This window comes from Henckelia pumila, chromosome 3, assembly GCF_033568475.1.
Source record: "Henckelia pumila isolate YLH828 chromosome 3, ASM3356847v2, whole genome shotgun sequence".
NCBI lineage: Eukaryota > Viridiplantae > Streptophyta > Magnoliopsida > Lamiales > Gesneriaceae > Henckelia > Henckelia pumila.
The window spans coordinates 20,788,535-20,860,623 of record NC_133122.1 but is presented as its reverse complement, the minus strand read 5'-3'; the positions used below and the strand labels follow the sequence as shown (position 1 = coordinate 20,860,623).

At 35.7% G+C, this 72,089-nt stretch overlaps 6 protein-coding genes and 1 non-coding gene across 7 annotated transcripts in view; 4 read left to right on the top strand and 3 right to left on the bottom strand.

Annotated features, from left to right (window-relative positions):
- LOC140892228 (aldehyde oxidase GLOX) overlaps positions 1–50 on the top strand; it is a 1,766-nt gene extending 1,716 nt beyond the window's left edge. Inside the window, exon 1 of the mRNA XM_073301046.1 lies at positions 1–50. This exon is cut by the window's left edge and continues 1,716 nt beyond it. The gene's annotated coding sequence lies outside the window, so the exon portion shown is untranslated.
- A 2,602-nt stretch (positions 51–2,652) lies between these two features.
- LOC140889951 (BEL1-like homeodomain protein 9) lies at positions 2,653–6,860 on the bottom strand. The gene is made up of 5 exons (XM_073297698.1): positions 5,507–6,860; positions 4,196–4,566; positions 3,999–4,059; positions 3,124–3,644; positions 2,653–2,956 (listed from the first exon to the last, which is right to left on the bottom strand). Exons 1-4 carry the CDS (start codon positions 6,419–6,421, stop codon positions 3,150–3,152), a joined length of 1,842 nt encoding a protein of 613 aa, XP_073153799.1. The 5' UTR covers positions 6,422–6,860; the 3' UTR covers positions 2,653–2,956; positions 3,124–3,149.
- Positions 6,861–12,036: 5,176 nt separating this feature from the next.
- Positions 12,037–12,811, top strand: LOC140888222 (uncharacterized). Its single transcript, XM_073295913.1, has 2 exons — positions 12,037–12,241; positions 12,546–12,811. Exons 1-2 carry the CDS (start codon positions 12,037–12,039, stop codon positions 12,809–12,811), a joined length of 471 nt encoding a protein of 156 aa, XP_073152014.1.
- Positions 12,812–49,107: 36,296 nt separating this feature from the next.
- Positions 49,108–52,510, top strand: LOC140890409 (uncharacterized). Its single transcript, XM_073298173.1, has 7 exons — positions 49,108–49,542; positions 50,017–50,193; positions 50,307–50,456; positions 50,929–51,030; positions 51,134–51,204; positions 51,299–51,366; positions 51,903–52,510. Exons 1-7 carry the CDS (start codon positions 49,327–49,329, stop codon positions 52,139–52,141), a joined length of 1,023 nt encoding a protein of 340 aa, XP_073154274.1. The 5' UTR covers positions 49,108–49,326; the 3' UTR covers positions 52,142–52,510.
- An 8,403-nt stretch (positions 52,511–60,913) lies between these two features.
- On the top strand, positions 60,914–60,987 carry TRNAV-CAC (transfer RNA valine (anticodon CAC)). Its single transcript has one exon. It is a non-coding gene; the product is annotated as a tRNA-Val (tRNA).
- A 1,903-nt stretch (positions 60,988–62,890) lies between these two features.
- Positions 62,891–67,659, bottom strand: LOC140893320 (uracil phosphoribosyltransferase). Its single transcript, XM_073302374.1, has 12 exons — positions 67,217–67,659; positions 67,047–67,139; positions 66,843–66,921; positions 66,217–66,275; positions 65,874–65,951; positions 65,287–65,368; positions 64,723–64,771; positions 64,501–64,562; positions 63,729–63,796; positions 63,479–63,534; positions 63,314–63,361; positions 62,891–63,228 (listed from the first exon to the last, which is right to left on the bottom strand). The coding sequence occupies exons 1-12, from the start codon at positions 67,355–67,357 to the stop codon at positions 63,177–63,179; spliced, it is 867 nt and encodes a 288-aa protein (XP_073158475.1). The 5' UTR covers positions 67,358–67,659; the 3' UTR covers positions 62,891–63,176.
- Positions 67,660–67,812: 153 nt separating this feature from the next.
- LOC140893318 (NADPH-dependent aldo-keto reductase, chloroplastic-like) lies at positions 67,813–70,812 on the bottom strand. Its single transcript, XM_073302373.1, has 6 exons — positions 70,595–70,812; positions 69,974–70,024; positions 69,516–69,592; positions 69,122–69,209; positions 68,463–68,738; positions 67,813–68,353 (listed from the first exon to the last, which is right to left on the bottom strand). Exons 1-6 carry the CDS (start codon positions 70,712–70,714, stop codon positions 68,018–68,020), a joined length of 948 nt encoding a protein of 315 aa, XP_073158474.1. The 5' UTR covers positions 70,715–70,812; the 3' UTR covers positions 67,813–68,017.
- Positions 70,813–72,089: the final 1,277 nt, after the last annotated feature.

Below are 72,089 nucleotides of genomic sequence, written 5' to 3'. Positions count from 1 at the left end.
TCTAAAGTCTAATATATGTTTGATTGAAATGAAATGAGATCAAAAATTATTTGGATGATGCTACGTGTACTCGAAAGATTATACGTTCAGTTACATATTGCATTTAAAATTACATAAATATCTTTAATGTATTTTGAAAAGATTTTTTTCAAATAAAGTGGAGGGATAATTTTGTAATTTTATGTGTAGTGTGTAACCCAATGTGTAAATCAATGTGTATATGTAGTATTTCCCAAATTATAAACATATTTTACCTCCAAAATTCAATTAGTTTAGCTAATTCAATTCCTCGATAAAATTGTTTTTTTCATACACTATCATCATATATTGTGTTTGATTAGTTTGACGTTTGATTCGATTAACAAAAGTAGAAAAATGAAAAAAGAAAAGGTAAGAAACGAAAAAGGGTATTTCCTAAAAGAAGGAAAAAAAATTGAGGTCGCTTGAGACTTAAGAATTTACTCCTTTTCCAAATCTTCAACAAAAAGGACGTTAACTTTTATTGAATGGCGTGTGCCAACCCAATACATTTGAATATTACTTAATTTTTCAATTTTGAGTTCAAACTCAATTTTTATCCCAACTAAAAACTTGGGTTGACACTCGAAAAAGAACTCTTTCTTTCTAGTTCCGTTCAATTTATGGTTCAAATTGTGGAGACACATGCCTTCGATAGCACACGTACATATAAAATTTTGAATATTAAAATATTACAAACTTGCAAACAACTCGTAACAATATAACATAAATATTAAGTCCTAAGTTCAATCATAAAAAGTTTCATATGTATTTGAACTCTTCTAAAGTGCTATATATGATTTTAAATATGAATTATAAAAATATTCAAGAAATTTGCAAGTCGCAACAAGTCGATTCATTGTTAAAAAAAACAGACGACTTATGTATAAGGTTATATATATAATCTCTAGCAAGGTAAATGTCCTATGTGATTCAACAATTTTAGTCCATAACATTGCAAATCCGATAATTTATGGGGGAGAAAAAAGAATATAGGGGCTGCGACGCTTTCGTAAAATTTAATGTTAAAGAGGATATGTATACAATACATCTTTGTCATATCATCATACTATAATTATTGCACATGCAAGCGAATGGTGAGGGACATATAGGAAGTGCATTATGGACCCCAATAATTCGATTTTCAATTATATTGTTGGCCCTTTACCGTTGGATCGCCGGAGTAAATATTCGGTTTTCTTTTTTTAAATATATATGCATATGAATAATATATTTTTATTTGTAAAAAACGTGATTACGTTTTGATTTTTTAAAAAATAAAGAATTTTGAATTCGTTATGTAGTTAACATGTGTTATATTATTGATGAAGCTGGCTGATAAAAAAAATGAACAAAATTATAGCTCTACGTATATATGTAATATATATGTTTAATAGTAATCATATGTACTTAGGCACCGTTCTGTTCACCAAATTACTAATATATGTATAATATATCTTATCTCATCTCACGTTCTTCTCATCATATTATTTATCCATATATTAACTATTTATTTTATATCAATCAAGTCATTAATTATTTATAATACATCAATCAAATCATTGAATTTAAATTACTATATTATCCTTTATAAATAATATAATTTTTATTTTATTTATTGTTAAATTTTTTTTTTTTTACATTTTTATATAAAATTTAATCAATCAAAACAAATAAACTATAATCTATCAATCAAATCTAATATTATTTAACTATCATTTCTTATTTATTTTTTATTACATTATATTACTTATCTATCTATTACTTATAACATCACTCAAACCAAACGATGCCTTAATTTATTCTTGAACCATCAAAAATATTGATTTTCTCTGATCTCGATGACGAAAAGTCGAAAATCAAGTTGTGTGCTCTAACATAGTATTTTGTAGAGCTTTTAGGAATCATTTCTCAGCTCAAAATTTTATTAAAAAAAAAGCTGATAAGTATTTTTAGAAGCTCTCCAAACACCGCCTAAATTGGGCTCATTTGGTGCTTATGGGTACGGCATGCAAGGCATCTTACAATGTATTGTTATCAAAACTAGAAGCCCAAAACACTACCAAGTCCAAAAACTTTTGTAACCGTTCAGTGGGTTTAGAGGACAACTTTTTAACAAAAATTTGAAGCTAAATTCTGAAATAATTTATATTTCCCGCGTGAAAAGCTTATAAATAATTTGCTGAGACCTTAGTCCAATGCCTCAGACCAACTAATTTCGGATTCGATTTATGTTGATCAAGGATATTTTTTTTTAATTTATTTAAATAAATTTAAAAAAAATTTATACACGAAATAAGCAAATGTCGAATCCTGTCGTTACTGCGAGCTACTTTATATCTTTGTAATTTGGATAAAAATTGTAATTGTACTCTAAAAAAATTTATAAATAATTTCCGTAACTAAAAAGATATGCTTATAACTTTTTCTTCGTAGAGGTTGCGAATACTCCATTATTTCGTTCACTGTAAAAAAAAACAAAAACAAACAAAGAAACAAATTTGTGTCACTGCCACCAGTGATAATTGTTTTTTCCTTGGGATGTTTTTATAGATTTAAGCTCAACAAAAACAAATTTTAATCCTTTCCCAGTAAAATGATACGAAATTTTCCTTAATACGAGTAGATTACTTTTGGCTATAATAAATTTTATAAAAATTACATTTGATCGATGATCACATGATTAAAAAAATGGTCCTCCACGAGATGCCAAAATGGCCCTAAATATAACATCGACTGATCGAATGCCAAGGAAAGTAACGAATCATTTAGAATATACTAACAGTCACTTATTTGCACTTCAATAGTACCGTACCTCCCCTCCAAATTCAACGATAATACAACATTATAATTTAATTCATTTTTCATACCGCCATGCTACATTTCTGGTGAGCTATACCATCCAAGAAAAGAATCGCAGCACATGTCGAAAACAAACCTGTCAAAACATATAAAAAAACATCCTCAGCAATCGATTCGAGCGTATAATACCAGTTCTGGTCACTGTAAGAAAGAAATATGGATGTTATGTTTGAATATAAATCGTCAAAATGTTAAATCAAACTTGTTCCTTCAATATAAATGTCATGTGCAACTACCATGTACCTTCTATGTAAGGGGGGGGCGACGATTCAATGATCTGATTCTTGAAAACCATGCAGAAGCTGCCCCCCAATTTGTCGATTATGTGCCGCGAATCCACCAACTACATATTCCTCACCATGAGCATCTAGGCCAAAACGTCGAGCCGCAGTTATCGGGTATGAGTCCGATAATCCCATACCATTCTGATGAAGACCGAGAGTAAGAGAAACACCGCCACTAGCACCAGCATTGCTCATGCCGACGCCCAAGTGAGGATTATGCGACAGCTTGTTGAATGGCAAATTCATTGGCCCCTCGACTCCGGTAGGAGCTTCAGTCAAGTCATTTCGAGTGCGTTTCAATGAGAAATCCCCACTTCTTTGCATGGGGGAGGAGGTGTTCTCACACTCGATCGAACAACTTGTTGGCAAATGATCATTGCGTTGTGAACCCTTTTCGCCCTGACGAGTTTCCAGCATGTGTATCTCCTCCACCATCGGCTTCCAAAGCCTTACTCTTGCATTGATAAACCAGTTCGAGACCTGCGACACAGCATACTTAGCATTCGCATCACAAGGACACCTCAGACATCATGGAAAGAGAAAATATGCTAGTTTTTTCACACACAAGAAGGGATCGACTTGGCAATTTGTTTCTTAATTCACACTGAAAATTTCATATAGATTATCACATATATAGGTAAAGATAAATAGTTATGTTTCCAGTATATTTGTTTAAGTTCGAGTTTCAGCCCCATTCTTACCTTCTAGCTTTATCAACACTTTCATACACATCATTGCTCAAGACAAATTGCTGGGAAGTGTTAGAGCTAGGCAGCTAGCTACAGTATATATCAATAAAAAAGTATTGCAAGGGAAAATTACAAGTACAAGTACCTGATTCCTCGAGAGACCGGTCTGTTTTGCCAACATTAATTTGTCCGTGTCAGTTGGATAACTACAGAAGTAAAAAAAATCAATCGATACATAAGAGAAGCACCATATGCATAAGAAACATATGGCATGCATGAAAACATGATAATTCCATAAAATCCACGTAGTTGTGTGATTTTTTAAGCACGAGCGTATCTTACGGGTGCAGAAAGTGCTCGAACAACCATGCCCTAAGGACAGTGACAGCTCGCTCAGGAAGCCCACGTTGCGGACGCCAAACTGGCTGATCCACAAATCCGGAACTGTGAAATGGCGGCCTTTGGCCATAAGTCCCTCTTCCCAAATTCTCAAATCTTTGAGTTTCCTCCCTATCATAATTCATTCTGCCGTGTGATTTATTAGCAAAATGCAACTGATCCATTATGGCATTCTTCAAACTTTTGAAATGTTTGGCCATAGCCTTTATAGCCAAACTTGCAAACGGAGCAGCACTGCTTAAGCCGGCAACAGATTCAAATGACGCGAAAACCGCCTGCATTTGCTGGTAATATTGCTTGTACCTTTTATAAACCTAATTAATTTACCAGAAAATTGATTAATACACCATGTTCTATGAGGAAATCTATTAGTACTTTAGGATAAAAGAACTTTATAATCTTAAGTAATGTAGTAAGTACTTTAAATATGGTAAACAGACAGAATCATATTCTCCACTTCTAAAAATTTAAAAGATATGGCACAATAACACCAAAGCTAAGTATTATTATTGTGTCTTAATTCTTCAGCTGATACTTCATACGTTTTATGAATGATTTAAAGAATCAAATTGGCTTAAATGCTTTAAATTAAATTCTTCGATCAAAAACTTTACGCAAGATGCAAGCCAATGTTGGTAACAATATCAACAATAAGAACTCATCTTAAATCGACTTATTCCCATTTTCAAATATTTATATAGATTCAGCTATAATTATATTATATCATATCATATAAATAAATATATTCACAAAAACTTTAATTTTGCCCCTACACAAAATCCTGCTCAGCCAATGCTTGTTGGGCGTTCAGAACTTCGCTGTCCTAATCTTTGTGCACATTATTATATATATTCCCACATTCATAATTTTCCCAAACTACATTATTTGTCTACACATTTCCTATCATGTAGGAATCTATACTGCATATATTTCAGTATAATAAAGCACTAAAGAATAATTTCTGCAACAAATAATCAAAGCTAAATGCTTATTCCAGCCACTAATTCATACTTGCACACAATGGTGTTTAGGCCCTCGAAAAAGCCTATCTAAACTAAGTTATATTTAGACACAGTGTCTAGGATAACCTGAAAAAACCAGAAGTTCTGACAGAAGATAGACATATTAAAACTAAAATTTCAGATGAAAATAATGTGAAAAATGATTAAATCAGAAGATTAAGCTTTAAAACCCAAAAAAAAAAAGAGAGAAACTTGCATACAAATATACGAAGAATACAGTCAAGATACATACCTCATCGAGCATAGAAAGTAATCTTGATTTCTTCCTAGTTTGTTCACTACCATCACTGCAATTGAGTGAAGAATCATCATCAACTCCATTCCCACTCAAGCTTTCCAATGGAGGTTCCAACAAAGATGAATCAACCGCGATTTTATCGGCGAAAATCCCTCTACCCACATCACAAAGCTCCTCCAGCAACTGATGCGCAGGCTTCAAGAATCTGGATCCTTTCAAGACGGAAGCATAACCAGTGAAGGGCCCTAAAGGCACCGAACTTCTGGACAGCTGCGTGGAAGAAGAACCGCCATTTCCAGCAACGAAATAACCTCCTCCACTCACCTTGCTGTTACCAAACATTGTAGAGTCATATCTCTGCAGATTCAGCTCCAGTGGGAGATTATTATTATTATGGTTGGAAGATAACGACAAAGACAAGCTTTGACCACTTGCTGCTGCGCAGTTACTATTGGGCTCACGGGCATACACCACCACTTCATTTCCATGAAAAGACTGATCAAGAACCGGCCTATAATTGATGTGTGAGGAGTAGACAAAAGGGCCACCATTGATTTCTTGAATAGTGCTAGGGTTTAACTGCACAGACATCTGCGGATCCGAGAGCATGTGGCCGTTCGTGGAAGGTGAAGAAGACGAAGCAGCCCCCCCACTGATCATACTACTCATCCCACCCCCAACATAACCCATCAAATTCATGCCCTCTTGTTTGGTCTGGAGATCGAAGCCTTGACGGTGGTGCAAGCTTATCAAATCCGGCGAGATGAGAGATGGATCGTAGAGAGGGACGACCAGAGGCGCGCACGTTAAGAGATGGCTACTACTATCTACGCACCCTTGTGGGTTCACTCTCAGCTTATCTCTTCTGCTTTGCTGTGGGACATGATAAGGCTCAAATCCTTCAGCCATGAGTGGGTAGTGGTAGTACTCTTAAGTACTGTTGCTAGATAGGAATCTTTCTGTGATAATAATATGTGAGAGTGTTGAAAAAGGAAAACCCACCAAAAAAAAAAAAAAAGAAAAGAAAAGAGATTATTGTAATTGTAAGGAAAAAAGATGGGAGCTTAAAGAGATGAAAAAGGGGGAGCAACAGTGAAAGATATGGATAGAAGCAAAGTCTGTGCGTGTTTCTGTGTGTGTTTCTTTATAAGCTTTATTTTATTTATATATATATATATATAATAAATATTTTTTTTTCTGTGGGAGAGAGTAATCCGTAATCTCCCTCTCCCTCTCCCTCTCCCTCTCACTTGATCTATTTTTTTTCGTTTGCTTAGCAGACAAAATCCACACAGTTCCGACGTTGAATAGTGAAACTACTGTATCTTTGTATCTGTTTCTTTCTGTATCTGAGACTCTGTGTCTTTGTGTGCGAGTGTGGGAGAGAGAGTGTGTGTATGTATATATGTCTGCCTATCAACTCACTCCTGAATGCAAATTCATTCACTATTCAAATTAAATTTTATTTTTTTTATTTTTTTTGTTAACTTGTCTAATTTTATTTTAATTCATTAACTTTTTAAAGTTTAGTTTTGATACATTAAATTTTAATTTTTTATTATTTTGGTTCAATTTTTGATTTGACAGATTGACATGTCTATATGTTTCGATGTCACATCATCATTTTTCAATGTCACGTCATCATTTTCGATGTCACGTAATTAATTAGATCAAAATAAAAAAAATGAACAAATTAATGAAACAAAAACACTATATCGAATTAAGTTATTTTCATTAAAAATAATAATATTTTTAATTAATTCTTAAAATTGATGGTGGTATAATAAAAATGCACATGTATAAGTTCTATTTAGTGATTAAAATTCATGTTTAAATTGCTATGGCGTGCTTAATTTTAATAAAGGTACTTGGGAAAATATTTGTTAACCTGTGGGAATAAGCTTTCTATAAATGATTATACACGTGTACAGTATTTTGTTTTTCCTTCTTATATCAAATCATTCAACAATTTGAAAATTGAAATTTATAGATTAGGTATGGGGTACTTAATATATATTTATTTCGTATGTACTGATGTTTGGTACTTAATAATATTGTTTCTTGTTGGACCAGGTTAGAATGTCGATATTTTTAAGCTTATGATATTGAAAACTATAGTGCATAATTTTATTTCAATATGGAACTTCTAATTTTGAGACAAAAATCTGGTTCTCCGATCATGACATTCATTTCCAGTTATAGCAATATTTAATACTACATTTAATTTTTTAAAACATTTTTCGTACGCGAAGACCCAACAAATTTTATTTCACTTTTTTTACCATTTTCAATTTAATGTCATCAATTTTGGTAAAAAAATATATTAATGTCATCAATTATTAATTCAATATAGTAAAATAATTATTACTGCAAGTGATATATATCAAAGAAACAAAAAACTTATCGTCCATTTCTATTGATGGTTGGTTCGGAATATTTTTGTGAATAATAAGTGGCATTGAATAATAATACATGTTGCATGTTGGCACTTTACTTCGTGTATGTATATTAAAATTTTTAAGTGAAAAAATGATAGACTATAATAAAGTTAAAAAATTTTTAAAAATTTTTTTTTATAATATTTTGTGTTATGATTGATATTATTATTTAAAAATATAAATAATATATGACGAATTATTTTTTAAAACATGTTAGTTATATATTAGATATAAATGTCATATAGCAGGATTTTATAATATTTTTATTATTAAAACTTTAAATTTAATATTTTTTTAAAAAATACATTATTATTTGAAATTTGTACTCCATTAATTAAAAAATTATTTTAATAATTATTTGATTTTTTTTAAAATAACATAATGTATTTATTAAATAATTTATAACTATAATTGATGTTTTGAATATATTTATCAATCATACGTACAAGTTATTATCATTAAAAAAAATACAAATTTTTATTTACATATTTATTTAGTTTTCAAACTATGTTAAATATATATTTTTTGTTTATTTATATAATTTTTGAGTTTTTAAAATTAAAAATATATGATTTATTATATTAAATTATATAAATTATTTTTCGATCCGACTATCCGATTAAAATAATTTGATCGATTGAATCGTTTTTTAGATAGATCAGTTGATATAAATGGATATAATTATTAAAATTTGTATTTTTTTAATGATAATAAAAATTATAAAGAGAGAATTTAATGACGTGCGATAACTTGTACGTATAGCTGAGTTTTGGGTTGCCTACACTTTCTCTATCCGCCAAACAAATAGTAGCTTTATAGCGTATCACTTCTTTCGAGGTTCATACTTTTCCATTGATAAATTGAAATGATTGATTGAAAGAAAAAGCTCCTTCCTACATAAATTTCTTTATTTATTATTCTAATCTTATAGCACGTTAATATATTAAATTAATTAACTATTTTTCTCAAACAATTTATTGATCACTTGCTCATGTACCTATTTGTTTGTGTCCTAAACTTCATTCGAAAATCCGAATTTTGTTCAAAATTTTCTAAAAAATAATTATTTTATTTCATGATCTTTGAATTGAGTTTGAAGATTGTATGCTACAATAATTGGGTTTCGTTGCATATGGCATAATGCGATAAATGAATTAATGATTACCAATTATATCAATTCACAACTGCTAATTTTTAATTTACGTTTAAAAAAATGTGTGTTACAAACCATATTTATTAGTAAGATAAATCAGATTGGACAAGTTCTATGTGATCAACTCGTTTCAAAAAATGTTGATAAGGATAATGAAACTTCTGTCATTAATATGTATAACTCTTTATTATATGATCATATCAATACATGCAAAAACATGTTAATAAAGCTGATATAATGGCAATCTGATTTTGATAATGAATCTTATTATTATAATAATTTCCGTGGGATAACTATCATGTGACATGTCTACGATGTGTTTGCTTTTTGAAATTAAGTTGCAATAAAATATAAACATAGTCCAAAACATGAACATAAGACAAGCTTCATTCCATTATTTTCTCCATTTCTTTAAATCGCTGTCATTTGACGTGACCAAGTACTGGTCATAATAAATAAGGCTGCGGAATAATTGAAAGATATAATTAAATATTTTTAATTTATATTATAATCCTAATTCGTATTAAACTTCATTTTTAATACCCTATTCGATAATAGGATAATTAATAAATGATGATACGATGGAAGATAGATTTTTAGTCTAATTATGTCCACGTGTTGTGTCAGTAGTCTACTTTGCTGACACTAAATCTTAGTTACCTTTTTTAGTCGCTGATTTTATTGAGTGTTATTTTATATTTACACCAATTCTTGATTTATTAGCAATTATTAGTGTGTGAATACTATGAATCAAAGCTTGCCTCAACAACTATTTTACATGAAAAGGCGTGATTTAACGTGTGATTTGATGTTAAATGTTTCCAAAACAAATTAGAAATATATGGTCACATATTAATTAGATTCAAAAATATGTTATGAAATTATATTTCTACGACTTATTAAATAAAAAATACTACAAATAATGATTATATATTAATGTGAGTTTCGTGCTGTGTAGATATATAGATATATTACACCATCTATTTCAAATTTTCGTGATATAAAAACCATAGTGACATGGCGTGGCCAAATCTCAATCGTGAGATTCGGAATTCATATATAAATACGCAACTTGGGATTCACTATTGACATCATACATTATATAGGATTTAGTTTTCGTGTCATAAAACTTTGTTTGAACTCATCGACTTCATATGTTTTTAATATTGAAAGTTATGATATTTTTTTGTCCAAAAGCTTTTTTATCTTCGTCTGAATTTGAATGTGTTGATGGTGTTTATCTACATTAGTTTTCTGTTCTTGCAACGAATGACTTTACATTTTCTTGTGAACGAATGTTTATAAAAAAAAGTATAAACATTCATTCACAAGAAAATGTAAAGTCATTCGTTGCAAGAACAAAAAACCAATGTAGATAAACACCATCAACTCAAAAAAAAAGCTGAAATTGTGACATATATTTATTAGTAGTTTAAATCGAGTTGAGATTAGATTATAACGCAGTTGTTCAAATTGTAATTATCAACTGAATCAAATTAAGTATATAATTATAATTTTTAAGGATGAAATATTAACAACTTTTTTTTGGGCTAATAAGATAATGTTAATTATTGAAAATAGTACAAATATAACTGTTTCAGCTACCAAGGGAATTAAATTGAAAATCAATCAACTTAAATTAGGTATTTTCACTATAATTTTAGAATTTATAAGTTTAAAAGTATATCATGTCACAAAAATTAAAACTAAGATCATATATAAACAATGTTTGGGAGTGAATCCCAAATGAGGCTTATATATGTTTGGGGAGTAGAAATTTTGGTCATGTACACGCCATTTTTCTCAATCGTACAGTAAGAATATTAATTGGCGGTCAGTGAATAATTATTACTACTGGCGAGTCTAAAAGCAAGACCAGAGGGGTGGGGTAGTCTCTGAGGGATTCAAAGAGTCTCAGTCCACACTGGTCAGCAGTATCTTTTGCTTCTCCCTTTCCATAAATCCCCCCGAATTTTTAGCGTCGTTCGATGCACCCAAGGCTTCCACTTTTCTTTTCTTCATTCTTATTTATTGCATACTTATTTCTTCACACATTATTATTTACTATACGTAAATAAATACAACTACAATTCGTAACAAGGACAAGGTTTCATATTGTTTTGGGACTATATACTGTTTGAGAAATAGATATGGTTAACTACTAAGAGCGTGTACAAGAGCCGATAAAATGGAGCGATCAAGCCCAACTTGACCGGCCCACTTTATCACTCATCCCTTCGGACGAAGATAGCGCTTGCGGAAGTTTTCACATGCGGTAAAATTGGTGGGCCTCTCCGCGCGGTAAAGCTCATTAATTTAATAATAATAAAAAAAAAATTTTAAATCAAGGGCCAGATTTTTCTGGCCATTGAAAATTAAATGGCAAAAAAATCTGGCACTTTTATTTAAAAATAAAAAGAAAAATTGAATTTAAAAAAAAAAGAAGGGTTGGGATGATCTTCAACGGCCAGATCAATTTTAGCCTGATTTTTTTAAAAAAATTATTAATAATTCAAAAAAAAATTAAAAAAATTCATACTTTTTTAAAAAATATTATGAAAAAAGTACAAACGGCCATAATTTTCAAAATTCATGAAATTTTCTATAAATATACTCATTTTCATTTCATTTTACACACACTCAACACTTTGTATATACATATTCACACACTCAATCTTCAATATTTTTCATGGCATACATGAGTTCTTCATCTTCGGGCGATGAAATTATGTCACATGATCCGATGATGGGTGACTTTATCTCCCCACCACGTTTAATAACTCAGAAACTAATAATGAACGTCTGTACGCTTTATTCGGGGGAGTCAAGTCGCGTCCGTGGCTACAGAAGGAAATCAAAAAATCGAGAACGTGTTGCCGAGGCTGAAAGATTATTTAAAGATTATTTCGCCGAAAGTCCCGTCTACAGCGAGCATGATTTTCGAAGGCGATTTTCATATGAAAAGACCTTTGTTTTTTAGAATTGTGGAAGCTCTACACACCAATGTGCCTTACTTTGTCCAACGGAGGGACGCAACCGATAAAATCGGATTGTCATCACAACAAAAGGTTACGGCTGCTGTCCGGATGCTTGCATATGATGTTGCAGGCGATGCTGTTGATGAATATTTGAGGATAGGTGCATCGACTACGCTGGAGTGTTTGAAAATATTTTGCATGGGGATGGATGTATGATATATTTTCTGAACAATATTTGAGGCAACCAACATCTGAGGACGTTGCTCGACTAATTGCTGAAAATGCTAGAAGAGGATTTATCGGGATGCTTGGAAGCATTAATTGCATGCATTGGGGTTGGAAAAATTATCCGACAGCTTGGGCAGGGCAATATCAAAGTGAACATAAAAAAGAACCTTCGATCATACTACAAGCAGTTGCATCAAAAGATTTATGAATTTGGCATGCATATTTCGGCGTACCAGGATGCAACAACGACATCAACGTACTGGAGAGGTCCAACTTGTTCTTAAATCTTGCAAAGGGAGAAGCCCCTCCAGTGCAATTTGAGGTGAACGGGAATGAATACAACATGAGATACTATCTCGTCGACGATATTTATTCATCTTGGGCTGCATTTGGCAAAACTATCCCTCGACCCCTCTCGCAAAAACATAAGATTTTTGCACGATATCAAGAGGGGGTGAGAAAAGATATTGAGCGAGCCTTTGGTGTACTCCAAGCACGATAACATATAGTGAGAGGTTCATCTCGCTTGTGAGATCCAATTCATGATCTAGATTATATAATAAAAACATGTATCCTTCTACATAACATGATTGTGGAGGACGAAAGAGAAGATATACTCGAAGATCACGATTTTCCAGCTAGAGATGATGAACATGTGCCACCAAACGTTGTCATTTCGAGAGATCATACTGTAGAGTTCAACGCCTTTCTAGAACGACGTGTCATTATTCGAAACCGATAATTGCACCACAAGCTTCAAAAGGACCTGATCGAAGTTATTTGGAATTTACATGGGGATGCATAGTGGAACTTGTCCACTTTTATTGATGTACCTTTTTTCTTGTGTGCTTTTAGTTTGGAATATTTTGTGATTTTCAAATTGTTTTTTTTAAATATTTTTTTATTTGTCATATTTATGTGTATTTTTATTATGTAATTTTTAAATTTAATTATGTATATTTTTAATTTGTTAATTGTATTTTTATTATGTTTTAAAAATATTATTTAATAGATTTAAAAAAATATTTCAACATCACCACACCATTGTAGAAACGTACAATGAAGTTATCAACGCTGAAATCATCATGATAACTTGACCACACCAACTTTCTCACATCCTTGTACATGCTCTAAGTTATATATTTCACTAACGATGAAATTATATGTTAAACACTACAACAAATAAAGTTATTCACAGCACGTCATCAACATCACCCAATAAAAGCGCACTGTTGATGTTATTAATAACAGCACACACATTTATGTGTGCTCTTAATAATTCAATATATATAATAATTGCAGCTTGCCAATAATTGCAGGCTGCAAATAATATTTTCAGCAGCTTTCAAAAAGCATTACGCTATTAAAATATTATCAACAGCATTCCATAAGTAAGCTCTTGATATTGAGGAGTAAAATTATTAAGCGCCAAATTCCCCAAATCTTTCCGCCTACAATTTTCGGCGCCGCACCCTTTCTATCTCCCACAAATCCCCAAATCTCGTTCAACACTCTCCCTCAAATCCCAAATCTCCTTTCTATCTACCGTGCCCTCAATCTCCAAATATCATTCAACAATTTAATTACATCGGTGTGCTCTCTATATTCCTTCAATCGTTTACTCCCAAAGGTTCGTACCTATTTTTTTTTTCGAGATGAGGTTCTGTGCGTAGTCTGTTCTCCAAAATCTTATTTCATAGCAAGCATTTGATGTTTCGTACAGGTTATGCAGCGCAGCGGAATCCTTATGCTCTCAAAAATCGAAGGTTGGGTCCAGGTATATTTCTGTCCGTCGCATAAGGATAGAGAGAGTTGTCCAGGATTAAAACGTCTGTTAGGAATTTTGGATATATTTTATTACAGAATCTGTAGTCTTGTTCTTGGTTTTTTTTTGGTTTCTTTGGATGTGCTATTCTCGGTTCTGAGTTCAAAATCTCAGATGGTTATTCAACGTTTTGTTGGTCGCTGGATTGTCTTGAAGCAAATTTTGTTAAAAACATGTATGTTTACGATATCTTCCACAACCATAAAAATCACAAAGTGAAAAAAATATCAAATTTTAGCAGCCAGAAAACAAAGATTTAATCTATTGTTAAGTGTATGATTTTGAGGACTTTTTTGGTTCTAGTTTGAGGATATGTGATTGTACGTGATTATTGATTTAGTCTCAATCTTCTCCAGACTTTTGCCTTGAAATATTGACTTAAATATCATTTTTTTCCTCAAGATTATGGGAGTCAAGTTTTATAGACAATGCCACTGATTTATCATTTGATTTCTCGCCACAATAGATAAAGATAATGTTTATCTACTATTGATAATTGAATTAGATCTGGACAGTAAGCATCTAGAGTTTTTTTTTTTTTTTTTTAGTTTTGACAATAGCATAATTTTGCAAGCCTTTTGAAGACTATAAAAAATGTAGCTCAAATTTAGATCATGGAACTGGTCAAACATCCGATCATATGACATGTTTTTTTTAAAAAAAGAAAAGAAAAAGAGAACGAAAAAAATCACCGGTTCCGTTTCACTAAAATTTCTAGATGGACAAAAATCTTAGTTTCTTCCACTTTAATTTTTTGTACCTTATAAACATGCATTGCCACGAGTATTAATTAATCTGTCACTTAGAAATTAAATGTATTTTTTTAATAAGCCTGCATTAAATTAAATATAATGATGATAGACCATCCACTAGAATTTGTTTGTTTAATAATAAATAGTAATTATTGATAGTTTCATCAATATATATGGCCGAAGCGTGAGAAAGTGAAAATGAACCCAAGAGAACAAATAAAGGCAATTCACAGCCTGTTTGGGTCGATTTTTTTATTGCTTGTTTATTTATTTAAAAATTATTTGTGGTGGTACGATTCTTTAAATCTTTACAACCATTTAAAGTCATTTGTCAAATACTATATATTATTCTTTCAACCTTTTCCCGTAATAGATTATTTTTTTCCATTTATTATTATGTTTTTTGTATATTATTGGCCTTTCATATGGAGAAATCAGTGTATATATCTTGTCATGAAAACCTAATGTGAATTATTATATTTATTCTATCTATTTGCCCCTATTGATGCAATATATCAGCGTGTGTATATTTATTCATTATTGATAATTGACACTAATATCCTGATTAATATTATGATAACTTTTTTTGATAATTTATTGGATACAGGGGCTTGAGGATTCCAAGAGATTTTAGAACAGATCAGGTGAGGACCTTCTCTTCGAAACGTTTCTTGGTGATAAAGAAGTGGTATTGATAGTTCTAAGTGAATATATATATCACATATGTGAATACATGGTAGCTTTTTTTGTAAGTAAATGAATGATTTAGTCAGTCTTTAGTTTGTAATAATGTGTATTTTCCTGATTATTTTTCTGCCTTAAAAATTGAATTGAAATTCGATGCTCAATTGTATGTTCAGTATTTTTTGTATTTTTTTTTACAAATCAGTTTACATTAGGAAAAATACAGTTATTTCCCCGTCTTTACGATTATTAGTTTTTTTTTTCCATTTTTTGGTAGTATTTTTATTATTTTAATTGAAGTAGTAAGTCTGAATATGTGAATTTTTATCAAATAAAACTTTGATCAAGTTATTCATCTTCTTTAATTTGACGTTATTAATGGCACTAAATTTTCTACAAAGCCCTGGGAAAGAAGAATCAAGAACTTTCTAGGTAAGTGAATTACTCTTTCATTTAATTTTTAGATTTTATTGTTTTTGAGGATTCATTTGTGAAATTGTATTGTTTTGTGGTTGTTGATTAATTGTTCTTGCTTTCTGTGAAGTGATTTTATATTATTTAAATATTTTTTAAGTGAAAAATTATGGAGCAATTTAAATAATTAAATTGCTAAAAATTTTGTTGAAACTTTTAGAGTAATGAAACTATTTTTCTAAAAAATTGTTGCATTTTTATTTTTTTACTGTCCTACACTTTTTTCATAAGTAAAATTATGAATCGGACCACTCAATAGCCAAATTTCGTAACCATATAATATCTTGAAATCTTTCAAATATTTTTTGTAAATAACAATTTTTGGGTGTATTGATTAAAAAATTTACAACTGAGAATGTAAATTTCAATTGTTCGATTGTTTCAAAATTTTATTTGATTATTTATTATTTTTCTTGTCGTCCATATTTAGTGAGTTTGAGTCATTTACGAAATGGATAAGGAATGGATGCATCTGCCTTCAAGGCTTGTACCCGAATATGAAGAAGGAGTTCAAAAATTTATTGCACAAGCTAGACTTTATGCCAAAACACGTGAAGTAATCTTATGTCCTTGCAAGAAATGTAAAAATAAGAAGTATTTGAAATTTGATGAAGTGTATGATCATCTGATCATTAAGGGGATCGATCCTTCTTACATAACATGGGTCTTTCATGGTGAAATTTATAACCCACAACTTCAAGGTGAAGGTAGTTCAAGAGGAGTTCAGGTAGAAGAAAATAAAAATAGAGATGCATATAACTTATACAGGGACTCTTTCGTGCCAAATGAAGAGATTGGACACACAATGACTGAGGCTAGAGATAATGAGTTTGCTGATTTATTAGAAGATGCAGAAAGTCCTCTATTCCCTGGTTGTATGACTTACACAAAGTTGTCAGCAGCAGTCTCATTATACAACTACAAGTCTACTAATGGCCACACTGACCATAGTTTCAATGAGCTCCTTAAGATCTTAGGTGAGATGCTTCCAGAAAAACACACTCTTCCAGACTCTATTTACTCAATGAAAAAGCTGTTAAAACCATTTGATCTAGGATATGAGAAAATTCATGCTTGTCCAAACGATTGTTGTTTATTCAAAAATGAGTTTAAGGATTTGAACTCATGTCCAAAGTGTGGTTCTTCTAGATGAAAGGTGGACAAAGTCACTGCCAAAATTCATAAAGGAGTTCTTGAAAAGGTGCTACGATATTTTCCAGTGATACCAAGATTGAAAAGGATGTTTAAATCTGAAGAAATGGCTGAAGACCTGATTTGGCATGCTGACCACAAAAGTCCAGATCATATGATGCGACATCCAGTTGATTCAGTAGCTTGGGATACAATAAATCATAAGTGGCCAGCTTTTGCATTGGATCCTAGAAATCTCCGACTTGGTCTTGCGACAGATGGATTCAATCCTTTTGGTGACCTTAGTTCTAGATATAGTTGTTGGCCGGTTATTTTGGTAAATTACAACCTTCCTCCATTGGTGTGCATGGCGAAGGAAAATCTTATGCTGACATTATTGATTCTTTGTCCTAAGCAACCCGGAAATGATATAGATGTGTACCTAGAGCCCCTTGTGGAAGATTTGAAGAAGTTGTGGGACACGAGTGTGGAGGCATATGATGCATTTAGCAAGTCAATGTTCAACTTGAAGGCTATTTTGATGTGGACAATCAATAATTTTTTAGCTTATGGAAATGTATCAGGATGTACTACAAAAGGAAGATTTGCTTGCCCAATATGTGGTGAAGATGTATGTTCTATGTGGCTTAAGTATAGTAGAAAGTTTGCATATATGGGCCATAGGAGATATCTTGCTTATGATAATCCATTTCGTAAGAAAAAGAAGTGGTTTAATGGGAAAAAAGAGAGTAAAGGGAAACCTAGACTTTTGAATGGGTTAGAAATTCTCACGACAGTAAAAGACATTGAAAATGATTGGGGAAAAAATAAAAAAGGAGAGACTATTAATACTACACGGAAAAGGAGGAAGGAAGTAGATAGCTCCGAGAAGGTACAAAAAATAGTTAAAATGTGGAATAAAAAATCAATATTTTTCGATTTGCCATATTGGAGTGTAAGTTATTTTGCACGCTTTTCATTAGCTTTTATAATTATAATATTATTGTCCACAAATTGTTATTTATCATGAACTAAGAGGATGAAATATGTTTATGGTTACTTGTAGGGGCTGATGCTACGTCATAACTTAGATGTCATGCATGTCGAAAAGAATGTCTGCGAGAATATCATAGGAACATTGTTAAACGTGAAGAAAAAATCAAAAGATGGTATTAATGCTCGCAAAGACTTGATGGACTTACAAATTAGAAAGGAATTACATCCTCAAGAAAAAGGAAAAAATACATATCACTTGCCTGCTGCACCATACACATTGTCAAAAAAAGAAATGGATGTATTTTGCTCTAGGCTGAAGAAAATAAAGTTACCTGATGGGTATAGCTCAAATATTGGTAATTGTGTTTCTGTAGCAGACCATAAGCTTGGGCTGAAATCTCATGATTGTCATGTTCTAATGCTACAATTGCTATCAGTAGCATTGAGAAATCTTCTACCGAAAGGTCCACGTAATGCTCTATTTAGGCTGAGTGCATTTTACAATGAATTGTGTCAAAGAGTATTAGACAGGAACCGTTTAGAACAACTCGAGGAGAGTATTGCTGAAACTCTATGCATGTTGGAAAGGTATTTTCCCCCATCTTTCTTTACCATCTCGGTTCATTTGACAATTCATTTAGAAAGAGAGGCTCGCTTGTGTGGGCCAGTCCACTTTCGTTGGATGTATCCATTTGAAAGGTAATAAATATTAATTTATATTTTTGACAAACTTTATAGTATAAAACGAATTAGATTTTTATATCAGCACTTCTTTCATGGTAATTTTTTTTTGTGATTTAGATTTATGAAAATACTTAAAGGGTCTATGAAGAACAGAGCAAGGCCAGAGGGTTGCATAGCTGAGGGTTACCTTGCAGATGAACGAATGCGATTTTGTAGTGCTTATATAGAAAAAGCAGCTAGTATTGGTGTCCGTTCTAATCGGAATGATATGTGTTGTTTAATACTGCAGAAGTTGAATCTTACTTGCAGTGAGTATAGTTAATTTCATACTCTATTACACTTGGTCTATTACATAATTTGCATACTCTAACATCTCTTTTTTAAATATTTAAATAGGATGCACATTGAGGAGCTTAAAAAAGCAGACCATCGTTTCTTAAACAATGAAAAATTGTTACAAAAGCAACATATGGAAACATTTGCTCACTGGTTTTCAAAACATGCACGTGGCAACTCTTCAGGCCGAATTCAATGGCTAGCACATGGTCCAAGAAAGCATGTTACATCTTATACTGGTTATATTATAAATGAGCATCGTTTCCATACGATTGATATTGAAAGGTCGACACAAGACAGTGGTGTCTCAATTGAAGCCAATACTATTTGTCAATCTAGTGGTAATGATTATTCTCACACAGTAGAAAGACTATCCTACTATGGGGTTATAAGAGAGATTATTTTACTGGACTACTATTCTTTTCAAGTGCCTGTTTTTAGGTGTGATTGGGCCAATCCTGGAACTGGTATAAAAATGGAGGATGGTTTTACATTGGTCAACTTACACCAAAGAATAAAAACTTTTGAAAGCGATCCTTTCATTTTAGCATCACAAGCAAAGCAAGTATTCTATTCTAGGGACAATGATGAATCAAATTGGTATGTGTTGCTAAAAGCGCCGCCTCGAGGTACTAACGTGAATGAGTTGGAAGAGGTTGCATATACGCCATCAACAACTCTTGATGTGTCCCAACTTGAGATTAACATTACAGAGAAAGAACCATATTCAAGGAATGAGTGCGAGGGAATTGATGTGACTGAGACATGATTGGAATTTTTATTTTTTGAAATTTTAGTTATTTATTTGGATTGATAATTATTTGGATTGATAAATGTTCTTCTCAAGTTATGCTTTTTGCAATATATTTTTCTGCATGTTTTATTTTCAGCGATGCATCTTGTCATATTACTTGTTTGATCAGGTCATTACATAGCAGCCAAAAGATTAGCAAAATGGGAAAAGAACGCAACAAAGCATCTGTAGATGAAATTCAGGTGACATTTTATTTTATTTTAAATCTTGGTTTATTTTAATGAAGTAAACTTGTACATTTCAACATCTTCTTTTGCTATTTTACAGGAAAATATAGTTGATAGTTTATCAAGAAGGAACTCTCACACGTCACCTAATTTATCACAAGATTTGAATGGAAAAGAACCAATTGAGGAAACATTAAAAAAAAAAAGACGGGGTCCATCAAATTTGAAAGTGATTAGTGGCCAACAAAAATGCAAAGAGTTGGAGCGTAATGAGTTTGGACAACCGGTTGGAGATAATTCAGTTAAGTACGCTTCTTTTCTAGGTTGCATGATAAAAGAATTTGTGTCTTACACATTAGATAGATGGGATGACATAGAAGAAGAAGTGAAGGACAAGATGTGGAGTTGTCTTCAGGTAATATCTTGAATAACTGAATTTTCCACTTTTAATTCTATGAGCAAATCTTGACAAATAATTTTTTTTATGTACAGATGCATTTTAAAGTTGAGGATTGGGAAAAAAAATTAATATTTCGAAAGTTAGCCAAATTGTTGCGTGATAGAAAGTCTAAACTTCAAATACTTGTACGAGAGGTTGATGCTGGTCGAGGGGTTTCAATAGATCTAAATCTTTTGAAGCCTGAACATATGGACCAAAGTCAGTGGGAATTATTTGTAAAGAAGACACTATCACCTACCTTTCAAGTAAGCATTTATTTTTTATAAAAAGAACTAGATGGATTGTCTTGTTTTTTTTTTTTGGATTTTGTCTGCTGCTGAATTTTTTTAGTTTATAGATAAATGAGAATGAATGTATAGTGTTGTAAATGAGAAAAAAATATAATATTATTTGTTTTCTACTCATGCATTTAAAAACTTGAATTGTGACGGTATTGTGGTTGTTTAGCAGGCAAGTTTTGGGCTTTTTTGAGGAGTTATATGGTCTTGTCCATATTATCCTAGTAGTGTGAATGGTATAAATTTCAGTTTATATTTAATCAGTTTTTTGAGCAGTGGACTTCTTCTCCACACAAGTCAGTTCATCAATTGTCAAAACTTTAGTTTTAGGCACATCTGGTGATTCAAAATTCAAGTCCCCTTTTTCTGGATTCTCAACCTCCATCCCAACTTTTTTTTTAGGAATTTCAGCCTCCATCTTTGTTTCTTTTTTTTTTTGCTCTCGTACACTAATTTCATCCTTTCCGATGTCGATGCCTTCATTACCTCTGAATCCCGAGTTCTGCATCAAATCCCAAGCATGTACGATCAGAATCTTCCTCATGAGCAGCAAAATACTCAGTGTATTGAGTGATCTATGTGTCCACCACCATCTATGTCTTGTTTGCCGATTGGGTATCTATGTATTTCTTCCCGGCCTGTTCTTTGTGCTTTTATCTACTATATTTCATAGCTTTTGAGGCATTTGGGTGCTTTTAAAAACAAAGGCAGCCTGGTGGATGATTTTTTAAATTAAATATTTGTCTTTTTTTAAAAAGGAAAATCGTACGTCTACTCCCGTGTTGTTTTATACATTTATTAATAAGTTTGGAATTATGATTATAGAGTTCAAGAATGAGTACTAGATACAATGCAATTTTCAGATTTTAATTTTAGTTGTATTTGTTTCTAATATCTATATTAATGTCTTGGTTTGTTCAATATCAGGAAAAGAGTGCGAAATTTAGAGCAATGAGGGTAAAACAAGACCACATTCACACAATGAACAGAAGAGGTTATGCTCGTTTGACTCACATTATGGTACGTATTATTTTTTTAAAGTAATGATACATCTTTTGAATTTTGTGTATAACGATTATATATATATATTTATATATTTAAGGAAAAAGAAAGTACAACAGATACAAAGATTACAAGATCTCAAGTTTGGATTGAGGGTCACAAGAAAAAAAATAGAGAACCTTGTAGCCAAGCTGCTTGTAGTAGCCCGGTTCTATTTTACAAGATTAAATGATTTTAAACATGTTAAAAAATGACATATAATTTTAAAAGTGTCAAAATATGTTTAAGAAGTCCTTATTTGATTAAAATAAGTGGAAAATCAGATCCGGAACGTCCGAAAATGGTGGGATAGGTCCCGGAGGACCAAAACCAGTTCGGAAGCATGAGAAACAGTTCGGAGCTACCGGGCAGATCGGAGCTTCCGATCCGAGAACGGAGCTTCCGATCTCAACCAGAAACAGGTGTCAAGGAGATTGAAACACGTGGCCAGATGCAGGAGATCGGAGCTTCTGATCCTGCGATCGGAGCTTCCGATCTCGGTCATCCAAAACGTGGCAAACATGCACCGATCCGATCAGGAGATCGGAGCTTCCGATCGTGGCCTATAAATAGGGGTCTGAATCCCTCAGTTTTAAGTGCAATTTTCCCTCTCTTCTCCCGGTAATCGCTCTATTTAAGGGCTTCGGGACTCTTTTTTTAAGAGTTGGAGTAGGAAATAGTTTATTTTATAGCGGACATTGTCCGCAGTAGCAGCCAGGCGGCGGAGCTCTGGCGAGGCGTCTAGGAGTTGTAGCTAGGCTATATGCCCAGGCTCTGGGGCATGCGACATCAGCGGGCTGACGACGGACGAAGGTATGGCTTTGGTTCCCCATAGTAAATAGGGAGTAGACTATATTTTAATTAAGGCTTTTAGAGCCTAGTAGGTGATGTTTGGCATGCTAGGTAATGCATGGTTATTTATGCTGTAGTGCTGCATGGTAGGCTTGGACCTAGAGGGGGAGCTTCTAGGATCTGCCTTAGTAAGGTACGGAAGTATTATTCGAGATATCCAGATTGAGTATGCATGTATTATGTGTTTGCATGGATTATGTGATTACATGTTTTATATGCCTTTATATACAGCATGTCATGACTGTATGTTGCATACATGAGCATATTGAGCTTTTACCTTAGAGGTATCCTGTAGTAGGGCGCTCACCCTACGAGTTTGTGGATGGTTGGATACGTAAGTCTTGTGTCAGGTCACCTTTATGGTTGGACACATGTACTAGTATCAGGTCACCATTATCCACTGGGTATATGAGCCACCTCCTGATGCGACGGCGCAGTTATTCTAAGCTCAATTAAATTAATTCAAAGCTCATAAAACATTCTAGGCCCAATAACAACTTAAACTGGCCCAATGGGCCCAAAAACCCATAGACTGGCCCAATAACTTTTATGGGCTCAAAAGCCCATAAAATTAATGGACTAACTTAATTAAAATTTTAAAAGACCAAATAAAATTAATTGGGAGTCCAAATAATTTTATTTCAAATAAATTGACCCAAAACCCATTAATTCATAAAATATCTTAAAAATAAAAAGACTCGAGCCCGGCCCACCAAACCCGGACCCGGACTCACTTAACCCGACCCACTAACCTACTGACCCGACCCAAGCCCCACAACCCGACCCGGAACCCTGCAGGACCCTAAACCCGACCCCCCCTCCTAGTTTCCTCTCGGCCGAGAGCAGCAGGCCTTCTTGGCCTGCTGCCGGCCGGCTCCGGCCACCCCTGGCCGGAGCACCGCCGCCCAGATGTAGCCCACATCTGGGCGGTCCCAACCTGTCATGGCTCAGCCCCAGCCATGGTCCTTAGCTCGAACCCGAACCCCTCTTCCACTTAACCCTAAACTGCACTCACAACTCCTTCCAAGCATAACCCGATCGGCTAGCCTTCACCCAGCCAACAACCTGACCATGGTTCGATCCTTAGGCACCCAAGGACCCCTCCTGACCGAACCCTCAGCCCTGAACCAAACCATGCCATCAAAACAACGTGAACCATGAACATGAATGCAACAACAAGCTTCAACCATTTTCTAAAAAAAATATTCTAAAAACAATTCTGATGCACACGCACACACCCGCATATACACTGGTACGACACAAAAATATAGAGAAAATATCATGCCTTTCACCGGTGTTTGAGTTTAGAAGCGCGTAGAACGATTCCCGGGACGACGAACGATGAACACACCTTCGAAGCTTAAAGAAAATCGAGCTATGGTGGTTCTTCCTTGGCTGATGATCAACGAAGAAGATGAAGAAGGAGGGTGGGAACTGATGGAGGCGGCTAAGTGATCGGTTGGGAGGGTTTGGGTAGAATAGGTTTAGGTTTTAAATTTGTTTAGTAGATAATGGTTTAATAATTACTAATAATCAATATAAAGATAATATATCAACTAACTTTATTTTTTAAAAGTCCTAATAATAATAATAATCTGATACAAAAATATAAATCCCGAAATATTAAAATAGGGAATTTTTAAAAGTGATTAAAAGTCATTATCTTGACTAATTTTGTATAAAATGGACTCCTAAAATTATATAAAATTAAATACTTAAAATTTTGAGATAATAAAACTCAAAATAATATTTTAGGGCTCTAAAAAGGCTCATAAAATAATTTGGATGGAAAGTTGTCATCTCGTCCGTCCACGGTCCCGTCTACGCGATCAAATAATTAAAATACTAAAAATCACAAAAATTACTAATTATGGGTTAAATGCTTAAAAATAAATTAAATCATGCACAATTAATTCACATAATTATTTAACCCATAAATCTAAAATTTAAATAATTAAATATCCGAATTATGCATGCGGATTTACGTATTTAAAAATACCGGGTGTTACAATTCTCCCCCCCTTAAATTGAATTTCGTCCTCGAAATTAAAGTACTTACCCGAACAACTCCGGGTAGCGAGTCCTCATGTCTGCCTCGGTCTCCCATGTAGCTTCCTCCTCTGAGTGATTCAGCCACTGGGCTCTGACCATCGGTATGACCCGCGTCCTAAGCCTCCGCTCCTCCCTAGCCAAGATCCGTACTGGTCTCTCCTCATACACTAGATCCGGTGGCTGTAAGGGATCGAAGTCCAACACATGCGATGGGTTGGAGACATATCTCCGAAGCATAGATACATGGAAAACGTTGTGCACTGCCGCTAGCCCTGGAGGTAGAGCTAGACGGTAGACCAACGTGCCAACCCTCTCCAAGATCTCAAATGGCCCTATATACCTCGGATTAAGCTTGCCTCTCCGGCCAAAACGCACTACTCCCTTCATAGGTGACACCTTCAGGAATACGTGATCACCTACAGCGAACTCCAAATCTCGTCGTCTGGCATCTGCATAACTCTTCTGCCGACTCTGAGCTGTCCTCATCCGATCTCGAATCTGAGTCACTATGTCAGCTGTCTGCTGCACAATCTCTGGACCCAGTAAAATCCGCTCACCAACCTCATCCCAATGCACAGGAGATCTACATCTCCTCCCATACAATGCTGCATAAGGAGCCATACCTATAGACGACTGGAAACTGTTGTTATAGGTAAACTCCACTAATGACAGTCTAGTCTCCCAAGAGCCCCGAAAATCAATGACACAAGCTCTCAGAAGATCCTCGAGAACCTGGATCACTCTCTCAGACTGACCATCTGTCTGGGGATAAAATGCTGTACTGAACAGAAGCCTAGTCCCCATAGCCGTGTGCAGACTCTTCCAAAACGCAGATGTGAATCTCGGATCTCTGTCTGACACAATAGACACTGGTATGCCATGCAGTCTAACAATCTCTCTAATGTAAAGCTCTGCATACTGTGTCAAAGTATAAGTAGTCCTCACCGGCAAGAAATGAGCTGACTTGGTGAGTCTATCCACAATCACCCAAATCGCTGTACAACCTCTGGCACTCCTCGGTAAGCCAACCACAAAGTCCATCGTAATATTCTCCCATTTCCATTCCGGAATGGGAAGAGGTCTAAGAAGTCCTGCTGGACGCTGATGCTCTGCCTTGACTTGCTGACAAGTCAAGCACTCTGACACTACTCTCCCGATGTCACTCTTCATCCCGGGCCACCAATACATTAGCTGCCAGTCTTTGTACATCTTCGTACTTCCGGGGTGAATGGAGTACGGAGATGTGTGAGCCTCTGCCAAAATCTCAGCTCTCAACTGATCGACGTTCGGTATCCACATCCGACCACGGTACTGAACAATACCATCCTCCACTGTATACAAGAGATTACCTCTAGCCTCATCTCTCTGTCTCCATCGCTGTAACTCTTCATCAGTAGACTGTCCCTCTCTAATCCGATCTCGCAGAACTGGCTGCACCGTCAACACTGACAATCTCGGTGCATGGCCACTCGGATAACACTCCAAGCCAAACCTCTGAATCTCGCTCTGTAGTGGTAACTGTACGGTCAAACATGATATCACTGACGACTTCCGACTCAAAGCATCGGCCACTACATTAGCCTTACCCGGATGGTAGATAATGTCACAATCATAATCCTTAACAAGCTCAAGCCATCTGCGCTGCCTCATGTTTAACTCCTTCTGGGTGAAGAAGTACTTGAGGCTCTTGTGATCGGTGAAAATCTTGCACTTCTCGCCGTAAAGATAGTGCCTCCAGATTTTCAACGCAAATACCACTGCTGCAAGCTCCAAATCATGCGTCGGATAGTTCTGCTCATGAATCTTCAACTGTCGCGACGCATATGCGATAACTCTGCCACTCTGCATAAGTACTGCGCCTAAACCCAGTTTAGACGCGTCGGTGTACACCACTAACTCCTCATATGGCACTGTCATAGCTAACACAGGTGCTGAAGTAAGTGCATCCTTCAGTTGATCAAAGCTCCTCTGACAATCTTGACTCCAAATATACTTCGCGTTCTTCTTGGTTAAGGAAGTCAAGGGTACTGCAATAGAGGAAAAACCCTTGATGAACTTCCTATAGTATCCTGCTAAACCCAAGAAGCTGCGAATCTCCGAAGCATTCTTTGGAATTCCCCAATCCCTCACTGCTTGCACCTTGGACTGATCCACTGCAATCCCATCCCTAGAAATAATGTGGCCTAGAAACGCCACCTGCTCCAACCAAAACTCACACTTACTGAACTTTGCAAACAGTCGATGCTCCCTCAAAGTCTGCAAGGCTGTATGCAAATGTTGTATATGCTCCTCAATGCTCCTCGAGTAGATCAATATGTCATCAATGAATACAATGACAAACTGATCTAGATACGGCTGGAAGACACGATGCATGAGATCCATAAAAACTGCTGGAGCATTGGTCAACCCAAAGGGCATCACCAAGAACTCATAGTGCCCATATCGTGTCCTAAAGGCAGTCTTAGACACGTCTGAATCTCTGACTCTCAGCTTGTAACACCCGGTATTTTTAATTACATAAATCCGCCTGCATAATTAGGATATTTAATTATTTAAATTTATGATTTATGGGTTAAATAATTATGTGAATTATTTATGCATGATTTAAGTTATTTTTAAGCATTTAACCCATAATTAGTGATTTTTATGATTTTTAGTATTTTTATTATTTAATCGCGTAGACGGGACCGTGGACGGACGAGATGACAACTTTCTAGCCAAATTATTTTATGAGCCTTTTTAGAGCCTTAAATTATTATTTTGAGTTTTATTATCTCAAAATTTTAGGTATTTAATTTTATTTAATTTTAGGGGTCATTTTTATCCAAAATTAGTCAAAATATTGACTTTTTAGTATTTTTAAAATTCCCCTAAATTATTATTTCGAGATTTTATTTAGGTGATCAGATTTTTAAATGTTTATTTAAGAGTTAAGTTGTATTTTAACTATTTTTAAAACCTTTTTATTAAATTATTTAACCTATATTCTAATTAACCTAAAAATTATATCCCTAAACCCTATTCTAGCCGATCACTCCTTCTTCCCTAGCATCAGCCGTCACCTCCATCTTCTTCTTCACTGAACCAACCTCCAAGAACACCATAGCCATTATTTCGAAGGTTCCAAGCAAGCCAAGGCATCCCGTCGTCGCCCCGTCGTCCCAGAAACGTCCTACGCGTGTGCTAATCGTCTTCTACGGTATTAAGGCATGTTTCTTTCCACTTTTCAAACCTATATCAGCGTATGTATGCGTGTGGGTGTGTAACATCAGAATTTTTATCATTTGACAGCAACTTTTCGAATTTTCTTCACTATTGCTCTCGGTTTTTGTCATGTATGGTTCATGCTCACGTTTTTGTTCCCCATGGCTTGAAAGGGGCTGCTGGCTAGGTCCTACGGGGTCCCTAGGATGTCTAGATGAGTCGGCCATGGTTGGGTTGGGGCTAGGAAGCAGGGCCGAGCAGGTTTTCAGAAAAGGAGCTAGGAGGCGCGCAGACTAGGGTTACGGGAGAAGTGGTTCGGCTTGGGCTATTCAGGGTGCATGGGGTCGGGGGCTGGTTATGGTTCGAACCGGCAGGACCCTGGGGAGGTCCTGCCGGCGGGGCTCCGGCCACGGCGGCCGGAGCTGGGCTGCAGCAGGCCGGGAAGGCCTGCTGCACAAGCCTCGGCGGCCGAGAGGAGTAGGATGACTAGGGTTCGGGTCTAGGGTTTATGGTGGGTCCGGGTCGGGTCTAAAATAATATGGGTTAAGTTAAGTGGGTCCGGGTCCGGGTTATTTTAATTGGGCTCGGGTATTTTTATTTTTAAGTTTTTTTTTAGTTAATTAGGAATTAAATGGACTAATTAAATTCCCAAAAATTTAATTAGTACCATTTAATTTATTTAGGGTCCATTAAATTATTTTGGGTTATTTTATTTATTTTTGGGTTTTAATAAATTTTATTTAAATTTTTAAGTTGGCCAGAAATTTTTATGGGCTTGGGAGCCCATGAGAGTTATTGGGCTTGTTATTGGGCTTTTGGGCCCATTGGGCCAGGAACAGTGTTATTGGGCCTAATTTAGTCTTATTGGGCTTTGATTGATTTATGGGCCAAGTCTTAAGTTAATGGGCTTGAGTGTAGGGTCAGCAGTCCAGAACCATCCATGAGAAAATTGCATGTGTCCTGATTATATATTTAATTATTTTTATGCATTTAAGTTATTTTAATATTTATATGTTAGTAAGAAAAATTAAATTAAATATATATGAAGGACACACAATTTATTTAAGTACATGCATTCATGAAATCCATTTTTATGCTATGATTTAATTTCTATGGTTGAGCAAATAAAAGTATTTTAGGTGGAAATTGAAGTAGTGTGGCCATTTATGTATGGGCAGTTTCTGCCATTTATGTATGGGCAGTTTTCTGCCATTTATGTATGGGTGGTTCGCCACCAGCCTCGTACGATGGTTCTTAGATTGATCAGTCGCACTATGGGTCACACTTACGGATAGGACCATTCGATGTTCAGAAAATAAATGCTCAACAACTTATGTATGTATGATATTATGTATGTTATGTATGTTTAATTATGTAATTTATGTTAAGTAATTTTTAAGCATGCTCATTCATGTATATGTATGTATTAGTATTAAATTGATTTAAATTATTTTAAACCCTTGTTAGTATGCATGTTGGGCCTCTAGGCTCACTACACTGATATGGTGCAGGTGAGTACGTAGAGGAACAGGTTACTCCTACCGGTGGTGAGGATGTATGAGCCGTGCTGCAGTAGCCCCGTGACCGTGGCAGCTTCTGAGTCACCGTGCTGATGTCTTATGATACATTTTTATTATTTTATTTGGGTTGAGGTGTTTGAAATATTTTATTAAATATTTTAGTGCATGCACGCTTTCTATTTATTTTATTTATGCAGTATATTTTTAATTCTGGGGTTGACTCAGATGTTTAATTATTTTTAAAGAATGCATTTTATTTAAGTATTTAAATTGTTTATTTATTTAATCATGAATTTATTTTAGGTATGTTATTTGGTGCATATATGTATGGGCATATATGTACATATATTTATTTAGTAGTATAAAAAAAAAATTTTTCCGCATATTTATTTATTAGAGAGTTAGGGTCGTTTCAGTTGGTATCAGAGCACGGTCCTTGGAGGGGTCACTACTGCTTTGCGAGCTCAGAAATCCACGCTACCGGTCTGTAAGTTTTAAATGTTTATAGTATGATTTAATTTCTAGAATTTAAGTTAGCCTTAATTTTAAACACTTAGTTATGCATGTCGATTTACGTAAATAAATATGTGGTGGTGCAGAATGCCTCCCAGACAGGTGAATCGACGTGGGAGACCTCCACCGCCACCTCAGCAGCACCCCATGACAGCACTGGAGCAGGCCAGTGCCACGATGATGGCGGGTATTACTGCTCTGTTGGAGCAGCAGGCTGCCCGTCCCAGACTGTCCCACGAGGAGGACGTCGCAGAGAGGTTCCAGAAGAAGGGGCCTAAGGAGTTTTTGGGGACCACCGATCCGTTGGTGGATGAGGGATGGATTCGCTCTCTTGAGTCCATCTTCGACTATATGGGGATCACAGACGCCGACAGGGTGAGCTGTGCTACGTATATGATGCGAGGCGATGCAGCCCTTTGGTGGGAGGGTGCAGTCAGAGGAGTCCATCTACCTACACTGACGTGGGCTGAGTTCAGGCGTATCTTCTACGCCAAGTATTTCACTGAGGACGTGCGCAGTCGCATGATCCGAGAGTTCATGAGTCTCCGTCAGGGGGACAGATCTGTGGTTGAGTATGTGAGCCAGTATGAGAGGGGCTGTCATTTTGTGCCCATGATTGCTGATAGTCCGCAGGAGAAGCTGCGACAGTTTGTTGAGGGCCTGAGGGCTGAGATTAGACATGACGTACGTATGGCAGACGTCTTTACCTATGAGTCTGCAGTCAGCAGGGCCTTGCGTTCCGAGGAGGGACGGAGGGAGATACAGAGAGAGCAGCAGGGTAAGAGGCAGTTTGTGCAGACAGGGTATCAGCGACCATCTTCGCAGCCACCTGCGAAGAAGCAGTCTACAGGGCCATCTAAGGGCCCGAATCAGCAGAGGCCTCAGGGGAAGCCACAGCAGCAGACTAGGGCGGGGCCCCTACTCCAGGGAGATATCCAGTGTGTCCGAAGTGCCAGAAGATGCATTCCGGGCAGTGTCTATTGGGAGCAGGAGTCTGCTATCGCTGCAAGGAGCCAGGGCATCAGATTGCCAACTGCCCGCAGAGGCAGAATGTCAGTGGGCGAGTATATGTGATGCAGGCAGAGGAGGCAGACCCAGATACCTCCTTGATCACCGGTATACCTAACCCCTAGAACTTTTCAATACTTTGCTTTTGTTTATGATGATTATATCTGAATGCCTGTTGCATGAGTTTAATTATCAGCATGCTAGAATAGGAATTTTGTTTCCTTGTGATTAGAATTAAGGAATTGTAGTGTTTTAACCTTGGGAGCATAGTGATATGAATTGTTGGGAATCTTCTGCGTGCAGGGAGAATTCTAGTTGGAGGCAACTCCATGTTTGCGTTGCTAGATTCAGGAGCCACGCACTCGTTTATCTCCCGAGATTTTATCAGACGGATAGGCATTACACCGGAGGTTGTAGACAGTGGTTACGATGTTACCATGCCATCCGGACAGATTATCACTACCACTAGTGTCATCAGGGATCTGGAATTGGAGTTGCAGGGAGCTTCGGTATTCTCCAAGATTGATCTGCGATCTGGTTACCATCAGCTGAGAGTCAGAGATTCAGACGTGTCTAAGACTGCCTTTAGGACACGGTATGGACACTATGATTTTTTGGTGATGCCCTTTGGGTTGACCAATGCTCCAGCAGTTTTTATGGATCTCATGCATCGTGTCTTCCAGCCGTATCTAGATCAGTTTGTCATTGTATTTATTGATGACATATTGATCTACTCGAGGAGCATTGAGGAGCATACACAGCATTTGCATACAGCCTTGCAGACTTTGAGGGAGCATCGACTGTTTGCAAAGTTCAGTAAGTGTGAGTTTTGGTTGGAGCAGGTGGCGTTTCTAGGCCACATTATTTCTAGAGATGGGATTGCAGTGGATCAGTCCAAGGTGCAGGCAGTGAGGGATTGGGGGATTCCAAAGAATGCTTCGGAGATTCGTAGCTTCTTGGGTTTAGCAGGATACTATAGGAAGTTCATCAAGGGTTTTTCCTCTATTGCAGTACCCTTGACTTCCTTGACCAAGAAGAACGCGAAGTATAGTTGGAGTCCAGATTGTCAGAGGAGTTTTGATCAGCTGAAGGATGCACGTACTTCAGCACCTGTGTTAGCTATGACAGTGCCACATGAGGAGTTAGTGGTGTACACCGACGCGTCCAAGCTTGGGTTGGGCGCAGTACTTATGCAGAGTGGCAGAGTTATCGCATATGCGTCGCGACAGTTGAAGATTCATGAGCAGAACTATCCGACGCATGATTTGGAGCTTGCAGCAGTGGTATTTGCGTTGAAAATCTGGAGGCACTATCTTTACGGCGAGAAGTGCAAGATTTTCACCGACCACAAGAGCCTCAAGTACTTCTTCACCCAGAAGGAGTTGAACATGAGGCAGCGCAGATGGCTTGAGCTTGTTAAGGATTATGATTGTGACATTAGCTACCATCCGGGTAAGGCTAATGTAGTGGCAGATGCTTTGAGTCGGAAGTCGTCAGTGGTATCATGTTTGACTGTGCAGTTACCACTACAGACCGAGATTCAGAGATTTGGTTTGGAGTGCTATCCGAGCGTCCATGCACCGATCTTGTCAGAGTTGACGGTGCAGCCAGTTTTGAGAGATCGGATTAGAGAGGGACAGTCCACTGATGAGGAGCTACAGCGATGGAGACAGAGAGATGAGGCCAGAGGTAGTCTCTTGTATACAGTGGAGGATGGCATCGTTCAGTACCGTGGGAGGATGTGGGTACCGAACGTTGATCAGTTGAGAGCCGAGATTCTAGCAGAGGCTCATGCATCTCCGTACTCCATTCACCCCGGAAGTACGAAGATGTACCGAGACTTACAGTTATCGTATTGGTGGCCTGGGATGAAGAGTGACATCGGGAGAGTGGTGTCAGAGTGCTTGACTTGTCAGCAAGTCAAAGCAGAGCATCAGCGTCCAGCGGGACTTCTTAGACCTCTCCCTATTTCGGAATGGAAATGGGAGAATATTACGATGGACTTTGTAGTTGGCTTACCGAGGAGTACCAGAGGGTGTACAGCGATTTGGGTGATTGTGGATAGACTCACCAAGTCAGCTCATTTTTTGCCGGTAAGGACTACTTACACCTTGACACAGTATGCAGAGCTTTACATCAGAGAGATTGTTAGACTGCATGGCATACCAGTGTCTATCGTGTCAGACAGAGATCCGAGGTTCACCTCAGCGTTTTGGAAGAGTCTGCACACAGCTTTGGGGACTAGACTTTTGTTCAGTACAGCTTTTCATCCCCAGACAGATGGTCAGTCCGAGAGAGTGATCCAGGTTCTCGAGGATCTTTTGAGAGCTTGTGTCATCGATTTTCGAGGATCTTGGGAGACTAGACTGCCATTAGTGGAGTTTACCTATAACAACAGCTTTCAGTCGTCTATAGGTATGGCTCCATATGCAGCACTGTATGGGAGGAGATGCAGATCTCCGGTGCATTGGGATGAGGTTGGTGAGAGGATTTTGTTGGGTCCAGAGATTGTGCAGCAGACAGCTGACATAGTGACGCAGATTCGAGACAGGATGAGGACAGCGCAGAGTCGGCAGAAGAGTTATGCAGATGCCAGACGACGCGATTTGGAGTTCGCGGTAGATGATCACGTATTCTTGAAGGTGTCACCTATGAAGGGAGTAGCGCGTTTTGGACGGAGAGGCAAGCTTAATCCGAGATACATAGGGCCATTCGAGATCTTGGAGCGAGTTGGCACGTTGGCCTATCGTTTAGTTCTACCTCCAGGGCTAGCGGCAGTGCACAACGTTTTCCATGTATCCATGCTTCGGAGATATGTCTCCAATCCGTCGCATGTGTTGGATTTCGAGCCCTTACAGTTGCCACCAGATCTTGTATACGAGAAGAGACCAGTGCGGATCTTGGCTAGAGAGGAGCGGAGGCTTAGGACGCGGGTCATACCGATGGTCAGAGTCCAGTGGCTGAATCACTCGGAGGAGGAAGCTACTTGGGAGACCGAGGAGGATATGAGGACTCGCTACCCGGAGATGTTCGGGTAAGTACTTTAATTTCGAGGACGAAATTTAATTTAAGGGGGGGAGAATTGTAACACCCGGTATTTTTAATTACATAAATCCGCCTGCATAATTAGGATATTTAATTATTTAAATTTATGATTTATGGGTTAAATAATTATGTGAATTATTTATGCATGATTTAAGTTATTTTTAAGCATTTAACCCATAATTAGTGATTTTTATGATTTTTAGTATTTTTATTATTTAATCGCGTAGACGGGACCGTGGACGGACGAGATGACAACTTTCTAGCCAAATTATTTTATGAGCCTTTTTAGAGCCTTAAATTATTATTTTGAGTTTTATTATCTCAAAATTTTAGGTATTTAATTTTATTTAATTTTAGGGGTCATTTTTATCCAAAATTAGTCAAAATATTGACTTTTTAGTATTTTTAAAATTCCCCTAAATTATTATTTCGAGATTTTATTTAGGTGATCAGATTTTTAAATGTTTATTTAAGAGTTAAGTTGTATTTTAACTATTTTTAAAACCTTTTTATTAAATTATTTAACCTATATTCTAATTAACCTAAAAATTATATCCCTAAACCCTATTCTAGCTGATCACTCCTTCTTCCCTAGCATCAGCCGTCACCTCCATCTTCTTCTTCACTGAACCAACCTCCAAGAACACCATAGCCATTATTTCGAAGGTTCCAAGCAAGCCAAGGCATCCCGTCGTCGCCCCGTCGTCCCAGAAACGTCCTACGCGTGTGCTAATCGTCTTCTACGGTATTAAGGCATGTTTCTTTCCACTTTTCAAACCTATATCAGCGTATGTATGCGTGTGGGTGTGTAACATCAGAATTTTTATCATTTGACAGCAACTTTTCGAATTTTCTTCACTATTTCTCTCGGTTTTTGTCATGTATGGTTCATGCTCACGTTTTTGTTCCCCATGGCTTGAAAGGGGCTGCTGGATAGGTCCTACGGGGTCCCTAGGATGTCTAGATGAGTCGGCCATGGTTGGGTTGGGGCTAGGAAGCAGGGCCGAGCAGGTTTTCAGAAAAGGAGCTAGGAGGCGCGCAGACTAGGGTTACGGGAGAAGTGGTTCGGCTTGGGCTATTCAGGGTGCATGGGGTCGGGGGCTGGTTATGGTTCGAACCGGCAGGACCCTGGGGAGGTCCTGCTGGCGGGGCTCCGGCCACGGCGGCCGGAGCTGGGCTGCAGCAGGCCGGGAAGGCCTGCTGCACAAGCCTCGGCGGCCGAGAGGAGTAGGATGACTAGGGTTCGGGTCTAGGGTTTATGGTGGGTCCGGGTCGGGTCTAAAATGATATGGGTTAAGTTAAGTGGGTCCGGGTCCGGGTTATTTTAATTGGGCTCGGGTATTTTTATTTTTAAGTTTTTTTTTAGTTAATTAGGAATTAAATGGACTAATTAAATTCCCAAAAATTTAATTAGTACCATTTAATTTATTTAGGGTCCATTAAATTATTTTGGGTTATTTTATTTATTTTTGGGTTTTAATAAATTTTATTTAAATTTTTAAGTTGGCCAGAAATTTTTATGGGCTTGGGAGCCCATGAGAGTTATTGGGCTTGTTATTGGGCTTTTGGGCCCATTGGGCCAGGAACAGTGTTATTGGGCCTAATTTAGTCTTATTGGGCTTTGATTGATTTATGGGCCAAGTCTTAAGTTAATGGGCTTGAGTGTAGGGTCAGCAGTCCAGAACCATCCATGAGAAAATTGCATGTGTCCTGATTATATATTTAATTATTTTTATGCATTTAAGTTATTTTAATATTTATATGTTAGTAAGAAAAATTAAATTAAATATATATGAAGGACACACAATTTATTTAAGTACATGCATTCATGAAATCCATTTTTATGCTATGATTTAATTTCTATGGTTGAGCAAATAAAAGTATTTTAGGTGGAAATTGAAGTAGTGTGGCCATTTATGTATGGGCAGTTTCTGCCATTTATGTATGGGCAGTTTTCTGCCATTTATGTATGGGTGGTTCGCCACCAGCCTCGTACGATGGTTCTTAGATTGATCAGTCGCACTATGGGTCACACTTACGGATAGGACCATTCGATGTTCAGAAAATAAATGCTCAACAACTTATGTATGTATGATATTATGTATGTTATGTATGTTTAATTATGTAATTTATGTTAAGTAATTTTTAAGCATGCTCATTCATGTATATGTATGTATTAGTATTAAATTGATTTAAATTATTTTAAACCCTTGTTAGTATGCATGTTGGGCCTCTAGGCTCACTACACTGATATGGTGCAGGTGAGTACGTAGAGGAACAGGTTACTCCTACCGGTGGTGAGGATGTATGAGCCGTGCTGCAGTAGCCCCGTGACCGTGGCAGCTTCTGAGTCACCGTGCTGATGTCTTATGATACATTTTTATTATTTTATTTGGGTTGAGGTGTTTGAAATATTTTATTAAATATTTTAGTGCATGCACGCTTTCTATTTATTTTATTTATGCAGTATATTTTTAATTCCGGGGTTGACTCAGATGTTTAATTATTTTTAAAGAATGCATTTTATTTAAGTATTTAAATTGTTTATTTATTTAATCATGAATTTATTTTAGGTATGTTATTTGGTGCATATATGTATGGGCATATATGCACATATATTTATTTAGTAGTATAAAAAAAATGTTTTCCGCATATTTATTTAAAGAAAAAAAATGTTTTCCGCATATTTATGATGGTAACCAGATCGCAGATCGATCTTGGAGAATACCGAAGCTCCCTGCAACTGATCGAATAAATCCTCTATCCTCGGTAGTGGATACTTATTTTTCACTGTGACTCTGTTGAGCTCTCGGTAGTCGATGCACAATCTCATGCTACCGTCTTTCTTCTTTACAAACAACACTGGAGCTCCCCATGGAGAAAAGCTAGGACGAACAAAGCCCTTCTCCAACAGCTCCTGAATCTGCTCCTTCAACTCTCTCATCTCTGTAGGAGCAAGTCGATACGGTGCCTTAGAGATAGGCATAGTATCTGGCAACAACTCAATACTGAACTCCACCTCTCTCACTGGTGGAACTCCTGCAACATCGTCAGGAAAAACATCTGGATAGTCACGTACCACCTCTATATCTGATAAAGATCTGCTAGAAACGTCTGAGGTAGTGACCACACTAGCAAGAAAGCCCTGACATCCATGGCGCAATAATTTCCTCGCACGAACAAGTGATATCATCTGAGGAATACTGCTAGACTGAGATGCAAAGAAAGTAAACATCTCACCTTCTGCTGGCTTCACTGACACTGTCCTACGTCGGAAATCAATCGAAGCTCCATTAACTGATAGCCAGTCCATACCCAAAATCAAGTCAAACCCAGTCAATGGAAGAACCACTAGATCTGCTCGAATGGAGTGTCCCTGCAACTCCAATTCCAGATCCCTGATGACACTAGTGGTAGTGATAGTCTGTCCGGATGGCATGGTAACATCGTAACCACAGTCGACAACCTCCGGTGTAATGCCTATCCGTCTGATAAAATCTCGGGAGATAAACGAATGCGTGGCTCCTGAATCTAGCAACGCAAACGTGGAGTTGCCTCCAACTAGAATTCTCCCTGCACGCAGAAGATTCCCAACAATTCATACCACTACGCTCCCAAGGTTAAAACACTACAACCCTTAATTCTAATCACGAAGAAACAAAATTCTTATTCTAGCATGCTGATAGTTAAACTCAAGTAATAGGCATTCAAATATAATCGCAATAAACAAAAGCAAAGAATTGAAAAAGGTCTAGGGGTTAGGTATACCGGTGATCAAGGAGGTATCTGGGTCAGCCTCCTCTGCCAGCATCACATATACTCGCCCACTGACGTTCTGCCTCTGCGGGCAGTTGGCAATCTGATGCCCCGGCTCTTTGCAACGATAGCAGACTCCTGCTCCCATAAGACACTGCCCGGAATGCATCTTCTGGCACTTCGGACATACTAGATATCTCCCTAGAGTAGGGGCCCCGCCCCTAGTCTGCTGCTGTGGCTTCCCCTGAGGCCTCTGCTGATTCGGGCCCTTAGATGGCCCTGTAAACTGCTTCTTCGCAGGAGGCTGCGAAGATGGTCGCTGATACCCCGTCTGCTGAAACTGCCTCTTACCCTGCTGCTCTCTCTGGATCTCTCTCCGACCCTCCTCGGAACGCAAGGCCCTACTGACTGCAGACTCATAAGTAAGTACGTCTGCCATGCGAACATCATGCTTGATATCCGCCTTCAAACCTTCCACAAACTGCCTCAACTTCTCTGGTGGACTATCAGAAATCATAGGCACAAAGCGACAGCCCCTCTCGAACTGTCTCACATACTCGACCACTGTCTTGTCCCCCTGACGGAGACTCATAAACTCCCGGATCATGCGACTGCGCACATCCTCAGTGAAGTACTTGGCGTAGAAGATACGCCTGAACTCGGTCCACGTCAGTGTAGGTAGATGGACTCCTCTAACTGCACCCTCCCACCAAAGGGCTGCATCTCCTCTCATCATGTACGTCGCACAGCTCACCCTGTCGGTGTCTGTGATCCCCATATAATCAAAGATGGACTCAAGAGAGCGAATCCATCCCTCAGCCACCAAAGGATCGGTGGTACCAACAAACTCCTTGGGCCCCTTCTTCTGGAACCTCTCAGCAACGTCCTCCTCATGGGACAGTCTGGGACGTGCAGCCTGCTGCTCCAACAGAGCAGTAATACCCGCCATCATATTAGCATTGGCCTGCTCCAATGCTGATAAAGGATTCTGCGGAGGTGGCGGTGGAGGCGGAGGTGGAGGTGGAGGTCCCCCACGTCGGTTCACTGGTCTGGGAGGCATTCTGCACCACCACATATTACTTTACGTAAATCGCCATGCATAACTAAGTGGTTTAAAAGTAATGCTAACTTAAATTCAAAGAATTAAATCATGCTATAAACACTTAAAACTTACAGACCGGTAGCGTGGATTTTTGAGCTAGCATAGCAGTAATGACCCCTCCAAGGACCGTGCTTTGATACCAACTGAAACATCCTAGACTTATAAATTTCTAAAATGCGGAAAATTTAAAAATTTTTCTTTTTCTTTTAATTTTAAAATAAATACTAAGTAAAATATTTATATATATATATATATATACACATATGCCCGTACATATATGTACAACCATAAAAGAGATTTAAAATTTAATAAATAATCATGCAACATAAAAATAATTACTAAAGCGTCTGAATCATGCAATACTTAAAATAATTCAAAACAATTTAATCAACAGTGCATACCCTAAAAAGTTGCATAAAAATAATACTTAAATCTCAACACTGGAATAAAATCTTCAAATAAAATAGTGTTTAAAATATTCATGCATAGACCACTAGCACGATGCAGACTACGGTCACGGGGCCACTGCAGCTCCGCTCATACGTCCTCACCACCGGTAGGGGTAACCTGCTCCTCTACGTACTCACCTGCACCATATCAGTGTAGTGAGCCTAGAGGCCCAACATGCATACTAACAAGGGTTTAAAATAATTTAATACACTTTCATACATAATACTTAACCTATAAATGCATGAGCATGCTTCAAAAATAATAACATAAATGTTGCTTAAAGAAATCACTGAATTATACATAACATACATAATATCATACATACTTGAGTTGTTGAGCACTTATTTTCTTAACATCGAATGGTCCTTTCCGTAAGTGTGACCCATACTTATAGTGCGACTGATCAGTCTAAGAAACCATCGTACGAGGCTGGTGGCGAACCACCCATACATAAATGGCAGAAACTGCCCATACATAAATGGCCACACTACTTCAATTTTCACCTAAAATATTTTATTTGCTCAACCATAGAACTTCAATCATAGCATAAAAATTGATTTTATGAATGCATGTACTTTAAATAAATTGTGTGTGTCCTTCATTTATATTTAATTTATTTTCTAATATCATATAAATATTCAAATAACTTTTCATGCATAAAATAATTAAATATAAACTCAGGACACATGAAATTTCTCATGGTTTGATTCAACTGCTGGCCCTAGACATACAAGCCCATTAACAACTTTTCTAGGCCCAATAAATCAACCAAAGCCCATTAAGACTAACTTAGGCCCAATAACACTGTTCCTGTCCCAATGGGCCCAAAAGCCCAAAGACTGGCCCAATAACATACTTAAGCCCAATAAAATTATTCTAAGCTCAATTAAATTAATTCAAAGCTCATAAAACATTCTAGGCCCAATAACAACTTAAACTGGCCCAATGGGCCCAAAACCCCATAGACTGGCCCAATAACTTTTATGGGCTCAAAAGCCCATAAAATTAATGGACTAACTTAATTAAAATTTTAAAAGACCAAATAAAATTAATTGGGAGTCCAAATAATTTTATTTCAAATAAATTGACACAAAACCCATTAATTCATAAAATATCTTAAAAATAAAAAGACTCGAGCCCGGCCCACCAAACCCGGACCCGGACTCACTTAACCCGACCCACTAACCTACTGACCCGACCCAAGCCCCACAACCCGACCCGGAACCCTGCAGGACCCTAAACCCGACCCCCCCTCCTAGTTTCCTCTCGGCCGAGAGCAGCAGGCCTTCTTGGCCTGCTGCCGGCCGGCTCCGGCCACCCCTGGCCGGAGCACCGCCGCCCAGATGTAGCCCACATCTGGGCGGTCCCAACCTGTCATGGCTCAGCCCCAGCCATGGTCCCTAGCTCGAACCCAAAACCCTCTTCCACTTAACCCTAAACTGCACTCGCAACTCCTTCCAAGCATAACCCGATCGGCTAGCCTTCACCCAGCCAACAACCTGACCATGGTTCGATCCTTAGGCACCCAAGGACCCCTCCTGACCGAACCCTCAGCCCTGAACCAAACCATGCCATCAAAACAACGTGAACCATGAACATGAATGCAACAACAAGCTTCAACCATTTTCTGAAAAAAATATTCTAAAAACAATTCTGATGCACACGCACACACCCGCATATACACTGGTACGACACAAAAATATAGAGAAAAGATCATGCCTTTCACCGGTGTTTGAGTTTAGAAGCGCGTAGAACGATTCCCGGGACGACGAACGATGAACACACCTTCGAAGCTTAAAGAAAATCGAGCTATGGTGGTTCTTCCTTGGCTGATGATCAACGAAGAAGATGAAGAAGGAGGGTGGGAACTGATGGAGGCGGCTAAGTGATCGGTTGGGAGGGTTTGGGTAGAATAGGTTTAGGTTTTAAATTTGTTTAGTAGATAATGGTTTAATAATTACTAATAATCAATATAAAGATAATATATCAACTAACTTTATTTTTTAAAAGTCCTAATAATAATAATAATCTGATACAAAAATATAAATCCCGAAATATTAAAATAGGGAATTTTTAAAAGTGATTAAAAGTCATTATCTTGACTAATTTTGTATAAAATGGACTCCTAAAATTATATAAAATTAAATACTTAAAATTTTGAGATAATAAAACTCAAAATAATATTTTAGGGCTCTAAAAAGGCTCATAAAATAATTTGGATGGAAAGTTGTCATCTCGTCCGTCCACGGTCCCGTCTACGCGATCAAATAATTAAAATACTAAAAATCACAAAAATTACTAATTATGGGTTAAATGCTTAAAAATAAATTAAATCATGCACAATTAATTCACATAATTATTTAACCCATAAATCTAAAATTTAAATAATTAAATATCCTAATTATGCATGCGGATTTACGTATTTAAAAATACCGGGTGTTACAATTCTCCCCCCCTTAAATTGAATTTCGTCCTCGAAATTAAAGTACTTACCCGAACAACTCCGGGTAGCGAGTCCTCATGTCTGACTCGGTCTCCCATGTAGCTTCCTCCTCTGAGTGATTCAGCCACTGGGCTCTGACCATCGGTATGACCCGCGTCCTAAGCCTCCGCTCCTCCCTAGCCAAGATCCGTACTGGTCTCTCCTCATACACTAGATCCGGTGGCTGTAAGGGATCGAAGTCCAACACATGCGATGGGTTGGAGACATATCTCCGAAGCATAGATACATGGAAAACGTTGTGCACTGCCGCTAGCCCTGGAGGTAGAGCTAGACGGTAGACCAACGTGCCAACCCTCTCCAAGATCTCAAATGGCCCTATATACCTCGGATTAAGCTTGCCTCTCCGGCCAAAACGCACTACTCCCTTCATAGGTGACACCTTCAGGAATACGTGATCACCTACAGCGAACTCCAAATCTCGTCGTCTGGCATCTGCATAACTCTTCTGCCGACTCTGAGCTGTCCTCATCCGATCTCGAATCTGAGTCACTATGTCAGCTGTCTGCTGCACAATCTCTGGACCCAGTAAAATCCGCTCACCAACCTCATCCCAATGCACAGGAGATCTACATCTCCTCCCATACAATGCTGCATAAGGAGCCATACCTATAGACGACTGGAAACTGTTGTTATAGGTAAACTCCACTAATGACAGTCTAGTCTCCCAAGAGCCCCGAAAATCAATGACACAAGCTCTCAGAAGATCCTCGAGAACCTGGATCACTCTCTCAGACTGACCATCTGTCTGGGGATAAAATGCTGTACTGAACAGAAGCCTAGTCCCCATAGCCGTGTGCAGACTCTTCCAAAACGCAGATGTGAATCTCGGATCTCTGTCTGACACAATAGACACTGGTATGCCATGCAGTCTAACAATCTCTCTAATGTAAAGCTCTGCATACTGTGTCAAAGTATAAGTAGTCCTCACCGGCAAGAAATGAGCTGACTTGGTGAGTCTATCCACAATCACCCAAATCGCTGTACAACCTCTGGCACTCCTCGGTAAGCCAACCACAAAGTCCATCGTAATATTCTCCCATTTCCATTCCGGAATGGGAAGAGGTCTAAGAAGTCCTGCTGGACGCTGATGCTCTGCCTTGACTTGCTGACAAGTCAAGCACTCTGACACTACTCTCCCGATGTCACTCTTCATCCCGGGCCACCAATACAATAGCTGCCAGTCTTTGTACATCTTCGTACTTCCGGGGTGAATGGAGTACGGAGATGTGTGAGCCTCTGCCAAAATCTCAGCTCTCAACTGATCGACGTTCGGTATCCACATCCGACCACGGTACTGAACAATACCATCCTCCACTGTATACAAGAGATTACCTCTAGCCTCATCTCTCTGTCTCCATCGCTGTAACTCTTCATCAGTAGACTGTCCCTCTCTAATCCGATCTCGCAGAACTGGCTGCACCGTCAACACTGACAATCTCGGTGCATGGCCACTCGGATAACACTCCAAGCCAAACCTCTGAATCTCGCTCTGTAGTGGTAACTGTACGGTCAAACATGATACCACTGACGACTTCCGACTCAAAGCATCGGCCACTACATTAGCCTTACCCGGATGGTAGATAATGTCACAATCATAATCCTTAACAAGCTCAAGCCATCTGCGCTGCCTCATGTTTAACTCCTTCTGGGTGAAGAAGTACTTGAGGCTCTTGTGATCGGTGAAAATCTTGCACTTCTCGTCGTAAAGATAGTGCCTCCAGATTTTCAACGCAAATACCACTGCTGCAAGCTCCAAATCATGCGTCGGATAGTTCTGCTCATGAATCTTCAACTGTCGCGACGCATATGCGATAACTCTGCCACTCTGCATAAGTACTGCGCCTAAACCCAGTTTAGACGCGTCGGTGTACACCACTAACTCCTCATGTGGCACTGTCATAGCTAACACAGGTGCTGAAGTAAGTGCATCCTTCAGTTGATCAAAGCTCCTCTGACAATCTTGACTCCAAATATACTTCGCGTTCTTCTTGGTTAAGGAAGTCAAGGGTACTGCAATAGAGGAAAAACCCTTGATGAACTTCCTATAGTATCCTGCTAAACCCAAGAAGCTGCGAATCTCCGAAGCATTCTTTGGAATTCCCCAATCCCTCACTGCTTGCACCTTGGACTGATCCACTGCAATCCCATCCCTAGAAATAATGTGGCCTAGAAACGCCACCTGCTCCAACCAAAACTCACACTTACTGAACTTTGCAAACAGTCGATGCTCCCTCAAAGTCTGCAAGGCTGTATGCAAATGTTGTATATGCTCCTCAATGCTCCTCGAGTAGATCAATATGTCATCAATGAATACAATGACAAACTGATCTAGATACGGCTGGAAGACACGATGCATGAGATCCATAAAAAACTGCTGGAGCATTGGTCAACCCAAAGGGCATCACCAAGAACTCATAGTGCCCATATCGTGTCCTAAAGGCAGTCTTAGACACGTCTGAATCTCTGACTCTCAGCTTGTAACACCGGTATTTTTAATTACATAAATCCGCCTGCATAATTAGGATATTTAATTATTTAAATTTATGATTTATGGGTTAAATAATTATGTGAATTATTTATGCATGATTTAAGTTATTTTTAAGCATTTAACCCATAATTAGTGATTTTTATGATTTTTAGTATTTTTATTATTTAATCGCGTAGACGGGACCGTGGACGGACGAGATGACAACTTTCTAGCCAAATTATTTTATGAGCCTTTTTAGAGCCTTAAATTATTATTTTGAGTTTTATTATCTCAAAATTTTAGGTATTTAATTTTATTTAATTTTAGGGGTCATTTTTATCCAAAATTAGTCAAAATATTGACTTTTTAGTATTTTTAAAATTCCCTAAATTATTATTTCGAGATTTTATTTAGGTGATCAGATTTTTAAATGTTTATTTAAGAGTTAAGTTGTATTTTAACTATTTTTAAAACCTTTTTATTAAATTATTTAACCTATATTCTAATTAACCTAAAAATTATATCCCTAAACCCTATTCTAGCCGATCACTCCCTTCTTCCCTAGCATCAGCCGTCACCTCCATCTTCTTCTTCACTGAACCAACCTCCAAGAACATCATAGCCATTATTTCGAAGGTTCCAAGCAAGCCAAGGCATCCCGTCGTCGCCCCGTCGTCCAGAAACGTCCTACGCGTGTGCTAATGTTTCTACGGTATTAAGGCATGTTTCTTTCCACTTTTCAAACCTATATCAGCGTATGTATGCGTGTGGGTGTGTAACATCAGAATTTTTATCATTTGACAGCAACTTTTCGAATTTTCTTCACTATTGCTCTCGGTTTTTGTCATGTATGGTTCATGCTCACGTTTTTGTTCCCCATGGCTTGAAAGGGGCTGCTGGCTAGGTCCTACGGGGTCCCTAGGATGTCTAGATGAGTCGGCCATGGTTGGGTTGGGGCTAGGAAGCAGGGCCGAGCAGGTTTTCAGAAAAGGAGCTAGGAGGCGCGCAGACTAGGGTTACGGGAGAAGTGGTTCGGCTTGGGCTATTCAGGGTGCATGGGTTGATGTGTAAATGTTGTCGTTTCTGTAAAGTTTTTTTTTTAATCTGGGTTGATGTTATTGATTGAGATAAAAAGATACGAAAAATATATTTATTAAATCGATTTTTGGTTTATTATTATTATTATTATTATTATTATTATATAGTTCAGTTTAATAATGTAAAATTTAAGTGGCATTTTCAAGTGGGATCGTATCCTCTTAAATTAAAAAATATATAAAAAATTAAACATTTCATTAAAATCGAACCAAAATATCCAAAATTTAAAAATTAGAGGACTAATACAAAACTTTGACTAGTTAAAGGACTAAAAAAGAAAAAAAAAGTTAGAGGTCTAATACAGAACTTTGACTAGTTAAAGGATTAAAATAGAAAAAAAAATAAAGTTAAAAGACTAATATAGAACTTTGACTAATTAAAGGACTAAAAAAAAACAGGCTAAGTTACGGGACCGAAATAGATTTTTTTCCTTTTAAAATTTACACACTTTCCTATTTCGTTTCTTTTAATGACAAAATGTTATATTTAATGTAAATATATTTAATATAAACTACAAATACAACTTTCATATAAAATAAATTTTTTTAATGAAACTAATTTTCAAATTACGAAATATTTTATATCATAAATTGTTTTTAAATATCATCATATTATTGTGAAATATTTTATTTGAAAATATCTCAAATAAGTTACGTCACTATTTTTCCTTTTTTAAAAATATGTCATAAAAAATTATTATAATCACGAATTAATATTATTATTATTTTTTCTTAATGATATTATATTATATTCAAATGTATAATAATAATGATAATAATAATATATTAGTTAGCATCATAATATTTTTTTATTAAATATGTTAGATTTTGTGATATTGGTTTTAAATATATATTATAAAATTAATATAGTTATGTATGTAAGTATATTTCTTGATTAGATTACCAATTAAATCAAATGAGTTTAATTTAATTTTTTAATTAAAAAACATTTTCATTTAGACCTTTTTTAAAATTTTTGTTCGATTTTTAAATATTTTAATGAATTGAAAAGAAATAAAAAATTAATTTTAAAATAAAAAATAAAAAATTAGATAATTGAATCTGGCTAATTATAAGTATATTTTTATTTTGATGATTAATTTGATTAATTATATGAACTTTTGATAAAACTTGAGATACATACAAATATAAATATATTAAAAATTTAAACTTACAGTGAAATCGTATAAAATACGATTACATGTACTACTAAATTAAAATATCAAAAAAATTTTCTATAATAATAAGACTAATAGTTAATATGATAAAATATAAGTTTAGATTTTCAAGGATCAAAGTTTTGTATATATAGAAATATTTGTATATAAAGAAAGATATATGTGAGGGTATGTTTGTCAACTAATGGAATAAAAATGTGAAATGGAGTGTTATTAATATTTTTTGGTGTGTAAATAACACTCCCCATTACTCAATACCAATAGATTTTGTAAACATCATGTGAAATTCACCCGGGTCTATGCTGCCCGAAGGGCAATCCAAATTGATCTATAAGAGTGATCGTGTCCGTTGATGCTGGCAGATAGGGTAGTACTCGTCTGCCAGCATAGACCGACCCAATTCATAAGTTTTAACTTCTTTTTTTCCTCATATAATTGATATGACGTTTAATCACAAAAACTTCTATAAGGCGGTTTTAGGTCAATTTTTTTGAGATAAATGTCCTATTTATGTTACTAATAAAAAAATAATACTTTTTGTGTCAAAAATATTATATTTTAATGTAAATATATACAGATTTAACCTATCTCACGGATTTTATCCATGAGACCAACTCAACCTATTCATATCTAATAGTAATGATAATTTTCATAATATTGTTTCATAAAAACTCCTATGAGACAGTCTCAGGTAAATTTTGTGAGAGAGGTATCTTAATTTGATCACTCATAAAAAAATATTATTTTTATGTCAAAATATTATTTTTTTATATTAACTCATTTCACGGATATTTATCCGTGAGATCGCGTCGCAACAAATCTATTTTATTATTTTTATCTTGTGTTTGGTTGGCTTGATAATATTAAAAATCAAATCCAAAAACGTTTGGTCGAAAATTTCGTGTATTTATTATTTATCTCATTTCAACTAAATAATTAATTATTTATCACAAAAATAAAATAATTTATTTAAATCACAACATTATCCTTATATATTTATATAATTTTTTGACAAGATTATATATTTATATAATTAATTGTTGAAAAAAGACGAGATTGTAATATATCATCTTATTCCAAATTTAATCAAAACCAAACATATTATTATTTATTTATTATAATTGCACGTATACTCAAATACTTTAATGATCATAGTATTATTGAACTATACACATTCTCATCAACTCAATCAAACGGTCATGAATAGGAATAAAATTTGAAATACATGGATAAAATATAAAATTCATATTTAACAGAAAACTTATTTAATAGAAAACTTATAAGTATTTGATACTCGAAAATCTGTGGTATGGGTGATTGCCATCAAAGTTGAGTGCCCCGCAATTGTGGAGGGCACAGTGTAAAGGTGAGGCCTATGCATAGTATGCTACTGTGTCTGTTAGCCTTCATAATCATATGCTGCCACTTTCCAGCCCAGCAACCAAAAACCCATTAATACACTACACAACAAACTACCAATTCATTCATATTTTTAAAAATCAAATTCAATTGTTTACAAAATTTTCAAGTGATGGAAAAAAAATAACTTGGAACCAGGATTTTTATGTGGAACATCGAAGCTGGAATATGGTTAAATTTTTTTTTTATTAAAAAATAATATAATAATATTTTTCCATGGCTATATGTACACACACCCACACAATATTTTCTAAAAGAAATTACTGAAATTGTCGTATAACGAGTGCACTTACTTTTTGGAACGTGAATCTATTCATTTGGCTGGATCTGTTATCGAATCATATGCTATTTTGGCCACTATTTGAGAAATCGCATCCCCATAATTCTTGCTAGATTTTATGATTCTTTTAATTCGCGGGATACGCAAATTGTTACGTTTTATAATTTAATTATGTATACGTATGCACAATAATCGATATATGGAAAGTGTATTTCTACTAAGAATATGAAAATCGTTGGTAATAGTTTCCAAAGTCATGTTAAACTTTCATAATTAGTAATTACATTTAGTTTCATGAAAATATAATTACCATATATAAAACGACGTATTGGAAGGATATAATACTATTGTGACGATTGCTAAATAAATTAAGCTTGATTTGTCAAGTCCTTTAAAATATCAGATTATACACAAAGAATTGGCTAATGCTATTTATATTTGATAAAATGATACCTAAATTATAAGGAATCTAATAATTTATTAAATTTTGTAATCATTGATTAGCTATATATCTAAAAAGTTAACGTTGATTCGTGTTGTTTTATTGGGCCTGTAAATGTATGGGCCATGTCTAAAGCCCAATGTGTTATTTTTTGTTTGGGGTAAATTAATTTATTTAAATTTAATAAAAAAAGACGAATCCTACTCGTATTATAGACTATAGTATACCGCCCCTTTTATTTTTGCAATCGTTCAAACTACGCAGAAAACTAGGCAAAGTAAGTAAATTATATTCCAAGTAATATTCGTCCGTCAATTCAAACAAAACCTTCCAATTAGGGTTTTTGCTTGGGGTTTTTTCTCTCCACACATTTCCGCTACCAAATCTCCACACCACTCCGATACCGCATGGTTCTTCGTGAGTTTGACGGAATTCGGTGGTTTGTGTGATCTTGATTTCGGATTAGCAATTGATTTGTCGAGGAAAGATGGAAGCTAGAGTGGGGGTGGACGGCGGCTCTGCCACGAGGGAATTTCTTCAGTGTCACCACTCAAGGACACCGGCTCCGCAACCTCCTCCGAAGCCGCAGCAGCAGCCTCTACCACAGATTGGCACGGTACAACAGCTTCTCGCCGGTGGAATCGCGGGAGCTTTCAGCAAGACCTGTACTGCTCCTCTAGCTCGTCTCACGATTCTGTTTCAGGTTTGTTTGCTATTTTATTCTTTCAAGTTTCTGATTTTCGTCTCTGCTTTCAACCCCGATTTTCGTGGTTGAAAATACAAGGAAGGATTGTCTGTTCGTCAAGGGAAAAGAACTAAATCGAATGGTCACGAGGACTTTTTGGCTTTTGTGTAGCGTGGAGAAGTTTGAGTTGCATTCTTGTATTGAAGAAATCTAAACAATTTTTTTTTTTTGAATTTGATGCGAAATTTGCTCCCATTGAATGTCAGACGTATGAATTACGCTTTCTAAGCTTTGTGAACGTGTTTTGACTTGGCTTGAATTCTGACTTCTCCGTGAAACTGATTTTAGCTCTTCTTTGGTATGAAAAGATAGAAATAGTGCATTCTATTGCCTGTTGATGTTTTAGTGATCGCACTACTAATTTCTTAGTTTGTTGTCTTTAACTTCCTTTTTTCCTTTTCATGTAAAAATATTTTTTTTTATCCTTTTAAGGTGCAAGGCATGCACTCAGATGTTGCATTGATGAGTAAGCCTTGCATTTGGCGAGAGGCGATACGGATTGTTAATGAAGAAGGATTTAGGGCTTTTTGGAAGGGGAATTTGGTTACAATTGCTCACCGACTTCCTTACACTGCAGTCAATTTTTATGCCTACGAGCAGTACAAGAATGTGAGTACTTATGAGATGTTCACTGCAGTTTTAATTCGGTTAAAGAATATAATTGACTGATTTTGCAGCTATTCATACTGCTTGTTTCACTCAAGTTAGACATTATTTTGCAGATCTTGAAATCCATTCGTGGCGTTGATAGACGTGGGGAAAAAGCAAGTTCAGATATTTTTGTGCATTTTGTTGGCGGTGGTTTGGCAGGAATAACAGCTGCTTCTGCTACTTATCCATTGGATCTTGTAAGAACACGGCTTGCGGCACAGGTACAAAGAAAATTTTGCATTCACTAGTTGTAGTGGCTAAATCGTTTCCAATTATAGATTTGACTGAGGTGGCATATACTTTTCTATAGCTTCCGACTCTGCAATAAGTTTTTGTGGTCCCCATCCCTCGCTATTATCCAAAATAATATAAAAACAATAATTAAAAATACCAAACAACAAAGGAGATCATCACCTGATTCACTGAGTGAAATGATGAACGAAAAATGCATTTAATTCTCAACAATCCTTAGGTATGCTACTTGAGTGGTGGTGAATTTTTTTGTACTTGAATTGGATTCCTTTTCTGGTTTGGCACCATATCTCTTATGTGATTGGTTTTTTTTATCTGATGAGGGGTGGGTGGAAGGCCTGAAGCAGTACATTCCACGTCCCATTTTGTCCATTCTCTGTCAATCTATTTGTTGTGATTACTTTCATGGAGTCTTGTCTAATATCATCTGGGAATTGGCAGAGGAATACTGTATACTATCAGGGAATAAGGCATGCACTCCATACCATCTGCAGAGATGAAGGTTTTTTTGGTCTTTACAAGGGAATGGGAGCAACATTATTGGTAAGTTTTACATATTTATCGTTTTTTTAACTTACATTTTATTGTTTATTTTAATGTGCTTTTAGATAATTCCATGTTCATTTGTTTTTCCTTTTTTCTGCAGGGTGTTGGACCCAGTATAGCTATAAGCTTTTCAGTTTACGAGAGTTTGAGATCTCATTGGCATTCCTTGAGGTAAAAGAAAGTAATATCTGTGGAAGCGTTGACAGGATTGTGTTTTGTCATGTTCCGTACGTGTTTTTACTGATGAAAATTTGATTTTCTATAGGCCAGACGATTCCACTGTTTTGGTCAGCCTTGCTTGTGGCAGTCTTTCTGGAATTGCATCGTCAACAGGTGGGGTATCTGTAATTTTGCATATTTATTGACACGATTTAAGTTTGCAACGTCTAAGTTATCTTTGTTGTCTGCATTATATGGCGTTTGTTACTCTGATATGGATAATGGACTGACCATTTGGTGTTTCAGATAGTGTATTATTATATTTGATTTAGCAGTTGAAGCAACATGTTTTCAGTTATTGTGAATATTCACTGCCAAGTGATAACTATTTGGATTTTCTTAACCACTCTCTTTGGAGCAAATTTTGGAATTCAATTTGCTATTGAAGTATCCCCTTTTTTCTCCTGTAAATAGTAAATTTCGTATCACACTCCATGGCGCTCTGATCTATGTAAATACTCGCATAAGATGCAACTTCAATCACCTTATCATGGAGGATTTAGTTGTGAATGGCTGTAAATACTGCTATTTAATTGCTAGTAAAATAGTTCTATTCTGTGAAATATTGGATTTAAATATAGAAGGAATTAATTTGCTGTTCGGTGAGTAACAATACATTATATAATTTTCCATGTTCTTGTTCATTGCAGCAACATTTCCACTGGATCTTGTGAGGAGAAGAAAGCAACTGGAAGGGGTTGCTGGTCGTGCCCGAGTGTATAATACCGGATTGTTTGGAATATTTCGACACATAATCCGTACTGAAGGGCTGCGTGGTTTATACAGAGGAATCATGCCAGAATACTACAAGGTTGTTCCGAGTGTCGGCATTGTTTTCATGACATATGAAACATTGAAGAAGCTTCTGTCACATGCGCCTTTCAGCTAGTGAGCTACGCGTCTCAACTTGTGTCTCTGCATGCAAGCAACGATCAGTTTTGGCTAAAAAAACATACGACAACCAGTATTAGGTAGATAATTTTTCGTCAGACACATACGAGTATTCCGTGGCGGCAAGCATTGTAGTTGCCGCTACAAGTTTTCAATGTACAGCATTGTGTCTTGCGTCATTGTATCTCTTCTAGCATTTCTTTCTATAGCCGTAGAGATGAGAAACATTCATCATATTGATGGTCATAGAACATCATATAATTTCGTCATTTATCGTTGCACCAAAAAGTGGGAGTCTACACTAATTTTATTCTTTGAGCTGTTTTTATCATTCGTGAAGAAAGAATTGATTGTTCTGTTTCTTATACATTAAAGTGTTCCAGCAATTAAATTTTTTTTCTGGAATATCTTGCATAAGTCGGTCCAGGGTGTCGCATTTCCCTTCTATTAAATATGTACTGTGCCATAATATTTTTAATGGTGGTTGCGCAAGTATCAGACAGATAGATACAAATTCAGAATGAATTACAGCTGTATGAGCTGTCGGAATGTGTGAAGCCGTATCCAGTTAGAAAAAATTTCCCCCAAAAGTCATATTTATTTGGATTCTTGCATTCTTTGATGACCAAGATATTTTATTTCTAATGTGCTGTTCCTCTGCAATTACAGAAGTTGTTTACGAATTGGTCATCTTCGAAACCTTTCCAAAACTTCGAGAGCTGCTGGCTCAGAATATGAGAGTTTGCATTTATGATGCTGCTTCGAAATAATTTATTATATTTAATTATTGATTGTATATTCCTCTAAACTCAGATTTTTAATTTTTAATTTTTTTAATTTGGTATCTGCATATTTACTTCAACAAAGGTGAAGGGTAATTTGGGAAATCAAATATATGATACGCAATTAGTGTTATTTATCGAGGAAATATATTTCATTAAAGAGAGATTTTGTTTTGAAGTTGTTACCGTGCCAGATCTGTATCAATCGAAAATATTATTCTAACAACAAATTTTTTAATTTACAACTAACAACTGTGACACGTGATTTTCACGTGCTCGATAATTCAATTATTTGAAAAAAAATAAAAAAATTATAATAGAGAAAAAACATATGAGTTTTAAAAAAGTAAGAGAATTTGTAAAAAATGTATTTGGATAATTTAATAAAAACGGATAATGAAATTTGAAAAATAAGACAAAAGAGAAAATAAGATAATGATGTTAGAGAAAAATAAGGATACATTATTTATTTGAGATATAAATTGAAGAAAATGTGTTAAATTTAGGGATAAAATAGATAAAAATTTTGGTGTGAATTGAGACACAAAAAATGGTTAGTTTAAGGCCCTCATATATTATAATATAGTAAGTATAGATAAATATGTATTTCTGTAAATTTAATTAAAATAAAACCATTAAAGATAAATTTGACAAATTTCTATCATTTTTTGAAAAGTTATAATTCTAGTCTGATAATTTGGTCACTTTGTCGTCTGAGTCCTCTATTTTTTAGATTCCAGTTTGAATCATGCATGTTTCGATTTTCGCTAATTATAGTTCTTTAATTTCGTCGACAATACTTGTATGACACTATACATGTCAACTTCACGTCAGAAAAAAATAAAATTGCTAAAAAAATCGAAGAATACATCTGACAAAATAGATCAATAGCGAAATAACAAAGTGACAAACTTACGAGAACACAAAACAATTTTACCTTATTGTATGCACAAGCAACATGCGTACATATGTTAATAACTTAATAAAGTGCTAGTAGGTTATTTAACACCCACGGGTGCAGCTTGGCTCGATGCTCAAATCTCAACGAGTCTCAACCGTTGCGAATCGGCAGAAGCTACGGTTTAGCCATTTCATGAGTCACATGGCTTAACCTTGAAGCCTCAATATTGATACCAAATGCCTTAAAAGGAAAGTACTATATCCAAGATGCAATATTGCAACATCTCAATAACAAATAGAAATCAACTAATTAATTAATATCTGTTCACTTTTCTTTCTATACATCGCAGATTATTATGCTAATTGCCAGATCATGGTGTTTGATTTGACATAATTTAAAGCCTTATTGATCTTGTTATCTCTAGATGTTCTATGTGTACGTTTCAACTCAAACAAGTAGAGGAAACTGCATCAGATTCTGCTCATCTAAGATAAGAACATTTGCGCCATGATCGACAAGGCTCGAATCCGGGTGCATGGAATATTATGTGGGATTTATTCCAGTAATCATAATAACAAGATCATGAAAAACCGATTCGGTTAAGCCATAGCATGCAGATCATGATCAGATGAAGCGCGCAAACGAAAATGTCCGGTCCCTTTTTCGCCATATATTCATAGAGCTTATAATCAGCAGTAAGCCAAAAAAAGTAGAGAAATTCTCAAAATTGTTGAGCCAACATATATCATTTGTAAATATCATAATCTGATAAAAGCAAATGCTCTTTCCTTGTTATTGGTTAGAAAGGAACAGAATCAACAATGATTATAGGAGACAGCACCTTATCGTATATCTTTTTTTTTATACAAGAAGTTTCTTTACCCCGGTACCAACCTGGAATTTGCGAATCTAACATGGCAGCTGTGATAAAAATCATGAGTTTACGAATCCAACGTGACATTATATATACCTCTCCTTCATGCATATATTTTCCACAGAAGACAAAAATTATTATTGGGTGCATGAGGATCAGGTAATCTGCATCCTGAGGTTTAGATTCATTAACAATTGTTTATAGTATCATCTAGTCCTCAGGCTGCGGATTACCCTGTCCTCAAAACCAGCGAATTCGGAAGGCGTTTTTCTCCGTTTCATGCAGACTTTTGAAGAACTGATCCCACTGCTTCTTCCTTTGCTTGCAGATAGGCATGTTCCATCTTTAAACAGAAGGAGTTCCATCATCTCCATAGAGAAAAAAAATGAAGCTCCCACATATATATGAGAGGTGCTAGATCCAAAGTGTTTTCCAGCCATGTCGCCACATAAGATTCGTCGTCGAAATTCTGTGCAAACAATATTGAGCAGTGACGGTAATCATAAAAAATAACATTGTGACATGATATCTGCATATATATGAATTTATAATAAGGGAAAATTGTTTTTTTGGTTCTGTATGTTTGTCACTTTGCGATTTCAGTCCTTTATATTTTCAGATTTCAGTTTTAGTCCGCTATCTTTATTTTTTTTGCAATTTTAGTCATTTTTCCGACGTGGCGCTGACGTGGCACCAATTCAGTGCTGATGTGGAGCTGACGCGTACAATGCCACGTAAGCATTTTCGAATAAAAAGGACCGAAATTGCCAAAAATCGGAACATGCAGGACTAAAACTGAAATATGAAAACATAGAGAACCAAAATCGCAAAGTGACAAACATGCAGAACCAAATTTGCAGTTTTCCCTTATAATAAAGACTATTTAATATATTTCTTTAGCAAATTACATCAGTCAAATATATATTCATAGAGGGTGCATGTGGATACTGGCTCAAACCCTGGAAGCTAAATAATATAATGCTATCTGCATGAGATGAAGGGAGACATGCATATGAGTCATATCTCCTTGAACTTGTAAAATCCAAACTAGCTAGAGTACTTGTAGTACTGGAGGATAATCAATGTGTTACGTTTTGCCAAAGCTCGGGCCGGGGAGAAACCGCTTGCTTCGACTCGAAATTATTTTAAGAACAATATGTAACTACATAAACTAGTATGCAATTCAAGGTTTTGCTAAAGGTCAAGAAAGTCATCAGAATTGGCATGAATCCGGAAAGACGGCGACTAGCAAAAGGGTCGGTCGGGATAGGGTTTTTCTTTTTATTATTTTGGACAAAATGTATGATGCTTCATGGCATTAAATTTTACTCTTCATTACACACATGTATGTTTACAAAACCATTCGGAAATTATCTGTGATAATTGTAATCGATAAAAATCAATCATATTTGTTATACGTAACTTTTAATATTTGACTTGTTTTGATTATTTTGATGTGTTTGGATTAATATTTATTAATTGTTGATGATAAATATTGTTATTTTCACATTATCATATGATATATATATGATTAAAAGATTTTATGTTGATACTAATATTTATAACAATCTATTATCTGCATTAGTATGTATAATTACTGAGAAAGTGTTCAGATACATGGAACAAGTTATCAAAAGTATCAAGGGGAATAACTTTGATATCGATAAGCATGAAGATAAAATCTAGTGAATATATTTCTTGAAACACACTGATGAGATATATCTGCATAATGTTCAACTATATTACGAGCGTAATACATGGTGTGCGTGAGTTCAGAGTACAAGCCTGATCGTGGTACAAACTTACAAGTGAAGGTTGTGATACATTCATCGGGAAAGGAAATAACGCTAATATAAAAGGCACATAAACTACAAATTAAACACGAGTTTCAATAATATTGAATTTTATATCAAACCTTGCAATATATGAATTTGATACTTTAATTTCCAAAAAAATAAAAACTATCAGCTAACTTCCAATGATCAAATTAATAGGTTCGACATGTAAAATTAACTTTAATTCCATGATGTTATTCAACTAACTGAAGTTAATAAACTTGAACCAGTTGAACGGGTAAAAATCACATTTAGTTTTTGTGCGAGCTTGGTCATGACTCAATACTCATCATGATTTTAGAGTCAAACAAGCTAGTTTGTTCGTTTGGACGTACATCTATCACTCATATTGAGCAATTAAACTTCTTTAATTATTTTTTGATGACCATGTAAATTATTTAGAGAAATAGTTGTTATTGTAAATTTAAAGAATAACATACTAGAAAATGCGAAAAGTTGAAGGGGATGAGTGCAACTAGCCGCCCCCTAGCTCCCTCGCGGGCCGCGGCTGACTGGAATATATAACATTAGCTCGTTGAGGGTTCAATGTAATTAATCCAAAAAATAAATGTACATTTTTATGTAACTAGATAAATTCTTTTATATATTTAGCCTGTCCACAAATTTTTGGGGTTTATAATCATATGACAAAACAGATATAGAACTTTTATTAAAAAAATAAATAAAAATAGAACATGCATGCACATATTTAACCACGAATATGCACCCACTATAATACACCACTATGATACACATAGGGGTGGAGACACCCTTGGGTGAACACCGTGAACTCCAACCCCACCCATTTAAAAAATAAAAATAAAAAAATAACAATTTTGGTTTTTTTTCGCCCTACCTTGTTGATGCCAAACAGTTAATAAAGAAGAATTTTCAAAAATGACCATCTACAAATACTAACAATCAAATTTGATCTAGAGAAAATAGTTTTTTGGTCCATAGGATTTTAGTCAATTAAGTTTTCAAATTTTGGTTTTGGTACATTAATTTTTATTTTAGTCTATTTTGGTCCAATTATTTATGCCATGTCATAAAATGATGACATGAAACCATAAAATAATGGTGTGATTTTGGAAAATACTGACTTATCAAGTTGTCACATTTAGGGCTGACATACCGGATCAAAATACCGAGTTTTTGGCATACCGTACCGAATTTTTTTTTATATACAGATATTTTTTCGGTATACCAAATTTTTTTCTGTATCAGTATCGGTATGAAATTTTTTTTATACCAATATTTTTTATACGATATACCAAAAAACCACCCCTAGTCACATTAGACCAAAATATCAAAAATTTAAAAATTAGTGTACCTAAAATTAAACTTTTGAAAAGTTAGTTGATTGGGGGAAAACGATAAATAAGGGTCATTTTAGGATTCTTAAGTAAATAAACTATAAAAGGTTATATTATATAATAATTAATAAAGGGGCTATTTTTAAAATACACTATTTTTTTTTTGAGTTGTAAAATACACTATTAACATGGCCTAGAATAAGCAAATTGTCATTATTAAACTGTATGAAAAAAATATGTAAGGTTAAAAAATATCGAAATTATAGATGACATAAAATAATGTCAGAGTTAAAATAAGGCACGGACATTAAAAATATATAGAACCGAATCATATGTTTGCACCTCCTTTGAATTTCCAGTAGATTGCTGTTGGAAAAGGGCTTCCAATGATCCGATCCTAATTGAAAATTATGGTGGTCTATATTGAACGAGAGTTGTGAAAAAAAAATAGACAACAATATAATAATTAACGCTTTTGATTTCAGGAAAATCGAAAAGCAGAACTTCAATAGTATGTAGCCAGAGCCCCAGATAATTTAAAATACTGGCTCCGTCACAATCTTTAATTTGAATCACAATAAGTTCAAACTCGTGAAGATTATTAATTATGCACTGATGCACTCAAATTGTCTAAGTGGTCTTCACTACTCGATAATTGAAGACCATAACTCTTTGAACACACAGCTAATATATATTAATTAAGTTATTTGGACACCCGATTCTAACATTTTTCTATTAGGCTCGAAATTTGAAAAAATAAAATAAAATTATAACCTAACTCTTCAACTTGAATTGGGATGCTTGTGATTGATGTGATCCATGTGACCCTTATAAATTCGTAAAGCAAAGAGAACATGTGAATCTTTCATACTTTTTCCCCCAAAAGAAAAAGAATTTCTTTATTAGAGGATCCGAGAGCAAAATCAGATACTATCACATATTTACTGTTCTTGATCTCAATAACAATCATATCACAACTTGTTTATTGAAAGCTTGATTCTCTAAAACTTCTTTATCAGCTTTTGAACATAAAGCAAATACTTTTGAATCAATAAAAGTATACCATTTTCACATAAGAATTAATAACTTGATAATGTGGATATCGCAATAAGAAAACTGATAAATTATACCTACTGTTTCATCACAAATTAGAAGAGCTAAAGTTTAAATGCATACTCTTTTGATATAATGTGAGATTGATTCATAGTCGGAAACCTCGTGTAGATGTAGAGCCTGGCAGGCCAAATCCATCGCATGGATCTGCATTGGCATCAGCCATATCTGATTCGAGCACCGTCGACGGTTTTACTTCCGACATATTATGAAAGGTTTTGTTCGAGTTACTTACCAAGAAAATTAATCTGTGCAACATATAGAGACAGATTTTATGGACTGAATTTTTGAGGTCTTCCAAATTCTAACTGGATAAAACAATTTAAATTTCAAAGTCCTTTGTTGAAGGTTCTATAACAAATATCTTGTTGTCTGGTAGTAAATGTGATCATACAGCCTCAACCCAAAATATTAAGTTTTTCAGGCTCATGGTTCCGATCCTTTGTCCAAATTATTAGCCATGCAACATTTCCATGCTTTGAGATTGAAGAAAAATGCAAAATGTAGGTATGATGGGATAAATAATACATAGATAAGTAATATAATGTAATAAAAAATAAATAAAAAATGATAGTGAATATAAAATTTGATTTGATTGATGGATTATAATTTATTGATTTGATTGATAAAATTTTATATTAAAAAATGACAAATTACCATTTTACCCTTTTAACAATAAATAAAATATGAATAATATTATTTATAAGGGGTAATATAGTAATTTAAATTAAATGATTTGATTGATGTAAGATAAATAATTGATGATTTGATTGATATAAAATAAATAATTAATAGATGGATAAATAATATGATGAGAAGAACGCGAGATTTGATAGGATAAGTTATATACATATTAATAATATAGGCTACCAAACGGAGCCTAAGACTGTTAATTGATTACTGATAAGATGACCAGAAACGAAAAACGTATAAGTTGTATAAAGAATTTCCTTGATAAGAAACTATATATATACTACCTTCTAATTATTTGATCATATCTCTTCTTGTTTAAGTTAGATTCTTAGTTTTGTGCCAAACATGAGAATATATAATTTGTATTTTACGAGCCAAAAACTATATATATCTCTCAAGCCATAGATTAAAAGAAGATGAAGACAAGAAACAATTTGAACCCCATGTACCAAATGATTTTCGTACTGTTTCTAAGCGAATATTTAAAATAGTGGCTCATTTCCTCGTGATGTTCTAACAAGTATAATAACATATTTTTAGTTTTTGAATTTTAATTTCGATATAAATATTCTTATGCGTAGACTACATACAAATAACGCGTACGTGTAGTACTATATATGAAAATGTTTTCGGCAGGGCTTCAAGAGTTCATTTAATAATTCTTGAGGAGATTTTATTCGTATAAGCCTAGAGATTGTGCCCAAGCTAAGGGATAAAATATACACAATATGAAATAGCAAACTTTCGCACAAACAAAATCAAACCAAGAATCTTGACTGATTGTGTCCCACTAAGATAACATATTTACTAAATATCTTGATGGCATGAATATGATACCCTCAAATTATATATACTTAATTAATATATTCAAAAGTTGATAAATTTTAGTGTGCTCCCCAGCTTACATTAATTATTCCTTTTCTGTTACCCTCCCTTAAGAAGGCTATTCTTTGATGAAAAAAAAATATAATTATACTATTTCAAGGTCATAAGCTAAGGTTTATTAAATAAATTTATCATGTATAAAAATTTAATAAAAACATTTATTCAACATGAAAAACTGATCGATTTCTATCATTCTATGATCATCGAAATGTTAAAATAAAACATTGAGCGAGGCTCTAATGTTATCAATCACTGAATTGAAACCGCCCAACATATGGGCCTGGCCCATATATTAAATGGCCCAAAAGTCAGCCGGGAATATCATTTTGTTAATTGAATATCAATTATAAAATAGTTGAAGCCTTCAAGTCGTCTGGGTGGTGTAGTTGGTTATCACGCTAGTCTCACACACTAGAGGTCCCCGGTTCGAACCCGGGCTCAGACATTTTTTTTCCCATTAATTTTGCTTCCCACCTATAAATGTAATCCCCAACTTACTTTATTTATCACTTTAAAACTCATATTTTCAATTAAATTAAAGCATTTTCTTATGTAGTAAAAAATTCTGTAAAATAAGTTTCTCTGCTCAACTGGGTTCAAATAAGTACTTCTAATACTGAATATTTTAAATATTCAACTTGATAACCTTGTCTTTAGAACAAAAAATAAACCCCTTTCATCAATTGTTTTCAAAATCCAGCCACAAAGCTCCGGGTGAATATAAATAGAGCACTGAAAAGAAAGGGTATAAAGTCGGAATCAAGAAAATTAGAGAAAGACGAAAATGAAAAGTTCAAGAAACAAAGAAATATGATCAAAACAAAAAAAAAAGGATATAAAAGGATATCAGAAAGTGGAAAAATTCCCTGAGAGAAACAACAGAAGACACTTGTAATTTGGTTTTCAGAAAATTTTACTTATAGTTGATTTTACGAGGCAACGGAAAATTGAAAATTCAAAAAAATAATATTTTTATTTGGAATTCTGAATCTCGTGCGTCAATTTTTTTTGCACGGTCGAGATTTTTTTTTTTAAACACCATTAAATTATGCATACATAATCGAGCAAAAACATAACACCTGGTTTATAATGTGATTGTTTTAAAAATACCAATAATATTTTAATTCAAGCAATTGGCTGATATAGAGTAATAACGAAAACATGGAAACTACACGGATGGTCCAAAAGGAGACGCGAATATTAAGTAGCCGGCCACACCATTTTGTGGGAAAAAGGAATCTACATCGTTTTTATATAAAATTAAGGAAAAAATAAACTTTTTTTAATCGACATTTTATTGGGCAGACTAAAGGTCCAATCTTTTTACGAGACAGACCAACTGTATAATGCACGTTTTATACAAGTACACATTATATTAAATAATTTTAAGTTTCTCCCAAATTCCGACCATTGATATATATCCCGATATTCTCAAATACCCATAAATTCTCATGGTTTCGAAGGAATTGAGCTGTATGAAAATAAGTTATGGCATAAGCCAAAGAAGGGACTCGCTCAGGCGGCCAAAATGCCGATGGAAAGCTGCTTAGGGAAAATGGGATGCTATTACTGGAGATGGGCTCAAGCTTTGGCAGCAGCTTGTGGCTTCATTCTGTTGATCGGATTGTTTTGCTGTTGTCTCAGCAGCAAGCCTCGGCTGCGGCGTGGCACCACCAGCGGTTCTCGAAGTTGCAACTGTGGTGAATAGGCTTAATGATAATGGATCGGCTCGTATTTATACAGCGAATTCAAAACATGTAAGCGAGCGAGAATTCCAGCATTAACAGGACGCCAGAAAAATATGAGGTAAAATCTACATGTAACAATAAAACAATTTTTCTTTTACGGGTATTTTATGGAAATGGGAGTTGCCTTGAATGGCCTATCATATATAAAATTTATTGAGATTGAATAAAATCAGGGAAGATCACGTAAGACACTAGGAGAGAAGCTCTCCTAAACACTACCATAGTCATGGTACTAATCACACCAACTTCGTGCTGGCCCTCCTAAGCGAAACAGTAGGTAGATAACAGGCTTAGAATTCAGTCATGAAATAAAGTTCGGGATTTTTCGAAGTGAAATCAAGCGGAGGCTTTGGTTCATGGTAGTCAATGCTTTAGCGTGTCCCCCTGTACTTGTAAGTTATGCGAGAAGAAAAAGGGGAACTCATTCCACTCACAACCTCAGTGTAATTCAGTCATGATTCTTAAAATAGCTAAAATGTAGATGGAATGGATCTCAAAAGTTCCATAACACAAGAATGCATTGGCAGTGCAGAGACCCATGCTATGGTGGAAGATCAGAAAGAATCAGAAAAAAGTTCACGAAACATGAATAGAAAGATATGGGACTAAAACTAGCCTTTTTCATCAAAATAATATAATCAAGACAATATTATTCATCCGTAAATAATGTAGCTGATAGTTGAGATCAAAATACAATGTAATTCCTCATTCAAAAGGTACAGTCACTTTGGATTCCTTTCCCAAATACCGATGCCCATGAAGCCGAAATATTTCGTATTATACAAAAAATTGTAACAAGAACTCAGCACAACTATGCTTCAAAAATTCAAGTATAGCTTTTCATACCTTGGAATGTCGAAAAAGCCAAAGGCATAAAATTTGATATTTATGTGCCAAAGCTACGGTCTCCAGCATCCCCAAGTCCAGGAATTATGAATCTTAAAAATTATCCAGCAAATTCAGGAAATGTCAGGACTATGCAGTTTGTGGTAATATATCAGCTAACTATGTAAAATAGCCTACCCTTTGTCATTAACAGTAGGATCAAGAATTCCAGAGTAAACATGAAGCCTGAAAAAATACGAGAGGTCAAATCACTTAATAAATTATAACTGAAACACAGAAATACATCTCTGTGATACACAAATATAACATCCCTAAAAAATTTGGCTAACAAATTATTATTACCCAGGGAACTTTTCGCTAAGTTTTTGAAGAGCTGGAGGAGCAGCAACAGCAGATATCTATGTAAAAAAATTGGTTAGATCAGAAGATACACATCCAATGGAAAATGAAAGAAAAATCGAAAATTTATAAGACCCCCATAAACTGAGCTTCCACCAATATCAATAGCATTAACAAATTAAACATAGCCTTCCTTCAAATACCAATCAAGATGGCATAGCCCAGCGCTCACTAAAATAAGATAGAAACTGACCACTTTGATTTGCTTGGTGTCCACCCCGCACCCCTTGATTAGTTCAAGAGCCGCAATAATTGTACCACCTACAAAGTTACATGCACACACATAAGATTGCAAGCATTACCATCTGCCTTAATTGAGGAGCCAAGCAAAATCAGGGATTGAGCTTTGGTTATAACTCTAGTATAGTATGTGAATATGGTAGTTGACTATCTTTTATTCAATAACTAGGTTGTTATCAGATGAATCAATTTATTCAGTTAAAACGTAAAGTATCAATGACAGGGTCAAATCTTCATCATCAGCTTATTTGTAGGTTTTAATTAAAAATAACAATTCAAATCAGTGTTTATCAGTTCATAAACTTGCAATAAAAAACAAAGAAAATCAGTACTGAGAACTGTGCTGAAGAACATGACCTCGACTGACAGCTTGACAATGCAATTATAAAAGACTTGATAATGATCGAGTTAGGTATAAAATTTGAAGATAAATAAAAGCCTGAACCAAGAAAAATTTGGAACGAGCAAACCTCATGGTAAATGTCCAATACAGTATTCGAACAGGCAGCCAAACCACAAAAAAATTTTACTTAAATTTTATATGACAGGCCTTGGGAGAATTAAGAGAGAACAAGGGCCAATTATTGCGACTGTCTACTTGATCCAAATAATCTCTATCAACTCTAAACAACAAGGAAAAAAATCTTCTTTGGAGTGAATCACACAAGGTACTCAGCAAAGCAAATGCAAATTAGCACATGTGCCCAACAGTATCACACAAGTACCTGTTGCAAGCATGGGATCTACGACAAAAACTCGAGAACCTTCAGGAAATTTCTCAGGCAACCTAATGCACAGGGAAAAATCTTATCATTTCTCAGGACAAATGATTCCAGTTTATGCAATCACACGACACATCTATTAGGACATGACATAGCCTTCAGGACAACAAAAAACACAAAATGTGAGAATAAACTGAACTTCACACCACAATAATTAATTCTTACTTGTTCAGATATACAGTTGGCTGAAGTGTTTCCTCATCTCTGCTAACCCCTATCACGATCAGTTTCAACAACATTAGTGAAAAATAAATGAAACACAATATCTAATAGTCAGACACCCAAATAATAAAAAATGAAAAACAAATTATAACCGGAAACACCCAGAATTGTCTTAGAATGGATTAATATGTCAACCATAAAATCTTTAAAAAATTGCCATGTTCACAAATCATAATTATCTGGTACTTAGATTTTATGCCTTGTGTTGCAGGATAGATAACCAAAGTGTGTGCATTAATAACACCAAAAACTTGAAAGAAATGAACATTTGACTGAAAGCTAAATGGAAATGAATTCCAGGGTTTTAGGTATGCCAATAATAAAGTTGAAAACTTAAAGCACTGAACAGGAACAGCAGTATCGACCCCTGAAGGTAACTATTGGGCATTTCAAGTAAATGTGCAAAAACACCCCTATTTCATTTAGTATAAATTATACACACGTGCAAATGGTCGCATGGTTATATAACTAATTTTCGGTAATCACAGGATGCAAATATTCCCTTACCTAGATGATATATTTTTGTTGCTGGTAGAATTGATGATGCATACTCTGCTAATGCAAGGCCAGCTCTCAATATGGGAACAATCTGTAGTGCAAGATATAATCCATCAATTCTAAGCAACAAAAGTAGCAAAGTGGAGTCCAATTTATGATGCAGAAGAACACTGAATGTCTTGAGAACTCAAAAGTGATATCTAGTGTTATGGTAACAAAATAAGAAGCAGAGAAACAAAAATTTTCCAATACCCCGTAATCAAGTTCCCCTTCTTACCACATTTAAAATCAGAACAGAAGACATTTGGTCTTAGTTACATGAGCTCTCTTATGTTGAGGCATGCATTTGTAGACAAATGTAAATATCATTATACAAGTAAAAAAAAATAACATAGTATATTAGGTCATAGATAGCAATATTATATTTTGTTCAGATGGATGTATATTTCAAAAACGTTCAGGTAAAACATCACCTACATATTAAACCTCCTAAGTCCTAATCACAATCAGACGAGGATGATTATGCGATGCATGCTCACATGTGTGTGTGTATGTGTGTGTGTGTGTGTGTGTGCGTGAGAGAGAGAGAGAGAGACCACTATTGGTTCCCGTGGATCAATAAATTCAACAGCTGCAGGACCCAAAGGTGACTGAATCTCTCCGCTGATAGTTGGCTGGCAGCAATTACAAATGCAGATTATTGTTTTAAAAATGAACATAAATTGTGCATTACGAAGAGGTTTTCACTTAAAAATAATAAGTGAAAAATGGTGACATTTAGGAAACAAGCCAAAAACAAAATAATTGATGTGTATAAGCATAATTACAAAATGTTTTCATATAAATATTGCCCCATGCCATTTTTCTATATTACTACTACCATTTAACATCAATTGTAAAGCATAAGCTCGAAAATTTTATAAAATTAGCAAAACTCACCAGCCAGTCTCTTGATGCCTCATAGATAAGCAATCTCCCAAGCTCGGCCATGGCATTCTCTGTTATATAGTACAATAAAGACAATAACAGTACATTAAAATCAAATAGAACCTATGTGAGAAAAGGAATATGAATTACAAAAGCATTCCAACGTAGCCAAATTTTCAAAGTTAAAGTACACATCTCTACCTAGTACAACTAGTTCATAACTTAGCACTAACTTGTACGATCACTCTACCCAAATGCCATCTAGTGAACGTAGAACTGAAAATATGCATGTGTAGAAAAATCATAGCTGGTGGGGTTATTCAAATCTTTTAAATCATGCAACAAACCAAGCTCAGATTTCAATATATTAGTATTGCCATTTTTCGCTCCTAAACAACCTCAATTCCAATAATTATACAACTTGCTGCTCATTTGAATAAAGCATGTGCCTTGGGTCGATAATCAGTATTCAGACCTTGCGGCTACTGACGAACCAAAAGTTATGGCCAATTTAACTTCAAAGAGGAAAATGACACAGCAGAGTTCAACGATAAATTTACACAATACACATCATAGCAAGACAGAATATCTAGCTTTCCAAAAGGGAATTGGAATAACTGAACAAACATCGAACTTACTGAAGACAGCGCAAGGCGTCTGTTCATTCCGAAGAACTGAAACCCAATGCTTTATCAAAGGATGCGGCGGAACAAATACCTAATAAACAGCCACAACCACCATAAAAAATCGAACGCCCTTTTAAGCTGATCTACATTTGAATTCCATCTTCATCCGACAACGAAAAAAAGCAAAAAACCGAAGCCAAACATGAATAAACTGACCAGCATTCTGTCTCCGGAAGTAGGCAATCTCTCAGCCGTCGTTTGGCAGTTCAGAGACAGGGCCCGTCGTCTACGACGGCCCGATTTCAAAATCTAGCAAGAAAATGATTACAATTGCAGCAATGATTGCAATGAAAAGGAAATAAATGAAAATGTGATTTGTTGCGTACCTTGGGATTTATACTTAAACTAGAGGTAGAAGAGGGATGATTGGGTGTGGGGAGGTGCAGGGAAAGGGAAAATACAGAGGAAAGAGGATGAGAATCGGAAGGGTGACAGAGGAGCGGGGAAATACTCTTTTGGAAAGCCATTTTAGTGGGTAAAAAGAAAAAGAAAGACAAAAAGGTGAGCCAGGGAGCCCGAGTTTCGATGGAGGTGGTGGTGCAGCAAGTTATGGTGAGGCTTCCTACATGCTAATAATTCTTTAGCTTTCTTTTTCTGGGATTTTTCAAATCTATAAAAAGCTCACGCCATGCATAAATAGCACACAACAATTGGTGTATATGTATTGCATGTATGTAAATAATTTAATTTTTTTAATCTAAAATTTTAATGATTTGCAAATAATGTGTTAAAATATCAAACAAAATTACAATGAAATTTAACTATAAGCATGAGATGAGATGTTAGATGATCTTTTACCTCGAAAAATGTAATAATATTTTATATCATTTTTGTCCAATATAGGAATATATTGCATGCTCGAAAGTTGTATTTGTAAAATTTACATTTGTGTAACCTTGAAACTTTAGCTACTTTATGTTCATGTCAAAAAAGTTATTCCGAACACAATATTCGATATATTCATCATTTCATTAAAAAAAAAAAAGAAAGAAAGAAAGAAAAAGACAGCATCCTTGTTGAAAACAGTTCGAGAATTCAATATTTTGGCATAATCAAGAATAAAGGGTCATAGAGCAGAATCCTTGGGAATAAATAGCACTTGGTCATGAAATCATGCGAATTCATGCTCATATTTCCCCGTCCCAAAGGTCTTCAACTGTTTTGTATTGGCTGAGTGTCTGATGGACAAAGAAAGTACCCCGAATCAATCTTGCCTGCTCAACTTTAGAAAACTCAACCATCAAGTCATCTGGGATGCACCAACTAAAAACTTCAAAGTTTTCTTTGATCCTGGACTCATTCGTGCTCTTCGGAAGCACGCTGTGTCCCATCTGCAAGCCCCATCGCAGAGAAACCTGTGCAGGAGTCTTTCCCAGTTTTTCTGCAGCAGCAACCAAAACAGGATGCCGGAGGACTTCACTTTTAAGCCACGTTGTGCCGGGAGAACCCAATGGTGAATAAGCCTACAAATTATTGACAGAGCGAATGAAGATGATTACACAATTAAAGAAAACCAAATCAGTATATAATCTTTAGAACGTCAGTTAAGCGATCAAGATTCTGTCAGCTTACAGATAGGTGAACTCCCTTAGATTCACAGAATGCTTTCAATTTCGCCTGCTGCCATGAAGGATGGCATTCAACCTGGTTGACAGCTGGAGGAATGCGCGCCACATCCAATAGATCGCCCAGTTTTTTCACAGAGAAGTTACTGACCCCAATAGACCGGGCTTTACCAGAGTCATGGAGTGCTTCCATTGCCTTCCATGTGCTCGGTATATCTGCGGCAAGATAGTTTTCGGGCTGAAAGCCAACAGACCCCTTTTTCATCTTGACAGGCCAATGAATCTGCAAAAGCATCAAGTATTCATCAAGGAGATGACCAGCGTTTCCATCATGAGATGAAACCACCCAATAAAAGGAAAAAGACCAAAGCTATTTCAAAACGCTCACCATGTGTGACCTGACTAAATCATGTCAAAAGCAATGCATGAAATTAAATTATTAATTGGAAGTGTTGAACTTCTTAAAATTTTAAATAATGGCAACATTTCTAGTCTACTTCTAGATCGACCCATATATCAAGATTGATGATTCAACATTTGACATGCAATCTATATCTGCTTACCTACAAGATCACTTAACAATTGCTTTGAAAGAATGAAAAACTGAAAAAAAATGTCACACAAAATTACAGGACAAAGGACTAATATCAAACAAAATTTACATACCAGGTACAAATCGACATAGTTGAGTTGCAAATCTTCCAGTGTTGCATCTAATGCCACTGGTACATCTTCTGGAGCATGGTCAGAAGACCTGCAGAAGTTAACAAATGAGGATGAATATGCAGGTGCAGAGTATGAGTTAACAATTGGTTCATGAACCCTACTGCTATAAGCACATCAAGAATATCCATCAGGGAATTAGAAAACTGTAGGCATATAGAAATTACACGATAGAGTACATTCCATAATAAGCATTCTATATTTGTCAATTAAACTTTGAAAAGATTGATGATTAGCAATTCACCACTACCCATTATAGACCTCTCTTCCCAAATGAAAAAAGAAACAGATGCCTGGAGTTAAATTTAGGAAAATTTATCAATCTAAATCTGATTACCGGAGTTTTGAAGTAATGAATAAATCTTCCCTCTTCACAACTCCCTCGCCAAACAGTTTCTTAAGCGCTAAACCGACCTGACAAGAACATAATGTAAGTTCTTACATATCGTCCAACAACGACTTATCAGACGAACAAAGAAAAACAAAAATTAGTAAATCATTTAACAATTATTTATCAGATACGCCATTTGTGAGTTTTGCATGCACATAAAAGTCTCAATACAAACAGTCAGTGAAAGCAGAAATGCTATGCACAGGATTGTGTTTATCTATTCCATCTCTCGCCTATTCCACGACAAACAATCATGCGAAGTTCCCATGATAAACACCATATTTTTGTTCTCATACTGAAATACCTTTACCTTGCATATACTACCCAGTCTATCTAATCCTAACCAAAATGCACTTAAGACTTAAGAGTGAACAATGATGACAGAAAGATGGTGGTATATATACCTCCTTCTCATTGCCATAAGTTCGAGCACAATCAATATGGCGGTAACCAATCTGCAGTTAAAGAATAAAAAATTCATCAGATTCAAACATTTCTTGCTCTGTGAATGATTTGAAGATGAAGATCAACATTTTTGAACTTTAATAACTAAAATTGTGAGAAGATGACACATTTATCTCTGAAAATTTGTTTTTTCCCCCTTTAATAACTAAAATTGTGAGAAGATGACGCAATCCACCTATTTTGGCCATGCAGGGGCCGGAAATATTTGATATCAAAATTCACATAAGCAAAACCAGGGGACATGATAAAAATCAAGGGATAATTGCATAATGAAATCATGAGATTGTTGAAAATCATTGTGACCATAAACATGTGCTTTCAAATTTTGTGAACACTCCTGAAAACACGTATCGTGTGATCAAAATTTTAAAACATGTTGATGAGGTATGTTATTAAGATTAAAAAACACATAGAACTAATAGATGGTTAAGAATTTCAGCCATCTCGATATTCCACATGATGAAATAACCCAAAAATCAACAAACACGTAGAGGTTTGGGGACCGGTTACAAAGAAATGAAATCAAATACAACAATTTCAACTACGTACGAAAAAAATACCTTGATGGCTGCTTCAACAGCTTGGCCAACGACCCCAGGCTCCGACTGCCACGTGCCGAGGCCCAATGATGGAATCTTGGCTCCTGTGTTCAACACGAAACACCGAAGATCCTCCGCCATTATTCAGGAACAAGGGATTCAGCTCAAAGACGAATGGACCTTTTTTTGTCTTTCAATTTGTCTTTTACCCTATTTCATTCCTTCTTAAAAAATCCACGTTTGTTTTGTTTCTAACTCGTGTTTTTTTTTTCCAAGGTCGCATGGAAGACGTTTTTCTTATTTGACTACTATTTTTAAAAGGAATTTAAATAATATTTATGAGATTGATTTGTCTTATTATGGGCATTGCAGCTTATAATATCTGACAAAGTAAATGCTGATACGAAATTAAATGAGATACGAATTTAGGTGTTGGTTTTTGATATACTGTATTAAAAATATGGATATGACAAAAATTTATATCGATATCGATATCGAAATTTTAAAATTTTGGTATGAAAAAAATTCATACTAATACCGTATAGAATCTATAGATACCGAAAAAAAAATTTATATATCAAAAAAATGTCTATATATCGAAAAGTATCCCAAAAAGTCGATATTTTGGTTCGATATCCTAGTTCTAGATACGATGTTATATCACTTCATATTTATTTTTAATTTTGCGAATGGATCGATGTTATTTTTCGATTTTTTAGATACAATTTCGTGGAGTTTATTTAACAATCCAAAAAACAAAGAGAGATGATCAACGATAAACTCGAATTCGGGTTTGTTTAGTTAAATTTGTATGACATTCCGACAATTTTCAATATCATATAGTATTTTTATGTCAACTCGATTTGAGTCAAACTCAAATTGATTTAAAATGTGAAATAACACGTGGAATAACTTATTTTGTTCGATAAAGCATACCAAATTTGTTCCCAACATAATTATACTTTATACAGTTTACTATTTAGAAAATCTTAATTTATTATGCATCATATGTTATCAATCACAAGTGTTGGTTAATAAAGAAACACAATTAACAATGTTATAAATGGCGATCGAGGCGGCCGCCTAAACAGTAGGCGGGCTTCGACCGTCTCGCCCTTGTCTAAGGCAGTCCCAGTAGACGGTCCAAGGTCATTCGGCGGGCGAGGTGGGCAAGCAGGCAGATGAGGCGGTGAATGATTTTAAAATCTCAGTCAGCTATCAAAGTCATATAATTTTAAAAACTTTAAAAATCAGTCAAAGTCAATCAATTTTAAAAATTCTAGATATAATAAAAACACATATCACTCTCTTTTATATTTACTTTTGGTTTCAAGTGTCCTCCACCATTAGCCACCACCTGTCTCAAACCACCTCCAACCGCCTGCCGTCGCTGCTGCTGCCATCACATTAATTATTTTAATTTCACATAAGATTGAATTCAATTTAACCATGGTCATGATATAGAGGGTAGAGTTCAACTTAACTTAAGGTATTATTTTAACCATAAATATAATGC

Coding starts and splice junctions, on each gene's coding strand:
- LOC140890409 (XM_073298173.1), top strand. CDS start 49,327: ATGGAAGCTAGAGTGGGGGTGGACGGCGGCTCTGCCACGAGGGAATTT. Junction 51,031..51,133: donor GAATGGGAGCAACATTATTG/GTAAGTTTTACA, acceptor TTTTTTCTGCAG/GGTGTTGGACCCAGTATAGC. Junction 51,367..51,902: donor TGGAATTGCATCGTCAACAG/GTGGGGTATCTG, acceptor TGTTCATTGCAG/CAACATTTCCACTGGATCTT.
- LOC140893318 (XM_073302373.1), bottom strand. CDS start 70,714: ATGGCGGAGGATCTTCGGTGTTTCGTGTTGAACACAGGAGCCAAGATT. Junction 70,025..70,594: donor CTGTTGAAGCAGCCATCAAG/GTATTTTTTTCG, acceptor CTTTAACTGCAG/ATTGGTTACCGCCATATTGA. Junction 69,593..69,973: donor CTTATGGCAATGAGAAGGAG/GTATATATACCA, acceptor TGTTCTTGTCAG/GTCGGTTTAGCGCTTAAGAA.
- LOC140889951 (XM_073297698.1), bottom strand. CDS start 6,421: ATGGCTGAAGGATTTGAGCCTTATCATGTCCCACAGCAAAGCAGAAGA. Junction 4,567..5,506: donor TACTTTCTATGCTCGATGAG/GTATGTATCTTG, acceptor TAAATTAATTAG/GTTTATAAAAGGTACAAGCA. Junction 4,060..4,195: donor TTCGAGCACTTTCTGCACCC/GTAAGATACGCT, acceptor TTACTTCTGTAG/TTATCCAACTGACACGGACA.
- LOC140888222 (XM_073295913.1), top strand. CDS start 12,037: ATGATTTTCGAAGGCGATTTTCATATGAAAAGACCTTTGTTTTTTAGA. Junction 12,242..12,545: donor TGATGAATATTTGAGGATAG/GTGCATCGACTA, acceptor TCGGCGTACCAG/GATGCAACAACGACATCAAC.
- LOC140893320 (XM_073302374.1), bottom strand. CDS start 67,357: ATGGCTTTCCAAAAGAGTATTTCCCCGCTCCTCTGTCACCCTTCCGAT. Junction 63,797..64,500: donor AGATCCCATGCTTGCAACAG/GTACTTGTGTGA, acceptor GTAACTTTGTAG/GTGGTACAATTATTGCGGCT. Junction 63,535..63,728: donor ACACCAAGCAAATCAAAGTG/GTCAGTTTCTAT, acceptor TTTTTTACATAG/ATATCTGCTGTTGCTGCTCC.